The 71,917-nt window shown below is 44.6% G+C and overlaps 4 protein-coding genes and 1 pseudogene across 4 annotated transcripts; 3 read left to right on the top strand and 2 right to left on the bottom strand.

Annotated features, from left to right (window-relative positions):
* Nucleotides 1-29,704: 29,704 nt before the first annotated feature.
* On the bottom strand, nucleotides 29,705-31,011 carry LOC136536469 (uncharacterized). The gene is made up of 2 exons (XM_066528752.1): nucleotides 30,635-31,011; nucleotides 29,705-29,999 (listed from the first exon to the last, which is right to left on the bottom strand). Exons 1-2 carry the CDS (start codon nucleotides 31,009-31,011, stop codon nucleotides 29,705-29,707), a joined length of 672 nt encoding a protein of 223 aa, XP_066384849.1.
* Nucleotides 31,012-46,409: 15,398 nt separating this feature from the next.
* On the bottom strand, nucleotides 46,410-51,872 carry LOC136538672 (guanine nucleotide-binding protein-like NSN1). The gene is made up of 8 exons (XM_066530633.1): nucleotides 51,482-51,872; nucleotides 49,559-49,697; nucleotides 49,301-49,474; nucleotides 48,999-49,213; nucleotides 48,278-48,542; nucleotides 47,908-48,087; nucleotides 47,625-47,836; nucleotides 46,410-47,108 (listed from the first exon to the last, which is right to left on the bottom strand). The coding sequence occupies exons 1-8, from the start codon at nucleotides 51,746-51,748 to the stop codon at nucleotides 46,755-46,757; spliced, it is 1,806 nt and encodes a 601-aa protein (XP_066386730.1). The 5' UTR covers nucleotides 51,749-51,872; the 3' UTR covers nucleotides 46,410-46,754.
* A 1,652-nt stretch (nucleotides 51,873-53,524) lies between these two features.
* On the top strand, nucleotides 53,525-55,269 carry LOC136536468 (glutathione S-transferase T3-like; annotated as a pseudogene).
* Nucleotides 55,270-55,718: 449 nt separating this feature from the next.
* LOC136538671 (uncharacterized) lies at nucleotides 55,719-56,978 on the top strand. Its single transcript, XM_066530632.1, has one exon. The coding sequence runs from the start codon at nucleotides 55,719-55,721 to the stop codon at nucleotides 56,976-56,978; it is 1,260 nt and encodes a 419-aa protein (XP_066386729.1).
* A 904-nt stretch (nucleotides 56,979-57,882) lies between these two features.
* LOC136523186 (chlorophyll a-b binding protein, chloroplastic) lies at nucleotides 57,883-59,078 on the top strand. Its single transcript, XM_066516956.1, has 2 exons — nucleotides 57,883-58,091; nucleotides 58,183-59,078. The coding sequence occupies exons 1-2, from the start codon at nucleotides 57,961-57,963 to the stop codon at nucleotides 58,832-58,834; spliced, it is 783 nt and encodes a 260-aa protein (XP_066373053.1). The 5' UTR covers nucleotides 57,883-57,960; the 3' UTR covers nucleotides 58,835-59,078.
* The last annotated feature ends 12,839 nt before the right edge of the window (nucleotides 59,079-71,917 follow it).

Genomic DNA, 71,917 nt, shown 5'->3' with positions numbered 1-71,917 from the left:
TCACTACGAGGCTGCAGGTTCTAGCTAATAGGATGCAACTCGTAAGGTTTGGCCTAGGCGCACGGCAGCCGTGCCCATAGCAATGGAACCCGGACTTACCGTCAACTTAATATTCATTACCTAGGTTACTTTCTTATGCCTACCCAAAAAGTTACACCCTACTAGTAGAGGTCCTGATACTATGTCAAGCCAGAGCCATATGGCTTGAAGTTGTACTGTATGTCCCAGGTGGCCGCTCCACGAATAGGTCCTTAGGGAGGGCGGACACGAGCATCCCCGAAAATTGGGCCAAGCTCCAATACCCGTTCCCCTTTTCAAAACCTTAACCACGATGCTATAAGCATCTTTACTTCTCTATTATTATAGTAGCCATTAATCATCATCAATCATTAATCATCATTAAAGTAATCATTAATCACCATTACTATCATTAACATGTAGAAGTGGTGAGTGGAGCAGCTAAGCATAACTACACTACCCAATCATAGAAATCCTAGGTAAATACAAGGAAGGTAATCATATGGCTAGTCATGTCCTTAGGGTTTGCAATATTAGACATATACAATGAAAGTAAAGTGAATTTAATGAATAGGAGGAATATGGTCAAATGGTGCCTGCACTTGCCTTTTTTTCTAGAGTTTAGCTGCTCAGAAGTCTTCGGCTTCTATCTTCTGGTCTCCAGCTTCTGCTTCAACTGTCGGTCCTCAGCTCTTGGTCTTCAACGCTAACGGACTATCCTTCCTCTACTCGTAGCAACCAAGCAGAACAAACAGACAACAAACACAACTAAGAACAATAGATCACTCATAAGAAACGCTTGAAGTGAGCGTACTAAATGACCCGGCTCGTTGTTACGATCACGAGAGTGCAAGAACAACCGAGAACAGAGCTATCGTTACCGAGGACACGTCTATCAAGGTTTGCAACATAACAGAGAAAATAGACTACACACTCGATGCATTTTATTTATCAAATTAAGGTGATGGACATTTTAGAGAGATATCCTAAAGTTCAATTAAGTGAAATTATAGTTTAACTAGAAAAGACGGAATTAAACCTTAGTCATATTTTATTTATAAACTTTTCATAGTATTTAAGTTATTTAAATATTTATAATTTAGAAAACATAGAACATGTGTGAGCAACTAATCGAACCATCATATGTTTCATGCTTTAACTAAGTATGTTATAATTATAATTAATAAACACACATTGAAGTTGATATTAATTAACATCTATTTATAAAAGACCGAATAAAATCCTAAATTACTTTTAATTAGAAACTTGGTTGCATAAATATTAACCAAATTAATATTTAACTTATAAAATTTAGAGGTGTGAGACATGCTATACGTTGCTACTAATACGTAGTATGCGTTGGCTCGACCACAACACGACAAAAAACAGAATTAAACCCTAGGTTGCTTTTAATTTAAAAGTTATTAAATAAATATAAATCAAATTGCATTTAGATTAATAAATTCATAATTAAGTGACATGATGAACATTACCGCTACTGCGTAGAGCACGACGTTACAAAACTAAGGCAACAAGAACTACTCGAATCGGAGACTAAACGATTGAATGACAGGGATTATATGATCAATGGCAGAAACATAAATAACTTGTCTTCTACCTTGGCTCATCTCCATCCTCTGGATTGTGGCTTCCATGGCCACTGCTGCTGCTGCTGCTGTGCGCAGGGAAGGGAGGGGCTTGGCACAGCATGGTGGCCTGGGCCCGCACATGGGGCCAGCTGGCCCGCACGACCACGCAAGGGTGGCGGCGGTCTACCTTGCTCGAGCAGCGCCTGCTGCTCGCAAAAACTGCATATGGCACGTGACCGGGGCACGGGACGGGCGCCGGGTGTGGGTCCATGTGATGGCGCGAGACAGGGAGATGGCCATGGCGGTCTAGGCCAAGAAGAGGTCGGCCACAGCTACTGCAAAACAAGGAAGAAGGAGCTTCCATGGCGAGTTCGCCGGAGATGAGAAAGAAAGGTGGGGAAATGGTCAAAGAGCGATGGATTCGCAAAACGAAGGGCGTGCCGATGTAGAGGAGATCTAGACGAACCTCACAGTGGAAACAGAATTCACTAGGGATGAAAACCATGGCCGAGAAAGCTCACCGAACCTTCACCGGAAGTTTGCCGGAGCTCTAGGGTTTTGAAACTTTGGCGATAGATGTAGGACGCTGGAGTGGTGGATCGAGAAAGCGGTCGTACTTCTGGAACCTGTGCGTTAGGGTTCGAGGTAGGAAAAAAATCGAGTGATTTTTTTAATTTCGGAAATTCTAGAAATTCATTTTCTGTTCAAAAATAATTCTAGAAAAATCTAAAATCATTTTACATCCCTGAAAAATATTTCTAAACTCCTAAAAATTTAGAGAAAACTTCTAGAGATAGATTGAGAGGTGATGAATCCAAACAAAGTATTTGAAGCCCATGAAAAGGGATTTTAGAGCATCTAAAACTTGGATTTTGCTCCAGGAAAAATAGGAAAATGTTCTGAAAAAGTCCAGAAAATTCCCGGGAAAGATCAAATGGCGTCTAAATGTGTTTTTGAAGACTTATCACACACAAAAGCGCCAAAACTAGTAACGAGCAAGCACCACATCAACGAAAGCCCGTCAAATTAATTAAGAAATACTAAAAAAACACCATTTTCTTTAATAAAAATATATGCAAATTTAAACTATTGTTGACCAATTTCATCCTAATATAAAAATCATTCTTTTTATTTAGTATTTTTTATTCACAACCCGAAATAGAAATTTTGGGGGTGTGATAGATTTGTGGCAGTATCTCAGCAAAGACAGGTCGCCGTGTCCTGTGGTAGTTGAACACATTTTTTTACTATTGTAATGATTCGACCAAAGTGCCCCTGACCCAAAGGAATATGCTTAGGACTTAGGGTAGGCGTGGGGCACGATGGTCTTTTGTAATGTACGAAGGGGCCTATAAATAGTGCCCCTGAGCAACAATGTGAGGAGGATGAATTGAATAGTAATTCCATAATGTTCCTAGCTAGTTGGTTTCCCACTTCGCGCCACCTTTGCTGTTCTGCCATTTCCCACTAGTTTCTATAGTTCGGTGGCCCACCCCCGTGTTTGAAGACTTCGGTCTAGAACAACAACTTAAGTTAGGAAAAAACAAAATGTGGAAACAAGATAAAGTAGATATTGTTTATATGATGAACTAGAAGAAAAAACACAAACTATAGATCAACAAACAATGATCATGTTGCCCTACCGCATTGAGAGCTCAAAGTTTGTTCAATTCCTACCATAAGATCCAATGGGTTTTAGGCCTTGTTTGGATCACTCGAAACTAAAGTTTAGACAGATTAAAGTTTAGATGTATTAAAATTTTAGATGGTCTCTTTTAGTCATTGTTTGATGAGAAAGTTATGATACTGTACCGCACTTGGTAGCGAGTGCAAAGTTCACGCGGAGTGGACCCTAACACGAAGAGTAGGCTGCCACGGAGTGGACCCCCACACGAAGAGTAGGTTGCCAGAATGCTTGCGGTGCTATAACCGGAGGTCATCATTGCTGGTATCACAACAATGTCTCAAAGACACATGAGGCCACCGCTCTCGACCACCTTAAGCAAGGTCTTGCAACACATAGTTGAGGTGCTGCTGTAATAGAACCGTCTAATTTATAAGAGCACAAGTATAATAACAATCACCGAAGCGATTAAACTATCATACTTGAGCCCATATAAACCCGGTAGTCTGATAAAATCACGAAGGATCTCAAACCAACCAACATACAAACTAAGATCGGACATGATTCAACATAACAAGTCACATGTTACATCACAGTTCATAAATGGTTCACAAGTATCTCACATACATCGGAGTTCACATAGTTATTACAAACCAAGTTCAAATAGAGGAATCAAAGTAGTTTGACGTCAACATCACACTTAGTTCAAATACATGCCAGTATCATGGTCATTTCCAGCAAAAGCATAATAGAGAGGATGACTTAGGAGTACCATGCCCCATGGTTTAGTCCTCATCCACGACAGAATGAAGGCAGTTCTTACAGTATCCATGATACATCATATCATCTGCAACAAGAGGGAATAAACCCTGAGTACGAGAATGTACTTAGCTAGACTTACTCGTCGTAAACCAGAAATAATATGACACAAAGGAGTATGCAAGGCTTTATCGGTGGAGTTAGCTTGACAACATTTTGCATAAAAGCTTAAGTAACATAACTTGGAGATTTAATATCTTTAGCATCAAATTGAATACCTATTCAATTTAGCATATCTAGATTAGTACTAGAGCAATCACGTGATTAAGCTAACAAGCATTAGTAACCATATCTGGTGTATTAATTTGAGCATCATCATAACCATCAAGTTTCATCAATTAATGCTACGTTGCCGCTGCTCAGTCAAGTTCTCACTATCCGGGAGAGACAGTGACTCGAATCGATTCTAATCAGCTAGGGAGTTATTCCTAACACAAACCCATACTTTCCCCATCAAGGTCGTGTTGGGTCACCTTTGGTATAATTCAGGTATAGTCGTGGGTCTGATCAGCGCCGCACCCTCAGGAATACTACCAGTCTGCCAGGAAGTTCAGGCCTGGCCTGCCCTTGGACTCACGCCACTGGCTCCCCGCACATCCTTACTTCCTCCAGTGTGCACACTTTCACTTACCGAGTCCCGACCTAAGTTGAGCTACTCGGCTTCGCGGTCGGAATGACTTATCCAAGCAACTAAGTGCTAGGCATGCGTTCAACATGACATGAGGACATACAACGAATCAGTCCTTAACCAACACAGATGGGGATAAATAGGCACCAATACCTCCATGCCTTGTAGCTTCTCTACCACAATCCCTCCCGACATCCTTTTATTCATCAACACATGGTTATTTCCACGATAGCAATTATAGCCAACCGTGATCAGATATCTACCTATATCTTGCAGGTGACAGGAAATCACCCGACTTCTATCGGACTAAGCATGGCTAAGTATATATTCGATCCTAGACCTACAAAGGATTCAAGATATATTTGTCTAGACAAGGAAAATATATGCAGCAGGTGTTTCCAATCAACTCCTATAACCTAATGCATCAAACATAAAGGACGTAAGTGATATTTGTAAAAACAAAGGAGGCTTATAATGCTCTGGGGCTTGCCTTTCAAAAACAAGGAAGGTTGGTGGTTAGGACACTCAGGAAGATCTTCCACGTTGACTCCTCCTTCTATCTGAACCTCCTGCTCCTAGGCTACCTGCTACTCCTCCTAACGCTTGAGTTCGAACTCGAGTAGCGTCACTCGTTCCGGGGAACCTATTGGATGCATATGCATAAATGAGTATCATGAATACATAAGAGATGAGATGACCTGATGAAGTGTATATGCATGAGCATGGTTATCCGCGAGATGTAAGATAAGTTTAACATTCGTTGACCAAGTAGATGTATAACTTTCTTCTAGTCGATCTTTACTGAGTAGGTGCATATCTCTTCTATACTACAATAAACATACACTCACCAAGTTCTAGTACCCTAAGGTAAAGTTGTTCATCATTAGTAAGAGGCTTAGAACCTACAGCAAACAACTAATCTCAATTATCCTAAGCATCTACACAAGCATCACATAAGACAAACAATTACAATTTGACTTAGTTATTTCCTAGACTGTAAACAACAGCTACTTATTTTGGCCATATCTGGAGTTCTACTCAACCAAATACTATGATCTTGGACTTTGTAGAAAGCTTATAAAACTTCCTACAACTTTCTTATAGTCATCTCAAGAAGATTCAATGTCTATCAATGTCAAACAAAGCAATTTCCCAGATCTGTCCAGAAATTCCAGGGAATAAGCATTGCTGGAGACCAACTTGTAACAGCTATAACTCTCAAACCATTTAGCCTATTGCCATGAAAATTTGACACAAACAATATAAGTAAGTTATCTATAACTTTGTTATTGACAAGATTCATAGCAAACATCATTTTACCCATGCAATTTACTTAACAACAGAAACTGTCCAAAACAATCTCTATAATTGAATTATAGAGCAATTAATATTTCACTGCATACCAGCAATTAAATCTGAGCATAACCAATGGTAACAACAGTTCATAGACATCATATACACTTCATAAAACATAATGGTCAAGCCCAAATAAATTATTTAAATGCCTTTATTAATCCATTTGGACACTAAGGTGAAATAAGGAACATATATCAAAAGCACAATAAATTCTAAGAAAATTATAGTAGCCTACATATGACCCCAAAAGTCTACTACGTAAATTTCATGCCATTTAGATAAGTATAACCATCTCTACAAAAATGACAAGTTGCATAGGCTTATTTTAGCAAAAATAGTTTAGCCTAGTGAAAAGTTTCAAACAATAGATTTCATATTTTCTTACTTTCATCCTAGCATAATAACACTATGTAAAAATTTGCATGATCATTAGTCATGCATTTTTACCCCATTTATTTTTACTAGAAACTAGCAATTAATCAAGGTTAAATCGAAAGACCATATTCCAAGTATACCTACTGTAGGTTTAGCATTTTTTCTAGCTAGATCATGTCAACACAAGACCAGTAAAATTGGAATGATAATTTTTGCACTTCCCTAGCTCAAGATATGCATTTTACAAGATGGAAACAACTTTAAAAGCACTTATCTAGCTCATATTTTTATCAAATAGAAAACTTCATGATGAATCCAACAAAATTTGGTTCACTCAATTTGGATACTCCTAGCTCTAAATATGAATTTTTGAAGTTTGCTACAAAATCTAGAATAATAAATAAAGAAAATCGAATTTCAAATCAAGCTCAGCTGCTAGGTGCACCCGGTCCAGTGCACCCAGCGCGACTAACAGTGGGGGCCCATAGGCCAACAGTCCCACCCGTTAGCGACACAGGAGCAGAGGACGGCGCTGACCGATGAAAGCTCACCGACGATGAGGTCTCCGGCGAAACCCCGGGCACCATCGTGTTCCTCTCGTCAACCCGCACCCAAGGGTACCCCAGGTCGGGTTGGTGGCTCACTAGAGCAAGCTCATCGGCGAGCATGGAGGACGGCGGTGGTCGCGCGGTGGCGCGCCGGCCGTCTCTAGCCACGGCAGGCTCCGGCGAGGATGGTCCTACCTCTACGATGACCTAGCATAGTTCTAGAGCAAGATCTGGCCACGGTGGAGCAATGAGGGAGCCTGACCGTGTGCATGGTAGCACGACGGTGCCCAGTGCAAATAGTGGGGCTCTCTGTTCTGGCTAACTGGTGGCGAAAGGTGGGTCTCCATCTTTGCGGTAGGAGCTAGCGTTCGTGGCTATACACAAACATCTTCGAGCAGGGGATGGCGAGACCTAGGGGCTGCTGGCCACGGTGAGCTCGAGCTCACAGCCATGGCAGATGCGCATGGCACGGTCGCGTTTTCCTACACCGATGCTACAGTAGCGGTTAACCGACCCTCGGCTCGAGCTAGACCTAACCCTAGGCTTCCCAAAATGAGAGAAAGGAGAAGGCGACAGGGCTCCGGTGAGCACGGCCACGGTGAGCGCAAGCTCAGCGGTGCTCCAGCGAGGGTCATGGTGATGGAAATGGCCATAGGCCTTTACCTTGGGCTCGAACTAAGGCGCTAATGGGTCGAGGATGTAGAGTGGGTCGTGGCGACATAGTGTGCACGAGCTATTGAGCAATGGCACGGTGGCGGTGGCGCGCAAGCTCGATGAAGGCACGACGGTGATGGTGTTGCTCGGCTACGGAAGAGAATGAGCGCGAGACGAGGCAGAAAAGGAGTGAGCGCGAGCGGGAGTAAAGGAGCAGGGGCGCGACCCTCTTGTTCGCGTGCTGGCCCGACCAGCCTGGCCATCGCCGGTGTACAGCCACCACATGGCGGCCACGGCCTAGCGTGATTGGACACTGACTCCACGCCGTTCGCGTCCATGAGAGTCAGGCGCGCACGTTTGATAGAGCAACTTTGTGACCATATAACTCCTAATCCATGGTGAATCAGTAAAAATGGTATTAGTGAAAATTGTAGAGCTATGTGAGATCTACAACTTTCTCTTTAGGGAGTAACATCTAATTCTTCATCGTTAGCAAGTTACAAAGCTCCAAAGTGGTGCACTTGAAACTAAAATCAGCATTTTGGACTATTAAAATTTCTAAGTCTAGAAACAATATTTTGTTGATTCTTGTGAGCCCTATTTGACCATGTTAGACACTGAATTAGTTCATGACCCTTAAATAAAGTTTGTTCCACATAAGATAAGCTACAACTTTTATTAAGGGCGCACTACCATGAAAACACTCTATGCTATAGTTCAACTTTGGTCAAAGTAGGATCATGAAAATTGGAGTTTCTAGAATAACTATGACTTGGGGGATGTTTTGGTCCATGTCATGAATACCAAACTTGTTCCATGTACCAACCTAAGTGTGTCCAAGGTGTTTTAGTGATCAACATCAACCACTTGCATTAAAAGCATGACCATAAAGCATACACACTTTGCAACATAGAATAACAAAGGTATGTTTCATATGTTTATGCTCATATATGAATGAATGATGCTTATGCTCATGCAATGCAAGTGCAAAACTGCAAGCCTAACACCTAAGGTGTTACAGTCACCACCCTTTACACACCACAGGACAAAGTCCGTGGAGCACGGCATCGTGTCACAACCTCCTAGCGCCTTGATGACACCCGATGTGTTGGAAACCCTCTCGACAACGACTATGGTGGGAATGGCGGTGGCAAAGCCCGTCGTGGTGAATGTGGTGATGGTGAGCGTGTAGGCCAGCAGTGAGGTGGCGAGGAGCCATGGGTGCAAGGACGGTGCAACTCAGCTAGCGCACAAAGCGGCGATGGTTTGATGGTGCCAAGATGGAGTGGTGCCAACGTTGCTAACAAATTTCTAAACTCACAAGGCCATTGAGGACTCGCGAATGAGGAAAACTCAGCAAGTTGCTAGGCTAACACTGGTAAAAATGATAGATGGTTGCAGGGATTCTTTTTTACTTCTTTTTATATAAAAAAGTGTACACCGTGAGCCTGTGACACATGAAAGTACGCTTAGTGAAAGGATCTAAACAATGCCTAGCAGGGGGTGAATAGGCGTATCTAAAAAATTCTACATAAAACTCAAAGTCACTTGTCAGCAACTGTCGAAAGTCCCAACAGTTTGGGTCAGAAGTCCCGACACTATCAGAAGTCCCGACGCAAACTGTCAGAAGTCCCGACGCCTACGGGAAATGTACTACAAGTGCTAAAATGAACTTTGTGACTTTGATAACTTGCAACTCCACTTCCTAGTGGTAAGGTAACACGTTGGGGTTGCTCCTTTGACATCAAAAGGTCACCACTCCATAGATCGAGTCCAAACCCTAAGAAAATCTTTGGGGAGGAAGAGACACACAAGAACAAAAGTGATAGCACAAGTCTCAACAACAACGAGCACGCAGGACACAAGGATTTATCCTAAGGTTCGACAACCCCACAAAGGAGCTCCTATGTCCACCTTGTTGAGGTGACCACAAAGGTTAGAGTCTCTTTCACCTCCTTGCCTCTCTCAAGGCAACCACAAAGGTCACTCGAGGTTTCCACTAAGAAATCGAGGGTAATATAAACTTCCCAAGGCTCTTCCATAAGATAGAAGCTATTGGGCGACGCCTAGCCGGCTAGGGGCAAAGCCTTAAGAGTAATAGACGCAAATCCAACTGGCTTGATGAAGAAATTGAGTGCTCAAGCTTGCCAAAGTGATGCTCTCACTTAATCCCCTCTCCTTTCACTCAAAACTCTAAGGGAATCAAAGATTGGAGCAAAGGGGAGAGGAAAGGGGAGTCTTGAATGCTTGAGAGTTGTTTTGGCCGTGAGTGGGTTGCAATGAATGAGTGAGTAACGGTTAGAAGAGAGGAAAGAGCTATTTATACTCAAGGTAGAAATCCAACCATTCAGATCTACGTCGAAAGTTCGGATGCAGATCTTGGGACTTCCGACCTATAAAGAAAACATTGTTCATGCAATGTCAAAGTCATTACAAACACTTCAACGTGGGAACTCCTGGTGAATGTCGGGACTTCCAACAGTTGTGGGACTTTCGACATGCATGGTCTGCAGGGCATCTAGGTGTCCAGGTGTTGGGACTCCTAACCTGAGTCGAGACTTCCGACGGTCGGGACTCCCGACGTACGTCGGGACTATCAACGGGCGTAGTCATCTAGCTAGCTAAGTCTAGGTGTCAGGACTCCTGACTTGGGTTGGGACTTCTGACAGCTATAGTCACAGCACAGGCTAAGTGACTGGGCGTTAGGACTTCAGGCGTGAGTCATGACTTTCGATACCAAAAGTGACCAAAAACTATTCTACGTGCTCGTGAAGTGCTAGAGTGTCTCTCTTTGATTTTAATTTTATACTTGGGCACTCTATCTTCCTTAGACCAATTAAGTTTGTATCCCTCTTTATAGTACGACATACCTAAACTCAAAAGCATGAAATGTAAACTTGAAGATCTGCTTTGAGTTTGATGCCTTTTTCAACTTCAAGAATTGAGGGATACCATTTCATCTTTATCAACTCTTTAAATCTTTCATGGGACTAATTGCTGCAATATATCTCATTAAGATCACATTAGTTCCTAATTTGGATGTCATCAATACACCAAAACCTACATAGGGGGCAAATGCACTTTCAATCTCCCCCTTTTTGGTAATTGATGACAAACAACTTAGGCTTTTATAAGAATGAAAGAATTTAAAGTTTTTGAAAACCAAAATTTATGAAGAGCTCCCCCTTGATGTATGCATGAATTTGAATTTCAATGAGAATCATCTATACATGATTTGCATACATCAAAATAAAAGCTCCCCCTAAATTTTGCAATCTGTGGGGTGCAACAAGTGTATGTGAACAAATATATATCCGTGAAAAAGAGATACAATATGACAAGTTATATTCACACAACAAGTGAAAGAGAATATGATGGCCAAGATCTTAAAGTAGGAACTTGAAGCAATACATGGCCATCCAAAATAAAACATTCATCATCACAAGTAAAGACAAGCACACGCTAATAGATAGATAAACATAGCTTGTCCTACAATCATCCATCACAAACACATATATAGTTGTCCATCACATACTTGCCACCACACGACATAGTCCAAACAAGATAAAAAGTTTTAAAGTCTCAAAACTAAGTGACCAACTAACTTATTACATGATAGATCAAAGCCTAACATTTCCCCTTTGTCAACAAGTGCTAAAAGGGGTAGGTCGCGTGAAAGAAATGACTACTCATCCTTGTAGTCGTCCTCCTCATCATGGTCACCATCATCACCACCATCATTGTCATCGTCATCATCATCATCCTCGATGTAGTCCTCATCCTCTGTAGTGGCCTTGCTCTTGCCATAAGGGCGAGAAGCAGCATTGTCCTCATATGCCGCGCATGCCTCATCATAAAGGGCCAAAGGATCATGGGGAGGCACAAACGGCAAAGGAGGAGAAGACTCAATACCAGCCCGCTGCTCCAAACAATAGAGCCTCTCTTGCATGTCATGCTCACGTTGAGCACTAGCACAACACTATCCAAACATGTAGGTCATGAGAAACTTGAACTTGTTGGGCTTCTTAGTAGAGAAGGAAGAAGAGTGTGGCTCGGCACTAGAAGAGCGAGAAGCAGTAGGAGGTGAAGCGCCATGGCGAGAGCGAGAACCTGAAGCACCTTTGCCTTTGGCTTTGGCTACATCAGCCTTCTTCCTCAGGTCCTTGGTAGCTGTGATGGATGTCTTGTTGGAAATCTTGAGGAGCTTGTGCTTAGAATCTGTGGGGAACTGAATGCTTGACACTTGCTCAATCACATGCATGATGTAGGGGGCATAGGGAAGGTGCCTCATAGGATCCTCAACGGCATCATGTATCTTGTTCCAAATGTATCGGCTAATGGAGAACTGCTCAAAATCATCACCAAAGCGCTGAAGCACCTTCTGAGAGTCATCGCAAAGGACGGTGGTGTCACCACACTTCGGATACAAGATCTATCATAGGATGTTGTTGAGAACATAGTAGTAGGGCTTCAGATACACAGTCTGTCCATCAGCTAGATATCCATCAAGGTAATATGTCGGCACTCCTCCAAAGCCACATCCTCATACTCAGTAAGTTCAGGTGCAGTGCGGTCAATGTGACTTAAACTAAGAAGGCGAAAAAAGTAATGAAATCCACCTTATAGTGCTTGCCTTTTGTGGTCCAATGGATAATGTCAATGGCACCGGTAGGGTCTTTCTCATGGTGTTAGGAAGCATAAAACTGACATATGATCTCATTGTTCTAATGTTTCTAAAACTCCATCAGGTAGGATAGCCCCATTGAGCGAATATCATGAACCATCTATTGTAGCTCAGGCTCCTTGAATAGACCAAGGGAATAAGCATCAATAACCTTCATCTAAATGACTGGTGGCTCCCTCTTGTTTAGAAACCTGTTGTAGAGAATGGACTCATAGTAATCAAAGTGAAAAGAATGCTAGAAATGGTACTCAAGATGGAGATCCTTCTCTTCTTTAGCATACAAATTTCTGCCTCTCATGGACCTGATGTCCCAAACCCAGTGATGGTAGTCAACTAGTAGAGGAGGTGTCTCGCTACCATAGGGATTACGAGCCATCACGGGCTCCCACATGACTAGCAGATCTCCTATGAAAGGAACGAGCTCACTAACAAAGCCAAAGCCATGACACGGGGTGCGAATAGGCGAAACAGCAATGGTGCGGCCAGCACGCTCAAGAGCTTCTTCTTCATCATCAACAATGGGGTCATTCCCAACATGAGCTTGATGAGAAGAAGCTGTAGCAGACGATCCTTGACCATCATGGCGACGGGCGGTACGGGGACACGCCGCCTTGGTGCGGCCAGTTGTCTTGGGTATAGCGGCACAGTCTTGGTTGTGCTTGGACCGCTTCTCCTTGCATCTCAAGGGGCTACCGCCATCCATGGCTGTGAGAGACATGAAGTGGAACGAAGAAACAAGACAACGAGAGGTGAACAAATATCGAGAAGTGAATAAACAAGATTGGAGTGGTGACCATGGGGTCGGGAGTCCCGCCGTAGTCGGGAGTTTAGACAGCCGGGAGTTCCAACCAAAGCCAAGAGTTCTGACATTGGGACTTCCAACGATCGTTGGGACCTCCAACGCACATGGTGACTAGCCCATTCATAGGCCTTCAAATCTTGACACGCATTCTGTCGATAGAATATCATCGACAGTCCTCCTAGGGGTATCCCACAAAGGTAGATTGATCATCAGTGATGCGTGTAATCAAGAACAAGAAGGCAATAGAGACATAAGAGTTAGACAGGTTTAGGCCGTCAGCACGACATAATACCCTACTCCTGTGGTCTGTTGGTTTGTATTGGCTATCGTATGATATTGTATGTGTTTAGATGCCTTAGGCAAAGCCTAGGATCCATATGGGGATATCGACTAGGGGACCCTTGCCCCTCCTTATATGCTCTAGATGGGTAGGGTTACAAAGAAAGTATCCTATTTGGTATTATACAATATCTTATTGTAGCCTTACGGTGCACGCCGACCAGTGCCATGCGCCACACGCCTTGATCTTATGGGTTATGCCACCTCTGATGGTGCAGCCCATGTCTTGTCTTATGGATACCAAGGGGTATATCCCCCATAGCTAGTCCCTGAGCGCCTTGTATCCTTTAAGCAACGCTGTCTTGAACAAGTCCGAGCACTTTGACGTGAAGCCGATCAGTTTGACCGGTGATCCGAGCAGTGGAAGTCAAAGCCGACCAGTTTTACTAGTGACCTAGGCAGTGAAAGTCAATGCCGACCAGTTTAACTGGTAATCGGAGCAGTGGAAGTCAAAGCCAACTAGTTTAACTAGTTAGGAGACCTCGAACTTAGCCAAGTAAGGCTTGCTAGAAGGATGTAAGGGGCTCAAGATAAAATTTGAAAATTCTTCCACTTAGGAGAAGTGTAGCCACTTAGACTCCATCAATAAGGAGGGTAAATCAAGAAATAAGCACTATATTCACTGCCAGGTGAAGTGTAGCCACTTAGTCCCTGAGCCTGCTGGAAGATGAAGAATGAATCTTGTAGCAGGGTCAAAGAAAAGAAGTCTAAAAGCTTGTCGACGCCATCTGACATGCACGTATCAAGACCCTAGATGTGCTGCCCAAGATCAGCACCCTGATCCAAATAGCATGGAGCAACTTAATAGCACACCGATGAGACACAACAAGACCTGGCCTCCAAGGGAGTCCCCAGCCTTAGCTGGCAACTCTTGCATGAAGAATTCGAATGTCGAGGAGTCCCCAGCTTAGCTGGTAAGCCCCCAGCGTAGCTAACGATGAAGCATGAGTGGTGAACAGTCCGACCAACTGGTCAGCGATGAAGTGAGCATTGAGTAGAAATGACCAGCGAACAGTCCGATCAACTAGTTGGCGACGAAGTCCATAAACCTAGCGGTCCGACCAGTCGATCGGTGGAGAAGTCTGAGTACCAGGTGGTCTGACCACCTGGGCGATGATCCACCAAGGGAGTCTCCAGCTTAACTGGTGACTCTTGCATGAAGAATCCAGACATCAAGGAGTCCCTGGCTTAGGTGGTGATGCCTGCACGAAGAATCTGAACACTGAGGAGTCCCCAGCGTAGCTGGCGAGCCTCCAGCGTAGCTAATGATGAAGCACATGCGATGAGCAGTCCAACCAACTGGTTGGCGGCAAAGTGAACGTCGAGCAGTCTGACCAGTTGGTTGGCGGTGTGAAAGGTCCTAATGGCTAGAGGGGGGTGAATAGCCTAATAAAAATTTCTACAACAACACTTAACCAAATGGTTAGACAATTATGAGGCGAAGCGAGTGTTGCGCTAGCCTACTCAATAATGCAAGCCACCTACCACAATTCTAGTTTAGATAGTGTCAATTCACACAAGAGCAATGACACTACCCTATGTTAGTGTGCTCTCAAAGGCTAACTAAAGAGCCACACCAACCAAGCATGCAAGCTCTCACAACTAGCTACACTAAAGAGCTTGTCAACTAGTTTGCGGTAAAGTAAAGAGAGTGATCAAGAGGGTTATACCACCGTGTAGATGAATGAACCAATCAATCATGAAGATGAATAACAATGATGACCAATCACCTCAGAATCAAATGATGAACACAATGATTTTTACCGAGGTTCACTTGCTTACCGGCAAGCTAGTCCTCGTTGTGGTGATTCACTCACTTGGAGGTTCACGCGCTGATTGGCATCACTCGCCAAACCCTCAATAGGGTGCCGCACAACCAACACAAGATGAGGATCACACAAGCCACAAGCAATTTACTAGAGTACCTTTTGGCGCTCCGCCGGGGAAAGGTCAAGAACCCCTCACAATCACCACGATCGGAGTCAGTTGATAATGCAACACTATTTTGCTTCTTTGATGACCATGAAACAAGTGATCTTCCCAACAATTGACATGTGCCCGATGTGCTCTTCCTTTCAACCTTACATCCCGCATAATCCGAGTCAGAGTAACCAACTAGCTCAAACTTTGCTCCTTTGGAATACCACAAACCAACATTTGGTGTATGCTTCAAGTACCTCAATATCCTCTTTGTAGCCTTCAAATGACTTTCTCTTGGTGAGGCTTGAAATCTTGCACACATGCATACACTAAACATGACATCCGGCCTTGATGCGGTCACATAGAGTAGGCTTCCAATCATAGACCGATACAACTTTTGATCCACCATGTTTCCACTTGCATCACTATCCAAGTTGCCATTGGTTCCCATTGGTGTGCTAATGACTTTGCTATCAATCATTTCAAACTTCTTGATCATGTCCTTGATGTACTTGCCTTGACTCACAAATGTACCATTTTTCAATTGCTTGATTTGAAGACCAAGGAAGTAACTCAACTCTCCAATCATGGACATCTCAAACTCATTAGCCATCATCTTTCTAAACTCATCACAAAATTCTTGATTGGTTGATCCAAATATGATGTCATCTACATAGATTTGTAATACAAATAGATCTTTTCCAATCTTCTTGATGAAAAGAGTGGTGTCAACCTTGCCCATTGTGAACCCTTTAGAGAGTAGGAAGTCCCTCAATCTCTCATACCATGCTCTAGGTGCTTGCTTCAAGCCATACAATGCTTTCTTCAACTTGTACACATGGTTGGGCTTCTTATCTTCTTCAAAACCGGGAGGTTGCTCAACATATACTTCTTCATTGATATAACCATTGAGAAATGCACTCTTAACATCCATTTGATAGAGCTTGATGTTGTGGGCACAAGCATAGGCTAACAAGATTCTAATTGCTTCCAATCTTGCAACCGGGGCATAAGTTTCTCCAAAGTCAAGACCTTCAACTTGTGTATAGCCTTGTGCTACCAATCTTGCTTTGTTCCTTACAACTATCCCATCTTGATCTTGCTTGTTTCTAAAGACCCATTTGGTTCCAATCACATTGTGTCCCTTTGGTCTTTCTACCAATTCCCATACTTGATTCCTTGTGAAGTTGTTCAATTCTTCATGCATAGCATTCACCCAATCAACATCCTTCAAAGCTTCATCTATCTTCTTTGGTTCAATGGATGACACAAAAGAGAAGTGTTCACAAAATGATGCTAATCTTGATCTTGTTTGTACACCTATTGAAATATCTCCAATGATTGTATCCAAAGGATGATCTCTTGCAATACTTGTTGCTTGAAGGATTGGAACTTGATTGCTTGCACTTGCTTGATCATTTGGTTGAGATGATGTACTAGCCATTTGATCTTGATCAATATCATGAGAGTCACTTGCTCTAGCTTGATTTGTATCATCTTGCACATTAGAGTTGGAGAGCACTTGCACTTGATCATCTTCATCATCAATCACTTGCCTAGGCCTCAATTCACCAATATCCATGTTCTTCATGGCATTTGAAAGTTGAATGCCTCTAACATCTTCCAAGTTCTCATTCTCTACTTGTGAACCCTTGGTTTCATCAAATTCAACATCATGAACTTCCTCAAGAGTACCACTATCTAAATTCCAAACTCTATATGCTTTGCTTGTGGTGGAATAACCAAGTAGGAATCCTTCATCACATTTCTTATCAAACTTGCCCAATCTTGTGCCTTTCTTCAAGATATAGCATTTGCAACCAAAGACCCGAAAATATGCAATGTTGGGCTTTCTACCATTCAAGAGCTCATATGGTGTCTTCTCTTTCAATCGGTGACAATAGAGGCGGTTGCTACAATAGCAAGCCGTGTTGATAGCTTCGGCCTAAAAAGATTGACTCACATTGTACTCACTAAGCATAGACCTTGCCATATCAATGAGTGTTCTATTCTTTCTCTCAACAAGGCCATTTGATTGAGGTATGTACTTGGCCGAGAATTGATGTCTAATTCCAAATTCATCACATAACTCATCAATTCTAGTGTTCTTAAACTCACTACCATTGTCACTTCTAACTCTCTTGATGGTTGTTTCAAATTCATTGTGAATGCCTTTGACAAATGATTTGAATGTTGCAAATACATCACTTTTGTCTACTAGAAAGAATACCCATGTGTATCTAGTGTAGTCATCCACTATCACAAATCCATATTTATTTCCACCGATACTAGTGTATTGTGTTGGCCCAAACAAATCCATGTGCAATAACTCAAATGCTTTACTAGTGCTCATCATGCTTTTCTTAGGATGGGTGTTTCCAACTTGTTTGCCGGCTTGACAAGAGCTACAAAGCTTATCCTTTTCAAACACAACATCTTTCAATCCTTTAACTAAGTCATGCTTAATCAATCTATTCAATTGTTTCATTCCAACATGACCAAGCCTTCTATACCATAACCAACCCATGCTAGACTTAGTGAACAAGCATGTAGATAATCTAGCTTCACTAGCATTGAAATCAACCAAGTATAGATTCTCATATCTAAAGCCTTTGAAGATCAAGTTAGAGCCATCTACACTTATGATTTCTACGTCATCTACCCCAAATATGCATTTGAATCCAAGATCACACAATTGAGCCACGGATAGCAAATTGAAGTTCAAGCTCTCTACTAGCAATACATTGGATATGCTCATGTCATTGGATATTGCAATCTTACCAAGCCCTTTGACCTTGCCTTTGCCATTGTCACCAAATGTGATACTATCATAGCCATCATTGCCATTGGTGTTGATTGAGTTGAACATTCTTGCATCACCGGTCATGTGTTGAGTGCACCCACTATCAAGAACCCAATGCCTTCCTCCGGCTTTGTAATTGACCTACAAAAGAAGATCAATTCTTTTTAGGTACCCAAACTTGCTTGGGTCCTTGAAGGTTAGTTACTAGGCTCTTTGGCACCCAAATGGCTTTCTTCTTTGAGCCCATCCATGGTTTACCAATGAACTTAGCATGAACACCATTTGCACCCTTAACAAGCATATAGGAAGAATTAAGCTTAATGGAGGATACATTAGCATTTTTGCTTTTGTTGGTGCATTCATGCTCTCTATGACCAACTTGCTTGCAACTAGTGCAAAATCGACCATTGTTCTTCACAAAACTTGTCTTGTGAGGAGCAAAGGCCGCTTTGCCTTTCTTGGGGGTATAGCCCAATCCCTCTTTGTAGAGAGAAGCTCTTTGACTACCCAAGGCCATAAGCAAGCGGTCCTCACCACCATAAGCCTTAGCCAAGGTGTGAGTGAGCTTAGTTACTTCCTTCTTGAGGTTCTCATTCTCAACCACTAGTGAGGTATCACAAGTGTGACCATCACTACTAGATGAGGTAGAAGTGAAAGTGCTACAAGAAGGGTTAGTTGGAGGAACAATGATAGGCATAGATAGTGATGTATCAATTAAATCACAAGTTAAACCTACATTGCAAGTTTCAACATGCTTCTTTTTAGTTTGCTCATCAAGCAAAGAAGAATGAGCTTTTTCAAGCTTTTTGTGAGCCTTGCAAAGCTTCTCATGGGCATCCTCTTGCCTCTCATGAGATGCATTGAGCTCATCAAAGGCTTGCTTAAGGGCTTTTACTTCCTTACGCAAGCTTTTGCATTCCTTTCTTGAGATGTTAAAGTGTTCTCTAGCATCTTCTAGCATGTCAATTAATTCATCTTTAGTAGGTTCATCATCATCATTATCACTATCACTATCATGTTCACTCTCACTTTCATCATCATAAGTTTGTACCTTGGTGGCCTTAGCCATGAAGCATGATGGAGAGTCGAAGAGAGAAGACTTCTCATTGATTGCTATGCTTGCAAGTGCCTTCTTCTTGGTGGTCTTGTTGTCATCACTATCATCATCATCACTTGTGGAAGCATCACTATCCCAAGTGACTACATATGAACCACCCTTCTTCTTTTTGAAGGACATCTTGTCCTTCTTATCTTTCTTTTCTTTCCACTCCTTCTTCTTGTTCTTGTTGTCATCATCTTTCTCACTATTGTACGGACATTTGCTAATAAGATGATCTTTGCTTCCACAATTGAAGCATCTCCTTGCCTCTTCCTTGCTCTTGGATGAATACTTCTTTCTTCTAGCTTGATAGCCCTTCTTTACCATGAACTTGCCAAACCTCTTGACAAAAAGAGCCATCCTCTCATCATCATCATCATCCCATGAATCATCATCCTCACTTGATGTTTCTTGCTTGGCTTTGCCCTTGGATGATGTGGCCTTGAAAGCCACGCTCTTCTTCTTGTCATCCTTCTTCTCATCTTTCTTTTCTTTCTTTTCTTCCTTCTCATCATCATCTCTATAGGCATCATCGGTCATGATATCTCCCAAGACTTGGTTTGGTGTCATTGTGTTCAAACCACTTCTTACTAGCAAGGTGACCAATATTTTGAATCTTGCGGGCAAACATCTCAAGAACTTATTTGAGAAGTCCTTGTCCTCTATGTTCTCACCGAGTGCCTTGAGATCATTGACAATCACTTCCATCCGGTGGAACATGTCCGGCACACTCTCATCCTCCTTCATCTTGAAGCTTGCAAACTTTTCTTTGAGGATGTAAGCCTTTGCACCCTTCATGGCTTGAGTACCTTCAAATGATTCTTCCAACTTCTTCCAAGCCTCATGTGCCATCTCAATATTTTTTATTTGCTCAAATGTTCTTGCATCAATTGCATCATGAATGGCACTTAGAGCAATATCATTGTTTTGGAGAAGTACTTCTTCGGCGGCAGTGGGATTTTCCGGATCACTAATCTCAATTTTGGTTTCTACCACCTTCCACACCTTTCTATTGATTGACTTGATATGTGTGGCCATCTTTGACTTCCAATAAGAATAATTTGAGCCATCAAATTGGGGTGGCTTCTTGGTGTTGTTGATTTGAGCCATTTTTAACACCGAAGGTTGTTAAGCCTCAAATAACGGTGACCTCGGCTCTGATACCACTTGAAAGGTCCTAATGGCTAGAGGGGGGTGAATAGCCTAATAAAAATTTCTACAACAACACTTAACCAAATGGTTAGACAATTATGAGGCGAAGCGAGTGTTGCGCTAGCCTACTCAATAATGCAAGCCACCTACCACAATTCTAGTTTAGATAGTGTCAATTCACACAAGAGCAATGACACTACCCTATGTTAGTGTGTTCTCAAAGGCTAACTAAAGAGCCACACCAACCAAGCATGCAAGCTCTCACAACTAGCTACACTAAAGAGCTTGTCAACTAGTTTGCGGTAAAGTAAAGAGAGTGATCAAGAGGGTTATACCACCATGTAGATGAATGAACTAATCAATCACGAAGATGAATAACAATGATGACCAATCACCTCGGAATCAAATGATGAACACAATGATTTTTACCGAGGTTCACTTGCTTGCCGGCAAGCTAGTCCTCGTTGTGGCGATTCACTCACTTGGAGGTTCACGCGCTGATTGGCATCACTCGCCAAACCCTCAATAGGGTGCCGCACAACCAACACAAGATGAGGATCACACAAGCCACAAGCAATTTACTAGAGTACCTTTTGGTGCTCCGCCGGGGAAAGGTCAAGAACCCCTCACAATCACCACAATCGGAGTCGGAGACAATCACCTCCTCCACTCAACGATCCTTGCTGCTCCAAGCCGTCTAGGTGGCGGCAACCACCAAGAGTAACAAGAGAAATCCACAGCGAAACACAATCACCAAGTGCCTCTAGATGCAATCACTCAAGCAATGCACTTGGATTCACTCCCAATCTCACTATGATGATGAATCAATGATCTAGATGAGTGGGAGGGCTTTGGCTAAGCTCACAAGTATGCTATGTCAATAGAAATGGCCAAGAGTATAAGCTTGAGCCAGCCATGGGGCTATAAATAGAGCCCCAATCAAATAGAGCCGTTATACCCCTTCACTGGGCAAAACGCGTTCTAACCGGACGCTCCGGTCAGACTGACCGGACGCTGGCTCTCAGCGTCCGGTTGCTCGATGTCAGCCACGTGTCCAGACTCAACGTTCATCAGCCTCGACCGGACGCTGCTCCTTTGAACTGACCGGACGCTGAAGCCCCTGCATCCGGTCGTTTACAGTAAGCTCCCAAGCATGACCGGACGCGTCCGATAAAACTGACCGGACGCTGAAGCCCCAACGTCCGGTCATTTCCAGTAAGCTCCCCGAGGCATGTTTTTTCGACTGGACGCATCCGGTCCACCTTGACCGGACGCAGCCAGCGTCCGGTGCTCAACCCTAGCCACTGTGCCGTCTGACAGCTCGACCGGACGCAGCCTTTCAGCGTCCGGTCAGTAGACCGACGCCAGCATCATTTCGATCAACTCCATTTCAACTCTTACTTCTTCACCCTTGCTCAAGTGTGCCAATCACCAAGAATTTTGCATCCGGCGCAATAGAAAATAGACATTTCATTTTCCCGAAAGCGCCGAATCCCATCTCAACCCTACAAACACCTTGTGCACATGTGGTAGCATATTTTCACAAATATTATCAAGGGTGTTAGCACTCCACTAGATCCTAAATGCATATGTAATGAGTTAGAGCATCTAGTGGCACTTTGATAACCGCATTCCGATACGAGTTTCACCCCTCTTAATAGTACGGCTATCAAACCTAAATGTGATCACACTCTCTAAGTGTCTTGATCACCAAAACAAAATAGCTCCTACAAGTTATACCTTTGCCTTGAGCATTTTGTTTTTCTCTTTCTTCTCTTCAAGTGTAAGCCCTTGATCATCTCCATGCTATCACCATTGTCATGTTATGATCTTCATTTGCTTCTCTACTTGAAGTGTGCTACCTATCTCATGATCACTTGATGAACTAGGTTAGCACTTAGGGTTTCATCAATTCACCAAAACCAAACTAGAGCTTTCACGGTGAAGTCCGTCCAATAGGTGGTCCGACCACCCAGACAATGATCATCTTGTCTAGTCCCTGAGCATAAGCTCATTGATCGAATCGTGCCCCTATGAAACAAATGTGTAGAATATGTAGTATATGATGTAAAAATAAAATATTTGAACTCCGGAGAAGAATCAACAATAGTGATGAAATAGCGTATGCAGCTCGACGATCAGTTGGTGTGAATACTTAGTGTATATTCTAAAGATGTGTTTATATTTAATATAAACCATCCGACCAGTTAGTGTGTAGCTGAGTCTCTAGCCCTAGCTAGCCTGTTAACCATAACGCGGAGTGCGGAGCCCGTGTGCGTGTAGGAAGAGTAGGGTGTTGCTAAGGAGGCGCTGCCGACCACCCCAAACGTAGAGGGCAGGCGCTCGTGCATATGTAGGAAGAAGCCATAGACAAGGCCGTCTCTGGGAACATCCGAGTATCAACATGGCTGTTCAGGGATTTGCCTTAGACTTAGTTGTATGTCATCTTTAAGATGGTATACATGAAAGAAAAATTGTTTGGAGAGCAAACATGGAGAAAATAGCTCGGAGAAATATCATGGTGATATATGAAGATTGGAGAATATTGAGAAAAATATTAAAGCATGACTTAGCTTTAGACAGAATGTTTGGTCGGCGGCGTATGGTGTTATCTGGTCGGCGTTGACGAAATTGCCTGGCCCTTGAGCTTTCTGGTCTGTCATCATGACGGCGGTCACGGTTGTCATCATTGTGACGCGGTAGGCGATCGAAGCAAGTAGTCCAGGCGATGTCATCCTTATGCTACTAGTTGGCCTTAGACAGATCAGTTTTGGGGAGATCATTGCCGTAGTTGCATTCGATCTGGTTGAAGAGGCGATGGTGCTTTGATTTGCATGGATTTGAAGATGTACGTGAGCGCCTCCTTCCTTATTTGCTTGTTGGTTAAGAGGATTAGGACGTAGCCTTGCTTGTTGACTCGGATACCAATTCGAACCATCTTGTGATCTAAGGAAGTCAAGATTCATTTTGGGCCGGGAAACAATACCGCATGAAGTCGCAACCGTGTGCCGCCAGCAACAACTTCAATGCCCGAGGACGTGCTCAGCGTCGCATGCTGGAGTTTGCCTGCCCACAATTCTGACTTGTCGAGAGATGCATCTGGATCAAAATCTCTGGTTGTGTGCATGGTTCTGTAGATTGAACCAACGCCCGGTCATCTTGATTGGTCATTGAAGTCAACGATGATGGTGCATAGGATCCCGGTGCTGAACTGTCAAGTTGCTACGGGACACATAATCATGCGGCCAAAGCGATGGAAGTGTCATGACGAATTGCATAGCAACGTTGAGCCGCCGCGAATAGCCTCAAGATGATGACTCCATCGTAGGTGAAGGATGTCGCCTCCTAAAGCCAAATTGCCATGGATGGCGATGATCTTCAGGTATGCCATCTTGTTCATCATGGAAACAGCATGCAGACCCCTACCTAGCGCGCCAACTGTAGACAGAATATCATCGGTAGTCCTCTGAGGGGTATCCCATGAAGGTAGATTGATTGGTAGTGGTGCGCGTAATCAAGAACAAGAAGGCAACATGGACATAAGAGTTAGATAGGTTCAGGCTGTCAGCACGACGTAATACCCTACTCTTGTGGTCTGTTGGTTTGTATTGGCTATCGTATGATATTGCGTGTGTTTAGATGCCTTAGGCAAAGCCTAGGATCCATATGGGGATATTGACTAGGGGACCCCTGCCCCTCCTTATATGCTCTGGAGGGGTAGAGTTACAAAGAAAGTATCCTATTTGGTATTATACAATATCTTATTGTAGCCTTGTGGTGCACGCCGACCAGTGCCATGTGCCGCATGCCTTGATCTTGTGGGTAGGGCCACCTCTGATGGTGCGGCCCATGTCTTGTCTTATGAATACCAAGGGGTATATCCCCCACACATTCACACAAGGAGGAGAGAGGAAAAAATAATAGAGACAAATCGCAAGGTACATTGACATTAGGGTTAGGGGAAGAAGATGGAGGAAAATGAAATCCCTAGGCCATGAACAAATCTTCGAGCACGAGCACCTCCATGAATGAAATCCCCACCAATGAGCTGAGGAAGAAGAGCAGAGCACGGGCGGTGGGGAGGAGCCAAAGAGGCTAGGAGTGCCGATAGAACCCCTGGTGGCACAGCCGGAAGGGATGGGGTTAGAGCTCCCGGCGGCCAAGGGGTAGGCCAGAGCTCCTGGCACGGCGCGACGCGGCGACGTGAGGAGGAGTGAGGGTGGCATGAGGAGGCGATGTGAAGGGGAGGCTATAGGGCGATGGGAGTGCGGGGAGGGAGGGAGGGAGAAATGACTGCGGTAAAATGGGCCGTCTGGGTGAAAACGAGATTTTAACCCTAGGTCAAAGACGCGACGCGGTCAAAATGGATGGTCGACTCAGATCTGTGTCAGGACTCCTGGCGTTGGGCGAGGACTTCCGGCGATCGGGAGTCCAGTGCGAGCCGTGACTTCCGTCCATCGGGAGTTCCGACCTATGTCGGGACTTCCAACGTAGGGAAACTAGAAAACTCCCAAACTTTAACTCACTACACCATGTGGGGCAAAAATATGATGGACACTAACATTTTCATAAGTGACTATATTTCATTCAACCATCACAAAGCAATAGTCACTCATGAAAATTATAAAATAGATTTTGAAAGTGTCACACAATATTTTCTCAATTCTTTTCTACTAACTAGATCAAACAAAGTATGTGCAAGACATCAAGCCACATTACGAGAATCAATGATATTTATATCACTCCTCAAAGCACAAAATCTTGACTCATCTAGGGGCTTTGTGAAGATATCGGCTAGTTGCTTTTCTATGCTCACATGGTGAATTGTGATATCTCCTTTGCCTTCATGGTCTCTCAAAAAGTGATGCCAGATGTCTATGTGCTTTGTTCGAGAGTGGTTTACGAGGTTGTTTGCCAACTTAATGACACTCTCATTGTCACACAAAAGGGGAATCTTGGTTAGCTCATAACCAAAGTCTTTGAGAGTTTGCTTCATCCAAAGTAGTTGGGCACTGCATGCACCGGCCGCCACATACTCGGCTTCAGCAGTGGACAAAGCAATAGAGTTTTGCTTCTTAGAACTCCAAGACACCAAAGACCGACCAATAAATTGGCAAGTCTCGGTAATGCTCTTTCGGTTTACTTTACAACCAGCATAATCTGAATCAGAATAGCCAAGTAACTCAAAAGTGGAGCCCTTGGGATACCATAAGCCAAGATTAGGAGTGTGCACTAAATACTGAAAAAATCTCTTAATAACCATCAAATTACATTCTTTCAGATTAGCTTGAAATCTTACACACATGCACACACTAAGCATAATATCGGGCCTAGATGCACAAAGGTAAAGGAGGGATCCAATTATGGAGCGATATACCTTTTGATCGATGTCCTTTCCTCCTTGATCAAGGTCAAGATGCCCATTAGTTGGCATAGGTGTCTTGATGAGCTTGGCCTTGTCTATGTCAAACTTCTTCAACATGTCATTGGTGTACTTGGTTTGACTTATAAATGTGTCATCCTTGAGTTGCTTGATTTGAAATCCAAGAAAGAACTTCAACTCTTCCATCATGGACATCTCAAACCTATTTGTCATAATCCTACTGAATTCCTCACAAAAAACTACATTAGTACTACCAAATATTATGCCATCGACATATATTTGGCAAATAAAGATATTATTATTGACTTTGCGAGTAAATAAAGTAGCATCGGCCTTTCCTATCTCAAACCCTTGTTTAAGTAGGAAATCCTTCAAGCAATCATAGCAAGCTCTAGGGGGTTGTTTGAGCCCATAGACCGCCTTGTCTAGCTTGTAGACGTGGTTGGGATACTTGGGGCCTTCAAAGCCCGGTGGTTGCTCTACATACACCAACTCGAAAAGGGGGCCATTGAGAAATGCACTCTTCACATCCATTTGATATAGCTTGAAATCATGATGAGCGGCATAGGTAAGTAGAATACGAAATGATTCTAGCCTAGCCACCGGTGCATAAGTCTCCCCAAAATCCAAGCCTTAAATTTGAGTGAATCCTTGGGCCACCAACCTTGCCTTGTTCCTTGTCACCATGCCATGCTCATCTTGCTTATTGCGGAAGACCCACTTGGTTCCAATCATATTTTGCTTGGGCCTTTCCACTAAGGACCAGACTTCATTCTGAGTGAAGTTGTTCAACTCCTCTTGCATGGCTATCGTCCAATCTGGATCATCAAGTGCCTCTTCCACCCTACGAGGTTCCAAAGAAGAAACAAATGAGGAATGTTCACAAAAAACTTGCTAAGCGAGAACGTGTCGTTACCCCTCATCGGATGCTCCCTAATATGTTATCAACAGGATGATCCCGTTGAATGGATTGATGCACTCTAGAATGTGGCACTTGAGTTGATCTTTGGATGGGGCCATCATCTTCATCATCATGGTCATGATCGATTGGAGGGTTGTCTTCACTTCTTTCTTCATTGTTGAGTTGAAGTTGAGCTTGCTTATTGTTGACATCATCTTCATGAGAATGACCTTGTGTTTCATTTGATCTCCCATGTTGATCATTTCTTGTTACGAAAGCTTCACCATGTTCATTGGATGAAACATGATGAGTGGTTGGATCAAGATCAACATGCACAATATTGTCATCATCTTCATCTTTGATGGGCTTTACTTCACCATTTGCAAGCTTCTTGATGGCTTTATGTGGAGCTTCTTCATTACCTACAATCTCAACATTGACTTGCTCCTTTTGGGAGCCGTTGGTTTCATCAAAATCACGTCTACCATGATTTCAATCAAACCAGTGGTTTTATTGAAAACACAATATCCATATTCATTAGTACCATAACCAATCATGAAACCTTCATCAACCTTTGATGCAAACTTTGAGATTTTGGATTTCTTATTAAGTATGAAACACTTTGATCTAAAAACTCTAAAGTAGTGCACCTTAGGCTTTTTACCGGTTAGAAGTACACAGACGGTCTTATCCCTTTTCTTGTGAAGATATAAGCAGTTGATAGCATGACATGTTGTGCTAACCGCTCCTGCCTAATAGTTGGTTGGAGTCTTGTATTCATCCAACATTGCTTTTACGGCTTCAATGAGCGTTCGATTCTTACTCTCCACAACACCATTTTGTTGTGGAGTGTATGGAAACAAAAACTCAAGCTTGATTCCTTCTTCATCAAGGAACTCTTCAATGTTGGTCTTCTTGAACTCCATCCCATTATCACTTCTAACTCTTTTGATCTTGACATCAAACTCATTTTAGGCCCTTTTTGCAAACTTCTTGAAGATGCCATGTACTTCACTCTTGCCACGCATAAAGAATACCCAAGTGAAACAAGAATAATCATCAACAATTATGAAACTATATTTGTTACCACCAAGGCTTATACAAGCAACGGGTCCAAATATGTCCATGTGAAGCAATTCTAATGGCCTTTCGATTGTCACGACATTCTTGATGGGATGTTTAGCTCCAACTTGCTTTCCCGCTTGGCATGCGCTACAAATCCTATCTTTCTCAAAAGAAATATTTGTTAGTCCAAGGATGTGTTCACTTTTTTAAAGTTTGACCAAGTTTCTCATCCCAACATGGGCAAGTCGGCGATGCCATAACTAACCCATGCTAGATTTTGCCATTAAACAAGTCTCGGGATTTAGTCTATTTGATGTGAAATCAACTAGATAGAGTTTCTCTTTTAAATGACCCATAAATGCAATAGAGGAATCCGCCCTTCTATAGACTTTCACACCCTTATTTATAAAGAGACAATTATAGCCCATCCCACAAAGTTGTGAAACAGACAACAAATTATATCTCAACGAATTCATAAGTAAAACATTGGAAATTGAATTATCATTTGAGATAGCAATTTTACCCAAACCGAGAACTTCTCCTTTTCCATTGTCACCAAACACAATGTTTCCACTTTGATCGTGACTAGGTTGAAATGATGTGAACATGTCCTTCTCTCCGGTCATATGATTGGTGCATCCACTATCCACCACCCAACTTGTTCCACTAGAGAAATATTCCTACAAAAACAATTCAAAGTTTTATTTTAGGTACCCAAAAGGATTTGGATCCTAGGGGGTTAGTCACATAAAACTTGGACACCCAAACACTTCTTATAATCTCCTTCCTCTTTTGGGCACCAAATACTTCACCACGATCTTGCCATCCTTGCCCCAACAACACATGTAATCACTAGCATAGCACCTGGAAGTGGTGCTTGTGGCTTGGGGGCCTCAGATTGCTTCGTCTTGATTGTCTTGTTACTTGTAGCTTGAATCTTGGGAATGTAGACCTTGTTGTTGGCCTTGCATATAAGCTCATCAAGAGCAACGCCCTTGTTGAACTTCACACAAGGCACACCATTGATCATGTTCCTTCCATTGGCCTTTCCATCATACCTATTGTAGCCAATGCCTTCCTTGATTGATGGGTGCCTTGATGACTTGTATATAGTCTTGTTGGATTACCCTTGACACTTGCACCCATTCTTCAAGATCATCTTCAACCTATGAATCTCCTTGTCCTTCTTCTCTAGCTCAACAAGGTTAGTTGCATATGCATTTACATTAATTTTATAGCATCTTTTACAATCATTACTAGTGGAGACATTAGAGTCTTTGGTTGCCTTAGGAGAAGTTGAAGTGCTAGCCCAAAGAGTACTATAATTTAGCTCAAGATTTTGGTATTTTTCTTCCAAGCTTGTGAGGCTTTCTTGAGCTATACTCTTCTCATTCTTGAGGCTAGCTACTAGATCATTAACCGAGGAATGTTCCTGAGTCAATTTCCCAATTGAGTCATTGGCTAAAGACAATTCAACGGTTAACTTTTCAACCTTCATCTTTTCCTCGATGATAGATGCTTCAAGTGCAAGGTTCTTGTCTCTCTCTTGAGTGATTATGTCTCCTTGCATCTCCAAGCATCTATCCCTCTTCTCTAATTTCTTCATTAACATTTTTATTTTAGTGTAGGCCTTTTTACCAAATTTCTTTATCATGGTTGCTTCAAGTTCTTCTATGTTCTCATCATAACTATCATACTCATCACTAGAGGGATCGGATGAGACATGTACCTTCTCCCCCTTAGCCATGAGGCAAGTTGGAGTGTAGTAGTCGTTATCGATGAGGTTGGAGAAGAGCCTTGGTGATGAAGATAAGTTGGGGAAGAGTTTTGGTGGTGAAGTCCAGTCGGGGAAGATCATGGTTGGTGACGAAGAGTGGTGGATGGCGATGTTTGTGGCTCCCTTCTTCTTCTTCTCATCATCACTTGAGTCACTATCATTTGACTCTCACTCTTCACCAAGATGAGCTTCACCTCTCTTCTTGCCTTTGTTCTTCTTGTCTTCATCCTTATTGTGCTTGTGTTTCTTCTTCTCATTTGGACAATCGGCTATAAAGTGACTGGTTTGAACACAACCATAGCAAAAACTCTTCTTGTTCCTTCTCTTCCCATCACCATAAGTCTTCTGGTTGCTCTTCTTCTTTATGAACTTTCTAAAGTTTCTAATGATGAGTGCAACTTCTTTATCGGACTCTTCTTCTTCACTTGAGGAATCATCCTTCACTTTCTTCTTCTTCTCTTGACTAGAAGATTTACCTTCATGAGCTTAAGTTGCCTTTAGGGCTACATTCTTGCTATATCCCATTGCATTAGGATTTTGATTATGAGCATTGATTGCGTCTTCATCTAGACACTCATGATGCTTGAGCTTTGAAAGAACTTCTTGGGGTGTCATCTCATCATAACTGGGCCTTTTCATGATCACGGACGTGAGCATATTATTCTTGGCTCTATAGGTTCTCAACATCTTTCTAGCAACCTTGTTGTCATCCCATTCGGTGCTTCCAAGAGCTCTTATGCGGTTGACCAATGCCATAAGCCTATCAAACATGGATTGTGTTGTTTCATTTTGCAAGAACACAAATCTTTCCAATTCACCATAAAGTAACTAAATGTTGCATTTTCTAACACTCTTATCTCCTTCAAATGACACTTTTAAAGTATCCCAAATTTGCTTTGCACTTTCCATTCAATTCACCTTTCTAAACTCATCCGGACCTAGACTTGACATAAGCAATGCTACGGCTTGTGCATTCGATGGAGATTGTGCACTTCTTTTGGAGTTATCTCTCTATCTTCATCGGTAGGAATCATCACACTAACATCCACAACTTCCCAAAGTCTTGCGGCAATGAGATGCATCTTCATCTTGTAAGACCAATCGGTATATCTTGTTCCATCAAAGTGAGGTGGCTTGCCAATATTGATGGAAGGAGTAGGTAGAGGTGAACCTTTGATGAGTTGTCCATAGTTGAAGTTCATGTTTGAATATATTCCCTTTCCATGAGCATGCTCATCGGCTCCAACATCACTAGCGGCATCTTTGTTTGCTTTATTCTTGCCACTTGTTTTATCATTCTTGTCGCTTATTGCATCATCAACCTCCTTGCTTAATTCTTCCTTCATCTTGCTCATCTCATCTTGCACCTTCTTCATTTCATCTTGGAAAAACTTGACTTGAGCAGCCATCAACTCTTTAGCTATCTTTTTGGCCATCTCAGTGACATTGGCTTGCGTCTTGTCGAACTTCGACATTGTTTCTTCTCACGCGGTAAAGCGCTAAAAGAAGACCTTGCTTTGATACAAATTGAAAGGATCTAAACAATGCCAGAGGGGGGTGAATAGGTGTATCTAAAAAATTTTACATAAAACTCAAAGTCACTTATCAGCAACTGTCGGAAGTCCTGATAGTTTGTGTCGGAACTCCTGATGTCGTCAGAAGTTCCGATGTAAACTATCAGAAGTCCCGACGCCTACGGGAAATGTACTACAAGTGCTAAAATGAACTTTGTGACTTCGATAACTTACAACTCCACTTCCTAGTAGTAAGGTAACGCGTTGGGGTTGCTCCTTTGACACCAAAAGGTCACCACTCCATAGATCGAGTCCAAACCCTAAGAAAATCTTTGGGGGAGGAAGAGACACACAAGAACAAAAGTGATAGCACAAGTCTTAGCAACAATAAGCATGTGGGACACAAAGATTTGTCCTAAGGTTCAGTAACCCCACAAAAGAGCTCCTACGTCCTCGTTGTTGAGGTGACCACAAAGGTCAGAATCTCTTTCACGTCTTTGCCTCTCTCAAGGCAACCACAAAGGTCACTCGAGGTTTTTACTAAGAAATCGAGGGTAATACAAACTTTCTAGGCTCTCCATAAGATGGAAGCTCTTGGGCGATGCCTAGCCGGCTAGGGGCAAAGCCCCAAGAGTAATAGACGCAAATTCAACTGGCTTGACAAAAAATCGAGTGCTCAAGCTTGCCAAAGTGATGCTCTCACTCAATCCACTCTCCTTTTACTTAAAACTCTAGGAGAATCGAAGATTGGAGCGAAGGGGAGAGGAGAGGGGAGTCTTAAATGCTTGAGAGCTATTTTGGCCATGAGTGGGTTGCAATGAACGAGTGAGTAACGGTTAGAAGAGAGGAGAGAGTTATGTATACTCAAGGTAGAAATCCAACCATTCAGATCTACGTCGAAAGTTCCGATGTAGATCTCGGGACTTCTGACCTATAAAGAAAACACTGCTCATGCAATGTCAAAGTCATTATGAACACGTCAATGTCGGAACTCCCGGCGTACGTCAGGACTTTTGACGATCAGGACTTCCGACATACGTTGGGACTTCCAACACGCATGGTCTACGGGGCATCCAGGTGGCCAGGTGTTGGGACTCCTGACCTAAGTCGGGACTTCCGATGGTCGTGACTCCTGACGTACGTCGGGACTTCCGATGGGGGTAGTCAGCCAGCTAGCTAAGTCTAGGTGTCGGGACTTCCGACGGCCGCAGTCACAGCGCAAGCTAAGTGACTGGGCGTCAGGACTTACGGCGTGAGTCGTGACTTCCGACGGTCGGGAGTTCCGGTTTACGTTGGGACTTTGGACACCAAAAGTCACCAAAAACTATTCTACGTGCTCGTAAAGTGTTAGAGTGTCTCTCTTTGATTTTAATTTTATACTTGAGCACTCTATCTTGAATCCCTCTTTATAGTACGGCATATCTAAACTCAAAAGCATAAAATGTAAACATGAAGATCCGCTTTGAGTTCGACGCCTTTTTCAACTTCAAGAATTGAGGGACACCATTTTATCTTTATCAACTCTTTAAATCTTTCATGGGACTAATTGCTGCGACATATCTCGTTAAGATCACATTAGTCCCTAATTTGGATGTCATCAATACGTCAAACCCCACATAGGGGGCAAATGCACTTTCACTTGAGATTCTTTGTGAAACGCACAGTTGAATACGTACTTTGACAAGAACTTCAAGGTAAACCGAAAAGTTAAGCAAAAAGAGAAAAAAAGATATTCAAATTATGCCAGACGTGCGACAGATAATGTCAGTGTTTTTTGAAAATTTGTTTCAACCTTATCTAGAATTCTTTATTTGGGGATCAAGATTTCGATATCTAAATGTGTTTTTACAACATCCATCGCAAAATTAACTATATGTTATCTTCTTTTAATGATGTGTCATATTTGTTGCATTAAGGCCTCGAATTTAGGATACCATATTAGATTTCATGTTGAACCATTTGGAGCTCCTTTTGAAATATTTGAATGATTGTTTACATTTATATGAATCTCATCAATATGCATTTCACAATTTCTATAAGTCTAGAATAATTACTACGCTGGAGAAATGGTAAATGGTAAAAGTCTGAGAGTTTAAGAGTAGTTATAAAATTTTACGAAATTTGTCATACCCCAAAAGTTGAGTTACTCAGTCCATAAACGTGTTCTAGGGACGAAGGACCACATACTAATCGATCCTTCATTAGTGTGCCATTTAATTTCAAAAAAAAACTTAATACATTTTGGAATACTAGACTGTTCGATCCTTCATTAGTGTGCCACTTATAATTTCAAAAAAACTTAATACGTTTTTGGAATACTAAACTTATTATTAAGTGATGCACCCCTGAGACATGGGCTCCTGGCGATGGCATGGCGTTGGACTAGGTCTGAGGTTGGTTTGGTGCTGATTGTAGGGGTTGATCCAGTCTACATTGGTTTTTAGGCCATTGGGCACAGATTTGACCGCCTCACAACCAGGTTGAGAGCCTGATTGGTTGGCTTCCAATTTTTGCCTAACTAAAATCGTGGCAAGCTAAAATTTTTAGTCACCACTTGGTTCATTGCCAAAGAATTGGCACACCAATGCTTATGTCCAAATTTTTTGCAAGTTTCTAGAAACTTCTTAAATTGCACGAGAGAAAAAAGTGCTCTCCACCAATGTTATGGCACTCAACCAATTGGTACCCTATATTTTTGCCCTAGCTTTGGCCAGCCTTAATTTTGGCTAGCCTAAGTTTTGGCTTACCATAATTTTGGTTGGGTAAATATTGAACGTGGACCAATCAGGCCCTGAAATTTTGGGCATTTTAAGGAGATCACCTCTATTATACGGAGACAATAACCTTAAGGAAACTGCCTATGTTAATCCATTAATATATGTGGAACGACATAACTACCTCTGTAAATGGTTATTTTCAAAAGTGGCCTTCCTAAAAGTGTCTTGTCTCTAGAAATCGATTAACAGAGATAGCACTCTCAAGAGGTCCGCTTCTAAAAATAATTACTCCCTTTGTTCCAAATTATAAGTCGCTTTGACTTTTTTGATTCATCCATTTTGCTATATATCTAGACATATTATTATATTTAGATGTATAGTAAAATAGATATACCAAAAAAATCAAAGCGACTTATATTTTAAAACGGAGAGAGTATATTTTAAGTTCTCAGATTTTGAGATTTAAACTTTCAAACAATCTCGAATAGAGACACACCTAATACTAAAGTCGTAGTGCTTGACAAGATTTGACACTTTTAGTTACAACTTTTTTCATTTGAAATCATTTAGTGCCAAAAATATCCAAAACAAGATTACTAAGTCTCATTACAAAAGGATAGCATCTTATACCTAATTATAAGTGAGTATGTAGTGCAGCGGTATGTGTAAGAAACATGGGCCCTAGTAAGAGCATAGTAATTTTGGTGGTTGAGTAACTGCATAAGTCAATATAAATACTAATGGTTGCTAGTATACAAGGTGACAATTTAGGGATGAAGGTTGGAGGGTACAATTTGTTAAAATTGTTACCTATGAGACTCATTTCAATATTTTCGTTGGATAACAAGTATGACAACAAATATATTCTCATTATCATCCTATCCCCATTGGCTGGTTGTGAGCGGTGAAAGACAAAAAAAAACTATTTCCTCTTTATTAATAGGTGGTAAATATACCCGCATGTTGCAATTAATGGGAGAAAAGAATTTCTTGCACTCTCCGATGTCAGTAAACATGGACCTAAACAGTCCTTTTATGATTAAGTAGTCCTTCGCTTTTGGTTTGAGATAGTGGTCTTCCTTCGATTGTTGGGATCAAAATATTGAACATCTAAGCCATAGAAACATTGTACGTAAACCTTAAAAATCCTAGGAAAATCCCGTTCAGTAAGTGCCAGTAGTATCTCTTTCTACATACAATTTTTATGGCTTCTCTTTTTGACGTTTGGCAATTGGCAGTGACTAATGAACTGGGAAATCCTTGCTATAGTTGTTAGTAGCACGATGAATAATTGATTCAAGGTCTTGTACAGCTGAACCCATGTCATGGATGTCAGTGAAATTAGCATGGTCTTTCCATGATTCAGAAAGGAAGACTCGTAATTCAGATACTGAACATAAGCTGCAAATTGTGTCATATGTTTCAGAAAGGTGGACACTCAATGACTCATGATTCAGATACTGAACTCAAGCTGGAATTTGTGTCATCCTGCAACAGGTCCTCCCCCAAACAACATGCAAACCTCTTTTCACAGGATGAGCGCACAAAAGACCCTGTAAAACAATAATAAGCACCTAAAATTAATAGCTTAGTTTTTTCGTATAGCCTCTCTTATATATAATTAATTTTTTAGCATAATTTGGCAGGTGTTCTGCCGTTTCATTTCAGATAGAAGCAAAGGTTCAAAAGTTACAAAACACTTACTCTATACAAAGAGAAGAAAAAAAACACAGCCGAGATGACAGAACAGAGCAGACATGGAGGGAAAAGGAAAAGAAAAGTAGCAGCAGCAGATTTCAATCTACGTTTCTAATTCTTAGTCTTAGGTCGTTTCGAATCACTTCTAAGAGTTCCTCCGTGTTGCGTGCTTTGTTGTCGAAGACTCGTTTGCATCACTTCTTCCAAATATTCCAAACGGTGTAAGTTATAATTGTGGTCCGGTTTCTGTCGCTCCAGTGGTGAAGCTATATAGAAGCTTCTGGATGCAGATGCACCCATAAAAAAAATAAAGTACCCTTGAGTTGATTGATTTTCTACCATGGTTACGGCTTAAGTCTATGCATCTATAAGGCATGCGCATCATCCTCTAATTTGCTCTAGCTTCGCTACTATGTCGCTCCCCTCGCCGGCCCTTAGGCTGAGCTTCTTCCACCAGTCCCTGATGTTGTTCAGATCCGGCGGCCCTTGTCCTTCAAGTGGTCAAGCTACTCCTATCCAGCAAGGACTTCAGGTGCTCCAGGGTCTGGGGGAAATGTGTCGGGTTGTTTCGTTGGTTGTCTATGAACTCTGCCAAATATTCTGCAGACACAACAGAGCAGGCCAAGCTGGTGGCAAAGGATTGGAAGGAAATGATCGGCAGACCAGAGTGTTGTGGGGAACTTTACTCGCATTGATTGTGAAGGCCATGCATACGGTATTATGGTGAATTGTCAATAATATTTCATAAACTAGGTTGATTTAAAGTGCTGGTACAATTTTTTTATGTCATTTATAGCACCATAACAGCTTGATTACAGAAAACCACATTCCTGCAAGCAGGTTATTCGTCCATAGTGGATATAATGCAGTGTGACTAGTTTTGGAAAGGCTTAATATCTGATCATGTCATCCAGAGTTTTCTTATGGTTCAAGCATGTTAGTTTTTTTTTATCTTCTACTGCGTAGCCACACGGTAGAATATTGTAGATGTACACCTAAAAACTATATAGCCGAATAAAAATAAAAATAAAAATAAAAAAACTCGACCTGCGGGGGGATGACGGCCCGGGTTTTTCCCTTAAGAAGAAGATCTTCTCACACAGATCGAGAAAACCCCCGAACCCCCGCCCCCATCCTGACGCAGTGGTACCGTAACCCTGTGAGAACCAGGCCGGGGCCTAACTGCGCTTTGGCACCTGGGGGCGGGCGAGGGGATTTTTTTAATCTCAGCCTGAAATTCGCTCCCACGGGGAGTCAAACTCAGAACCTGAGGAGTGCCGCCGGGCCACCTAACCGCTTGGACTAGGCGCCCTTTGGCATAGCCGAATAAAAGAAATCATATTTGTAGGAAACAAGGGAACTATTCTGGTCCATCTTTTGATTTTGTACTAATCCATGGTATGTGAATTTTCCAAATTTGACTTTCTTGAAATTTTGGTAGCAGATAGTGTAAGTAGCAAAGCTACAAAAGATGCAGACTAAGGACCATTTGACACAACTCATACATGTTTGTTTCACCTGGCGCTATGTATCCTTCTTTGCCTAATCGATTAACATGTATTCCTGAGTAATACCAGCTTGATCATGCAAGTGTTTGATCTCTGGCTGCAACGCTCCAATACTATGTAACTATTCATAACTAAGATTTAGCAGTTATTAAACTATTTACTACTGTAAAAGTTTCTAGTCTCCACACACTTTTTGTTTCTGCTTTCTAGACACAGCACCGTTGGCTCACCATTGACAGCAGCATCTCAGACACCACCAGGTGGTAGGTCTCAAACCATTCTGATCCTTTGGCCCTGACTTTCACATCAAACACCAAAGAAATTAGTTTTTGAATTCCTAAATTTTCATTAATTAATATAAGTAGTGCTTATTGTTGGGCATGTGCGTGGATGTGCAAGGCTGCTAGGGGAGTTTTTTGTTGATTCCCAATGGATATTTTGTCTTCCACTATGTTCAATAGTCAATGTAAGTATCAAAGATCAGTGTAGAATATATTCAATATGCATCGAATGATGGTATTGAAAAATATAGTTGTCAGTTGTCACTAATGTGGGACATCCGAGACTTTTTTTTTTTTTGCGACGTGGACATCCGAGACTTGAGAACCGAAAGTTACTCAAGAAAGCACCACCAGTTATGTTCACCATGTTGTTCTTTGGTGTTGTGCCTTCATGAGACTGTTCCGTGAAGGTGTGCTTACATGCTTTCCTTTGCTGCTAGCCTGTCATTTGTCAATACAATCTGTGAAAGAGTCTGAATCCTGTGACCAAAATGACAATTCTGTTCATTATTGCATCTCATGTGATAACTGATATCAACCCAAGTGGTAAGTTTATATGGATATACTTGTAAATTTGGATAGAAACTCTAGTTTGCTTAGTATATCAAGTATGTACATCAGTTGATTGTCTAGTCTGTAGCTGTAATGCATTTTTGTATGTTTATTGCTTAGCCATTATTTGAACTTTTAAATACATTGGCCTCTATCTTTACATTTTCAGTTTGATTTCGACAGAACTGTAGGCACTCACCTCCATGCCTGTACCTCATTCGCAATGCAAGGGTTCGCCTTCTTATTAATGTTTCTTGTTGCCTTCATCTTTTCTGCAGATTTAATTGACTATATGATTGGAAATGGGCAGCATCTCGAAGTTTTTCAATGTCCGGTGATCTCCAATAACTCTGGCAGGTTATAGTTTCAGGTTGGGGTACGAGGTTTTGGTTTTGGGGATCTTGGTGGCCTCCATCTGTAGAGGTATGGCTGGGGGTGCGGTTTGGTCACCGGCACGGTGGGGGGAATTGCGAGACGGCGGTGGACAGTTGTTGGGCAGGCATGGAGGCGGGGGATTGTGCTCGCAGTGGTTAGTGCTTTTCTGTGGTGGAGGGCAGTCGAGACAATGATGGCTCTATTTCCCTCCGTCTACGATGAAGGCCACGGTGTCCAGGATGCACATCCTGGTGGACATAGAAACCGGGTTGTTTCAGTGATCACCTTAATCATAACTTTCTAAGTTACATAGCATTGTGGTTTTACCTTGCTACAGATTTTGGAACAAGTTCTATTGTAGATATAAATGCATATTGATCCAATAAATCTGCTTTCTTGTCAACTATATTTGTTTCTGTCTTTTGTTTCCTTTTCACATTTACAATGAAGGAAGAAAGCACATACACATACTGCACTGGCGCACTTGCATAGGCACATGAGTGTGCCACCTATCTGATTCACACCACTAGAAAGCCATATACCTCTGGTAAATGGGGAATGTACTCACGCATGTGTACATAGATATGGTGTCTAGATTTCAATCCAGGGTGGAGTCATAAAACTCCATCCCACCAAGAGGTGGGTACTCAAATTTGTTGTTTGTTAGCTGAATGGTTTTGCATCTTGCCTATGTGCAGAACTTGGCTATACCAAAGGAAATACGGATTGCACGTCAACTAGCTGAGCAGAAACTCGCTGATTCTAGGCAACACAGTGCTATCTTGGCAGAAATTAGATATTTGATTGGTGCATATAAAAGAAACAAAGGTCAGGAAATCCCTCAACGCCCTCAACATGGGATTCACAGCATCAGCCAACGAAACGTAAAAAGAGGAACAAGAAGTGCAAGAAAGAGGAGCAGCAGGCACAGAATGAAAACAAGTTAATCCAAGGAAAGCAACATCAGCTGCATCAACAAGAAAATAAGGCGCAAGTGACAGAGCAGCAGCAGCAGCATATGCAACCGCCAAGGCCAGCTACTCTTAAGCTTCCGACACCTGCTGTTCCTCTGGTTATGAATGTTGCTCAGATCCAAAACTTTGGGCGTCCACCTTACGCTGCTATGCCTGGAGTTCACAATTACCCTGCCCAGCCAGGTTGGCCTGTAGGCCAAGGAATGCCATTTGTACCGCAATTCAGATCACCTCAGTATATGGGTCTGCCATTTAATCCCTTCGCCCTTCATCCTCCGTCCTATCCCAGATAGTGTAGAAGTTCTGGCGTTCTGCATCGATCGCTGAGTGAAACTATGGTGAAGCATAGAAGTTGTATGAAACAGCCGTGTATTGGTTCGTTCTGTAAGTGGTTTTGTGTTCATTTGTTTTATGTGATGACAGTTCTTTCGCGACATGGTTTTATGGACAGTTGCCATTCACTTGCATCGATTTGTTGATTTACTTTATAGGGCAGCTTTTATAGTCTGGTCACGTACACATGTTCAGCGAAGTGCTGCAATGCTTGCAATCTGAAACACATGCACTGTAACAGGAATTAGCGTACTTTTCAGTTACATAAACATTCACAAGTACCTGCACGATGAACATAAATCACCGAAAGGGCAAAAGCATAACGAGATACCTGCACGAGATGAACGTGCATGAATCCTTTAATTTCACAACGAATGCAGGAAGACTGCTTTTCTATAGACATTTATTCTATGCCAGAAAGATCAGTCATGCTTCTTCAGGTATTGTGACAAGCAACATTTTACGGTCAATTCAAGAATCACATATGAATGACTACTAGACAAACTTGAAGAGTCATATCTGACGTACAAAGCCGATGGCTGTGATTCAGGTTTCAGTAACACAAGCCACCGAGGTAGCTAAACCGTGCATAGCATATACACAAGTCACTGTAGGGACTCAAGCTTTTTTATGGAAAGCTAAGCAAAACCAGTCAGCACCGAACAACTCTCTCTTCTGTTTTCGACCATCAGTTTACTACTATACAACAGTAACTTCACCGAGTACTACTCTGACATCAATGGCGGAACACTGGCACGTGATGCTGAGAATGATCATCAGATGGACGGGACAAAAAATATCGAGGTATGGTAGTGGTACAGGCTGCGAACGGAGATCTTCGAATTCCTGAAAATGGTTGCTCATGCTGGTTGTTAATTCCTGGCCTGACATATGGAAATGGTAGCCTTGGGCGTTTATTCTGTTGCTGCAGTTTCTGCCTGCGCTGTTTCCTCTTGCGATTCTTTTTGTTTTGTCCTCTCCTTTTCCAGTTTTGCCACATTTCCTGCTCCTGCGGGTCTTGTTGATTCTGAATGTGCCGATGCTGCGTCTCTTGTGGCTTCTGCTGCTGGTGCTGTTTCTCTCCTGGTTTTGGCTGCAGCCCATGATGTGGCTGTCGCTGCTTCTTCTGCTGTTCCACCAGTCGCATTTGTGGCCACTGCTGATACTACTACAACAACAACAAAGCCTTTAAGTCTCAAACAAGTTAGGGTAGGCTAGGGTTAAAACCCAGCATAAGCAATTAAGGTTCAGGCACGTGAATAGCTATCTTCCAAGCACTCCTATCTAAGGCTAAGTCTTTAGATATATTCCATCCTTTCAAGTCTCCTTTTATTGCCTCTACCCAAGTCAACTTCGGTCTTCCTCTGCCTCTCTTCTATCCTGGCTTAGGATTCCACTACGCATCGGTGCCTCTGGAGGTCTCCGTTGGACATGTCCAAACCATCTTAACCGGTGTTGGACAAGTTTTTCTTCAATTGGTGCTATCCCTAATCTATCACATATATCATCGTTCCGAACTCGATCCCTTCTTGTATGACCGCAAATCCAACGCAACATACGCATTTCCGCGACACTTATCTGTTGAACATGTCGTCTTTTCGTAGGCCAACATTCTGCACCATACAACATAGCAGGTCTAATCGCCGTCCTATAAAACTTGCCTTTTAGCTTCTGTGGTACCCTTTTGTCACATAGGACACCAGATGCTTGCCGCCACTTCATCCACCTGCTTTGATTCTATGGCTAACATCTTTATCAATATCCCCGTCTCTCTGTAGCATTGATCCTAAATATCGAAAGGTATCCTTCCTAGGCACTACCTGACCTTCCAAACTAATATCTTCCTCCTCCCGAGTAGTAATGCCGAAGTCGCATCTCATATACCCAGTTTTAGTTCTACTGAGTCTAAAACCTTTAGACTCCAAAGTCTCCCGCCATAACTCCTGCTGATACTCCTCTCGAAAATTCTGCTGCTGGTGCGAACTTGAAATGGAGGCTGAAACACCTGCTAGACTTTGCTGCTTGTTTGCATACTTGTGTAACAACTGGGTAATTTCTGCCTTTATGCTATTACGCTGAACAGAATCAATATCACACCCATCAACTGCGCTCCATGAAAATATTAGAGCATCAACCTTCTTTGCCATCGCTTGATTCTGCTCAACGGATGATTCACATGCTTTAAAACAGTTGAAAGCATTATATGTCTATATCAGTGTTGAAAGTATGATATCAATATGTCATTATGTGGACACAACAATTTATCCAGGAAGATGTTCCATTTTTTTTTACATAAAGCACGCAATACAACTTTCAAAGCAAGAGGGATAGGATTGGAATATTACTACTACGTACTATAGTTTCACTACATTATAAGAAGAAAGGGCGATATCTGACCCAAACAGGACCCAAACCTAGATCAGTGACGGTGCACATCCAAACCTAATTTAGTTCCTCAACTGTACTGCTTTAAGATTTGTGAAAAACTTGCTTCAGAAAAGCAAGAGAGCACGCTGTATTTTATTTTCCAAATCCAGGACTTCTCAAAGCTAAAAAAAACTACAGGTGTGATAAATGGACAATTTCATTTAAGTTGGATTAGCATAACAAGGCATCCTTTCCAAGAAACAGAACATACCAGAGACTCCAATGTATAGCTTTCCTTGCTTAGTATGTCTTCAGCAGTCTTCTTGGCATTCTCAACATAATCATTCATGATGGTAAGTGGAGGATATTTGTCAGTCAAACTGAAAGTATGTGCCAATCTTATAGCATCGAGTGGCTGCCCATTTTCAATGAAATGGTTGATGAATCTGCAGAAGAATGAGCCAAACATTAGCAACACAGTTGGTAAAGCAATGGGATAGTGATATCCTTCCAGTTCCACGAGCTACGAGTGTATTAGAAAATCTGATAGTGAGGTCTGCAGTGTAAAACTACGAATAGTTCAAAAGATGCTCCACAACATGCAATAACTGCAAACACAACAATGGAAGAAAAATCAGCAACTCATCATATTTTTTGCTCCTAAACTAATGTAGAAGGTAGATTCAATTTGCAACCTCCAAAGTAGTAGACTGACATAAATCATCTAGGTGATGCTATGACTGAACAATATGACACATATCTAGTAATAAATAAGACCAGATACTTAAGTGATTAAAATGTCAATTTGACCGCTGCACCAATAAATGTGAATGCCTCACTAAAAAGGAAGAAAAGTACATAGATCGAAATATTCTGCAATTTGCTTCTCAGTGCCACTGCAATCCAGTTCTAACTTCTAGCAAGTAGAGATTGGCACCACACTAAAGTTTAAGCTGTTATATATTGATCCCGGTAATTACCTAGTCTGGCTTCTGTTATCTCCTCTCTTGTTTGTATTCAAGATCTCTGGATATGTATAAAGGGGTCCAATACCTACAGGTGGTCTCCAAAATCCTCAATTCTCATGGACAGAGAGCCATAGATGCATAGTAAGATAGAGGACAGAAAAGGATGGATGCTAAGGTTCGTGCTTTACTTTTAAGTGTGGTTAGCTGGGAGACAGTGATTGAGAGCATTGGTTGGCATCCACCTGAAGTGAAGCCTATGCGATTCAGAGCATTCTGATTTCTGAATCACATATAAACTACCAGTGTACAAACTACTACAACGTACAGGTGAACGAACGTTCATCTACGCACACTACGCCTTAGATATGAGACAAGTAAATTCATCATTAAGAGTCGAAGTCGAGGAAGATGTACCATTCATCTTTCCGATGAGGCCAAGACGCTTGCAGAGCTCAACGCAGTTGTCCTTCACCTGGGGCGCGATATTGTCGAAGAGACGGATGATCTCATCAGCATCGAACTCCAGGGCAATGCTGTAGGAAGCAATGAAGGTGAGAAGGCCCCATCCGGCCATCCCGACGATGTCCCTGCCACCCGCACCCGCAGGCCCCGCGACCACCATCTCCTTCCAGTGCCCCGCCAGGCGCTTTGCCTGCGCCAGCGCGTCCGGCGACGGCGCGGCGAGGCGGGGCGCGCATTCGATCAGCGCGACGCAGTTTGCCCACCACTCGCTCGTGTCGCGCCCCGATGGCGCTGAGGCCAAGTCCAAGAAGCCGCCGACGGCGCGGACGAGGAGAGCGTGGGGGGCCGGGGCGCCGAGCAGCGCCGGGAGGAACGCGCGGAGGGAGCTCCTGCCGCTGAGGCGCAGCACGTCCACCAGCGCAGAGGGGTCCATGTTCGCGCACGCCGCGGCGACGGCTCGCGTCAGAGCCGACGTCTCTCCACCGCCTGCGGCGTGCGGATGCTGCAGCCACTCCCCTTCCTCCGCCTCGTCCTCGCGGCATTCTCTGTCTGCGTTCGCGTTCACGGCCTCCTCCTCCTCCTCCTCCTCCATCATCTCGATGTCGTCATCGTGTTGGTGGGGAGACGCCACAATTGCCCCCATGGCATCCTCCTCCTTCTCGTCGTCTAGTTGCTCTGGAGCCGCCTCGATTGGCACGGTCTCCACCCCGAGAATGCTCCCCGCTTCGTCAGCTTCTCGGTCGGGACGCGCACTGGATGCCTCCCGGACCTTCCCATCCTCCTCCACGCGTTCCTGGTGCGACGACGCGTTCCCGCCTTCCTCCCTTTCCTCCGCATTGCTGATACCTTGTCCCTCCTCCGACGCGCCGCGCCCGACGCGGCGTTCCCGGTCCTGCCCCTCCTTGTCCAGGTGGTGGACGTGGTGAGCAGCGGTGGTTGGACCCCTAGCGTCAGCGGCTGCGGCTGCGGACACGGCTACGGCTACGGCTGCTGCACCGGCGATGGCGTCGGCGTGGCTGGAGTGGAGGTGGCGGAAGCTGGCGGCGACAGAGGCGAGGTGCGCGTCGAGGTCCTCCCAGCGGAAGGGTAGGGGGACCGGGGAGCAGGCGACGAGGCGGTCGAATGCCTCCCGGAGGCGGCGCTTCTTGTCCGCGAGCGCGGCGACGGCCGCCTCGAGCTCGGTTGGGTGGGAACTGGAAGCGGCGGGAGTGAGTTGGGCGTTGGTCGCGGCGCTGCAGAGCCGGACTGCATCTCAGTTCGCGAGACCACCTCCACTTGCACGACGGCTACAAATACAAATACAAATGTTCCAGTTCGGAATTGGGCGTTTTCGTGCCGCCGACACGGCTGAAAGTGTAACAGAGTTGCACTGCATCATTCGGTTTTCAATTTAAAGGGAACATATCCCTGGCTCCAACTAATACCTATGATTAAGGGCATGTTTAGAACTAATCTACTCCATCGTGGAGTAGCTTTACAAAAACTTGTTTCTAAAGCATCTCTTTAGATGCTCTTACGACTCCTTTTTTTCCCCTGAGTAGAGTTTATAAAGATGCATCTGTTTAGGTGAAAAACATGAAACGGAGCTGAAAACGTGGAGCACGGCAATCCTGAACTGCTTATCAGTCATGGTATAGTGATTTTATCTCACAACAAAACAGCATCAGCCGACTTATTAGCTACAGAAAACCATCAGCCGGACAGGGCGAACAATTTGCGCACCAAACTTGTCGGTGCAGAAAGTAACCAACTAGTAAATATTTATAGTTTTGCTGTACGTTGTGATTGGAGGTGGCCTAGCACTCAATGACATAGGATTTATACTGGTTCAGGCAACATGCCCTACATCCAGTCGGGGTCGGTCGGCGACTTTATTCCTGAGCCCAGGTGCTCGAAGTATGTAGTGGGGTTACAAACGAGAAGGAGAAAGGAGGGGTATACAAGAGGTTCGGAAGGCTCCGACCGGAAGGGTTGCGGTCGGAACTCGGTGGTGCTGCGGTTGTAAGGGGTTGGTGTCGATCTAGTGAGTCTGAGCTTGAAGAAGTCGACCTCCTCTGGTTGGAGGGAGCGCATCCCCTTTTATAGATGAAGGGGATGGCTTTTACAGGTGAGAGGGAGAGTGAGTACGGACGTTTCTAAGCCTTGTTGCCCATGCTGATGGGGATGGGATAATGGTGGGCGCCCGCAATACTGTTGATGTCACTGCAGAATGTCAGGTACATGTGGGAGGTTGAGCTGCTTTCTTCCGGATTGGAGGACGTCGGTACCTGCAAAAATGTTGTCTCGCCGACTGGAGGCGTGGCTTTACCATGTTCACCTGTATGGCAAATTCCGACGCCCACAATACTGTTGATACCCAGAGACATGGGGGGTCTTACCGTACGGGTGTTTTGACCGGTGCCTACAATACTGTAGAGGTGAATGTCGGCGCCTACAATACTGTTCCGCAGGGTATGGTCCCTGGTGCCGTGGTTTGACTTGCGAGCCCCGTCTTGCCTTCCTTAGTACGTCTTCTGATTCTCTCCGAGCAGGCGTCCCCGGTCGGATGTCCCCAGTCGGTACTGGCGCGCCAGTCGGAGAATAGCGATGGGCAGGGTTTCTTATGACCCCCGGTCGGAGACACGGGGTCAGAGTCGGAGGCGGTTCTCGGGTCAGGCTTTCCGGGTGGAGGCCGTGCCAAGGCGGTCGGGGCCTGATGCTAGCGCTCTGATCGGAGGGGCTGCTCGAAGTTGGCCTGAGCCTGAGCTAGTGCTCCGGTCAGAAAGATGGGCCGAGGACGGCCGGAGCCTGAAACGAGTGCTCCGGTCTGTTGAATTTAGATTTTCGAGCCGATCCAGGAGAAAAGAAGGCCATCCTCCTGGGCCGAGCCCTGGCGTGGAAGCCGGTCCTCGAGGGACCCCGGGTTTATGAACCTGACAAAACTATGCCTGTTCACTCTCAATAAATTATGTCTCTGCTCTCTTGCATCGGGTTGTTCTATGCCACTTTCTTCACTTACCTAACGTTGATACCACACCTAAATTTCTGAAGTAGATAAATTTTGATATGTTCATGTTTGGTAACCTTTCTCGATAACGTGTCATGATAAATAAATGTAACTGAGGATAGCGCATCATGGTCAATCCCTGTATTTTTCTCTCATAACAAAACAATAATCATTGTATTTTTCTCTCATAACAAAACAGTTTCAGCCGACTTATCAGCTAGAATCTATAGTATTTTTCTCATATAATAAAACAGCTTCAGCCGGCTTTAATACCAGCCGAACAGACCCAATGAATACAACTTAAGAGCAGGTAAAAGTAGGTACTGCTGGGACAGGTATAACGCAAGCCTTCTCATGGTATCATCTTTCATTAAACAAGCAAACTAAGCACAAAACTTTTGTGGGTTAATTTTGCAACCCCACTGGGACATTTCATTTCTGGCACTCGACATGATAATATCACCGATAACATCTACTGTGCCATCAACTAGGAGCCAAAATGTTTCTCGAATCATCGACACCAGTCATCAGTTCATTATCCTTGGCTACATCCCCGCCATCTTCATCATCCGTGTCATCAGCAGGCGACGCGTCCTCCATCTGATAATCCACCTTGAAATCATAGTCCGCATCCATGTCGTTCAGCACGCTGAACTTGTTTGCCTTGCGCCGTTTCTTCTCTGCTTTCCTCTTGCGAGGGTCAAGTATGCCCTCGGCGGTGTACAACTTGTCGTTCTGTGTGCTAGCACTGGCTGCCTTGCTTCCTTCGCGATCATTCAAGTCAGACATTTGCTCCTCCCAGCTTTCCTGGACAGGCTCACTTGGTTTCTTGCCATCCTGGTTAGTGCAAAACAAGAGTCAAATAACAAGGCCAAGCACAATGTTCCTAGTGCACTCATGTTTTGCTTGCAGCAAAGCATATTGGTATGGAATTCTTACGTATGAATTATGTCGTTCAAATAGAACCTAAGGTTGAGTTCTACAAGAGTGTTCACCAGACCAGAGACAGAGAGCAAGCACTACCCTTTTATCATGATGCCATTATGCTGTTTACAAAGGATTATACATAGATTATCTTTAAAAATTCTGTTGGTCAATAAATTCGAATGAAACCTCCTAACATAAGCGTATAGAGCTGAGACCGAATCAGTGACCATGCAAAACCAATCTAAAAAAAACATTTACTTTCAATAAATGCAATGCATCTGGCCATCACAAGGAACAAAACAGATAACTAACAGGTACCAAGATGGCACATAATCTACAGCAGTTACCATATTAAATCCACTTAATTCACGGAAAATATTAAGTCCACTTAATTCACGGAAAACCTGCTAGCTTTAAGATTATTACCTCTAGCATCTCTTCATCAATCCCTGGTGGAGCATTAGGAGGAATCTCAATATGATGAAACTCCTCAATGGACTTCAAACCACCAATATATGAAGACTCAGCTTTGTAAATTTCATCAATATTAAATTCTTTCCCATCTTCTGTTATAATCACTGCATCTGAGTCCTCCCCAGCATCTCTTTTAGGTGGCAGTGTAAAATATGGTATTTTACCTAAAAACGAGAGGATCAGGTCACTATTCACAAGAATTCACAAAGTTAATGACAAAAATTATCAGACATACCTTCATTCCAGTCATGAAGCACAATTCTCGCAGCAGCTTCAACATCCACTACACCACCCTTTTTCAATTTCCCCCGTATAGTTGCTACTTTCTGAAGGAAATCATCAACTGAACTGAAGCTTGGAACCTTGTACAGAGACAGCAACTTCTCATGTGGGCAAATACTTAGGATCTCCTTAACTAGAAACATCAAAAACAGAGAGAAGCATAGAACATGTCAAGTATTGCACTTCTGGTCACATTATATACTAGCTTATTGTCAAATGGTATAGTATCTAAAGAATAAAACAATAAGAAGGCTATAACTAGAATAAATAAAAAACTTCAGCGGACTAACAGAAATGACACAGAAACATGCAAACTAGTTTACCAGGAGTGACTGGATCTTCCATTTTCTCAACTCTTTTGCAGTTTCGAAGGGCTACAGACACACCGCTGTTGGAAGATTTGAGCATAACAACACCGGGACAATCCAACAACTTCACCTTCTTGTCTAATTGAACTTCTTGCATTGATCTAGTAACCCCTGGAGTGGAACCGACATTAACCACTCGGGACCTCTTCAGGCTGTTGATCAGACTGCTCTTGCCAACATTAGGAAGTCCAACAATACCCACCGTAATTGCCAGTTTGAGCTGCAAGTCGCAATAACAAAACTCAACAAAGGAAGGAAAAAAAATACCTCCAAGAGAAATAAAAAATGGAATACTGAAGCATAAGGTAATAACTGAAGACAGAAAATAGGGCTACATGTAAAACTGTCATGATAAGATAAGGCACACAAGTAAAACAACTATTTGCATGAAGTCATTATGTTATGATACAAAGTGTAGGAAGCTGCTCTCCCTTCAAAATCAAAAGGATTCTATTAATAATGTTCAATAAAAGGTAATATGAGCATAAGCAAGGAAAAGGAAGTGAAGGTTCAATTATTATATATAGTCAAATAATGAAGCACACAGGATGCTGTAGAACAAGGATAAAACATTCTCATTTAGAATGTCCCAAAAATAATCAACTTGAGAGACTGATGAGAGATTACCAAAGCTATATATGCATAAACATTATATGAAAACGATAGAACCATTTACCTCATGGCTTCTGGAATAATTCTTGAGCAATCTGATTAGATTCTCAGCACCAAGACAATCACTGCTTTGTGGGATGTTGCTTGTTTTATCTAGTTTTGAAGATTTCCATCCCAGCTTGGTCCTCTGCTCTTGGGTATTGCACTTAAATGCAACTGTTGGCATTTCTTCTCTTAGATATGTAAGCCACTTCTCTACCGCCTCCTTGGGAACAAGATCTAGAATTCAACAATCAGAAGTTGAGATGTAGGATGGCATAACCACCATTGAGTAAACTTTAAACATAACAAAAGACTGCATAATACCTATCTTGTTGAGAAGTAGTACAATCCGTTTACTTGGATCAGCCTTCCTAACCATCTTTTCCATGTCAATGCAACGGGTGCCCAGCGGATCCCTTGCATCAAGAACCTCAAGAATCACATCAGAAGCTTCGATTACTTTAACAAGCTCCTTGTAGAAAGACCTCTCAGAATGATCTGGGACACATTTAACATCTTTGGTCAATATTGTAACTGCATGCAGTAGAGAAATTAAACCACAAGTGAGAATGAGAAACTTACCATTGCTCTTTGCCACTGCTAAAGGGGCATTATCCTTTGCTGCATCCTTTGCTGCAAACTCACTGCCCTGCGCGGAAGCTGCAGATGCCAAATTAGCAATGTCCTCATCCTCAAGCAATCCTAGCTTCCTCTTCCGAGCCTGAAAAAGGTGTTGTCTCATTGTTTAACCATCACAACGAAAATGATATAGATGTATCTATAAAACTAGACAAAGAACATAAATAGATCTTAAGGAACACATACTTCATCTGCCGAACCTAACAAAGGGTGACAATATTTAATCACTGATTGGTCAAGTCTATGTGAAAGTTCATGATCCTGACAGAGTGAGCCTAAAATGTGAAGTGTAAAGACCCAAATAAAGGACGAGCATTCAGTTTGTCTGAGATCAATGACCATAATTTCACATGAGAACACAATTATACATACAACAATATTAGTTGTAACAAGCCTTAGGTTGTAATAAGGGACAATGAAGGATGGGACAAAAACTATCATGGCAGATACTAACGACAGCAGGCCATCAACCAAATGGTAACTACTAACTAGGCTTGCAAATGGTTTGGGCCACGCCACCAACCCGCTGGGCTGGCACGCACAGCTAACATGCTGAAGCCTGAAAGCTAACCCACTTAGATGGAGCAGGCTGATACAGGTGACCCGCATAGTCTAGCGGCGCCACACATCCTGCATCTCCCAATCCGCCACCGCCCTCCCGCTCCAAGTCAGCGTCCAAGCAGAATTGGCAACTCTAGTGTCAGTCTCCTAGCTCCACTGCTGCCGGCTCTTCTGCCTTCAGCCTCATTCTCTCTGTTGTGACTTGTGAGCCTCCCTGAGCCAAAGTTGCCGAAGAGCTCCTTCTCCGCTTCCTTTCCCGATCCACCAGCAAGCTCAATCATGTCCACTCAAGTGGCGATTAGCCCTCAATTATTAGCAATAAGTAACAGTTTGAGCAAATAAACAGAATCTTGAAGCTAATGGTACTCACTAAGAATGCAGATCTTGTCAACTTAATTGACTAGACTGAGTGCTCGTGTGTCTACTTATCTGTTTAATTATGTGTTTGTTTATATTTAACAACTACACCATTAGAGTAGAGGAAGCAAGATTAGGCACATGTCTTACTCCATTGGCAGCCACTGAAGCAAAGAGCCTTTTTTCATCTCATCATCCCCATTGGCACATCCAAATCAAATCCATTTAACTATTAGCATTGTAGCATGGCTTACTCCATTCGAGAGAACCCAGCATGGACTCTGCTCTACATGGCTGACCGGGCTCAATCCAAATACAGGTATGTTCTGCTTCAATTAGCTTACAATTAGTATCCCCTCTTCTGCTTAAGTTTCAGTTAGAGCATGGCTTTCATGACAACTAAACTAGTTCTTCCTTCACTGCATGGCTTTCATTCAGGAATTCACACTGACCATGACTAGATTGTGTCAAGGCAGATGATCAACATTGACCAATTTATTAGAGTGAGGGTGTTAGTTCGTTCAATAATAACCTAGAGCATAACTTTTTTTTCAATATGCACCAAACCTGTAATTTGTCATGAATGTGGAATGTGTTTATACTACTGAAACACAACTAGTTTATTTTCCACTGAAATATAGTGAATACTTTGTCATTCCAGAATTTCTGAATTTATTTTAACATTTATGCTCTAACTTTGAACTCTGAACATCACACTGCACGCCGCCCCATTTGCATTCTTAATGGTAACTATGAACACTACCAATATAGAGAAGCATCTAAGAAAGATATTTTCACAACGTAAATGAAGGGACAGGAAGGTGGATTAGGCTTGCAATTAAACAGAATGAAGGTGGGATTCAGCTGTAAGACTGAAATACTATTTGCTCCGAACACAGACTTGCAGGGCATAGCACCAACGATAGCAGCAGGGCAGACATGACGTACCCTCTCCTTGCGCGCCTCCTTCTTGAGCTCGAGCTCCTGGAGCGCCTGCGCGCGCCGGGCCTCGAGCGCCTTGAGCTCCTGCTCCTTGAAGGGCCACTCGTTGGGGATCCCGGGGTCCTTCTCGACCTTCTTCCGCTGGCTTGCCCTGCCCTCCTTCTTGGCCTCCTTGCGCTTCTTGCGGTGGTGCTCCTTCACCTTGCGCAGCACCTTGTGCTTCTGCTTCAGCGTGACGCGCTTGCTCTTGCTCTTCTTGCTTCTCTTCACCATCTCGCCGACGCTTGTCGAGGCGGAGGAAGGAAGGAGCCGGCGGCCCTGAGGTGGAGAGGAGAGTCGGTCGGGGCTCGGGAGGGGCGACTTCGGCCGCAGTGGCTTGGCGGCGTCAAGGAGAGAGAGAGGGAGTTAGGGTTTTAGAAGGGCGTCGATACTGGATGGGCCTGAAAAGGGCTCCGCTGCTAAAATAAGCCCATGGAGCGAAGCGGGCCTATGGATGATCGAGATTAGGTGCGCACTACTCCGCCTGCCTAATACTGGTTAAAGCGTGTAACTATACGGCCCATGTGAACCTTTCTTATGGACCGAATGTACTGCAACTTATTGGACCTTCTGAGCCATAACGTTGCAGTCCATGCCCATGCCAATCTTTTTTTTTTGTTAAACCTTGCCAATGCCAATCGCCAGGCCTAAATATTTGAAGTCCGAGCGCGAAATTCATAAAAAAAATCCTATTTACCCCCCTCAATTATCATGGTCATCCGATTTTTCTCCCTGAATGAACTACAAACTAGTTTTTTTTAACATCCCTCAACTTTCAAAATCGTGCATTTATGCACATTGGGTGGTTTTGATGGTGGTTTTGCTGATGCATCGCCACGTTATAGGTAGGTAAATTGGATTAAGCTGAAAGTTCATGGAGGTAAATCGGTTTAAAAAACAAATTTTCAAAAAAAATCCAAACATTTTACATGAAAAAATAATTCAATTAAAAATCTTAAAATCCAATTTAATCTTAGAAAACCCTAAAAAGTCGAGATTTTGATAACCATATATGGATATCACTATTGGAGTTCCTCATTAGGGTTAGGGACTTCGGGTAAAGGGAGGCGTTGAAGCTCCACCTCAGCTTACAGCGGCTCCAGTGTTTGAGAACCGAACCATGGTCTGAGCTGGATGTTCGTACAAAGCACATTGTAGGCATCCAACCGAATGAGGTGAGAGGAAAGACGACACTTGTTTCATTCTCGAACCGTGGGCAGTAGAAAATCAAAGATTGAAATACAAAATGGGTCCTTAAACTTTTTCCACATTCTTATCTAAGTCCACTCTCGAAGTGATCAACTAGCTTCTTCAATTTCTAAGTGATTCATTTGGAATGTGAATTCAAGTCCATGGTTTGACCTAAGTTAGGACTGGAGCTGCCCTAAGTAGAGATGGAGACTGGTCATGGACTATGGTATAGGCAGGAGATACAAAGCAACCTCCCGTTCCATGGACGCATACGGAAGATCAGATCCCAGTCCGACCAGCTTCATTTTTCACCGCTGCAAGTGGGAGGTGAATGAAGTGTCCCTTTTATCTTTTTCTGCTTTCATGCAATTCTCGAAAAGATAATTACGTGTGTGCCAAAGGACGACAGATATTTCAGAACTTCATCGTCACTGCATTTTCATAGGAGGCCAGAAATAGGAGTAAGGCCAGTCTCAATGGGGATGTCATGGGAGTGTCATGCACATTAATTATGGTGACACATCAGCATGGGGACACTTTTTGCATGAAATGGTGAGGAGAGAGAACAAGTTCGTTTCATGGCCACGACACTCGCCAGCTCTGTTTCCAAGCTCTCGGTAACCCCACGACACCCGCATTGAGAGGGAAGAGTTTCATCCCACCGATCCCGTGCTCCAGGCGCAAAGATCCAATCCTTCCTGCCCTATTCCCCACCGCGCACGTGATTCCTCCCGCCTCGAGCGCGATTTCTTCTTCTTCCTTCCCCGTGCGCGCCTTCTTCTCCTTCCCCATCCCGCCCTGGCCGCTAGATTCAGCGCCATGGATGTTGGCCGTAGCTCCGAGCGGCGAGACAAAGGAGGGAAAGGGCACGGAGGCAGCCGCCTTAGAATGAAGACGGCGTTCTCTCCTACGCCGTTAGCCCCTCCGGCTTCTTCTCCGCCAGCCCCTGCTTTGTCGTCTTCATCCCCACCGCAAGTAGCAGGAGTGCCGTCGGCCGCTGCGCCACCACCGTCCACCCCTGCGCCACCACTGGGTCCGCTAGCACCGTCCGCCCTAGAGCCGCCATTGGGTCGAGCACCGACATCTGCCCCTGTTGTGCCTTCTTCCTTCCCTGGTGTGCCTTTTTCCAAGCCGTGGCCACCGCAAGGAGCAGGATGGAGAGCCATGCCCCCAAATTTTCCATCTCAACATGGAAACCAGCAAGCCCCAGATCCACGGTAATCAGTTGATTTCGATGTGTAGAGATGTATAGATTTATGCCTGCAATTAGTATTTTTTGTTTTGATGAATATGCCTGCAATTAGTTGATTTTAGTGTGTAGAGATGTATAGATTGATGCATGTAATTAGTATTTTTGTTTTGATGAATATGCCTGCAATTAGTTGATTTCAGTGTGTATAGATGTATAGATTGATGCCTGCAATTAGTATTTCTGGTTTTTTAATTGTGTGAAAACTTCAGGGTCTATCCACCTGGTGGTTTTGTAAATTTTCTTCAACAACCACACTATCCGCCGCACCCACACATGCCAGGAGAAAATTTTCATTTTGTTGGTCAGACTATGAACGTGAACCCAATATCTCCACCACCACCACCAAGTGCCTATGGAACAGTAACACCCCAAGCTGTGAAACAAGGCACTTCAACAAACGAGACGGTGAATATTGACATTGAGGAAGGAGATAATAGTGAGGCAAATAGGGCAGTAAAGAAAAGATATTGGACTCATGACGAAGAAACAAGGCTGGTAACTGATCAGTTTTTTATTTTCCTTTTTGTAGGCCAGTGTTTGGTACAATACTTGATTTGTTCATATTTTTTTATTTCATATTTTGTAGGCTAATGTTTGGTTGAATGTTTCAAAAGACCCAGTTAGGGGTAATGACAAGAAATTTGATACATTTTGGAAGGAAATCACTAAGGAGTTTAACAGGAAAGGGAATGGGAAGCGTAGAAGGGAAATAAACCAATTGAAGGTTCACTGGTCATGCCTGAAGTCATCGATCACTGATTTCAATGACGCTTGGACTAAGGTAACTCAAATGCATACAAGCGGATACTCCGACGACATGCTAGAGGAAGAGGCATAGAAGGTATATGAAAGCAGGTTTGGAAAGCGTTTTTCGTTGGTGCATTGGTGGAAGATATTAAAAGAGGAGCCCAAATGGTGTGCACAGTTTGAGGAAAAAGAGAAAGACAAGACTGAGATAGTTGATGTTCCAGAAGAACAGTCATGTCCCATTAGTAGAGAAGCAGCAAAGGCTGAGCGTAATGGAAAGCGCAAGAAGGATAATGTTATGGAAGGAATTGTCATCCTTGGGAACAATATTGAGAAAATTATCAAGGTGCAGCAAGATCGGAAGGTGGAGTGCGAAAAGGTTACGGAAGCACAAATTCAGATATCAAACGCAAATTTGAAGGCAGCAAAGGAGCAAAAGGAAGCAAGGATGCTTGAGGTCTACAATTCCTTGCTCAATCAAGATACAAGTCACATGTCTAAAGATCAAAAGGCTAACCGAGAGAAGGCATTACGTAAGCTTGAGGAAAAGTTATTTGCTGACTAAGGTTAGTTCTCAGTCTTAATGCTGCACTATATATTTGTGTGAATGTAGCACTATATATGTGTGAATGCAGCACTTTATTTTAAGACTTAATGCTGCACTATATAGCCAGTGAATGTAGCACTATATATGTGTGAATGCAACACTTTATTTTATGACTTAATGCTGCACTATATATTTTATAACTTAATGCTGCACTATATATGTGTGAATGCAGCCCTTTATATGTGTACTCCCGCAGCCCTATATATGTGTGAATGCTGCACTTGATTGGCAGTTTCACATCTAGTGCACGCATGGCAGTGTTCACATGTACATTAGGTGTGAAAACTGCTGCATATGAACCTACATATACACACCTCAGCCTTCTCTCTTTTGCTCACACGAAGGCCTTCTCTCTTTCACATTCTTTTGCCATCGAGTTGTACTCATTATAGTGCACAGCTTTGAGGATGTCTGAGGAAAATGACAACCCTGATGGAAGTCAACATCCTCTGTACTCGTTGGATGAGTTCCTTGCCGAGGGTCAGATCATAGATGATGTTCTCAATGAAGCCACGGTGGTCGTACACTACACCATCGAATGTCTACAACAAGAGGCTTCTGACCATCGATTCCGTCCGAGGAAGCACATCAAGAGGCCACGAGAGGAAGCACATCAAAAACTAGTTAATGATTATTTCTCAGAAAATCCTCTTTATCCTTCAAATATTTTTCGCCGAAGATTTCGTATGTCTAGGCCACTTTTTCTACGCATCGTTGAGGCCTTAGGCCAATGGTCCGATTATTTTACTCAAAGGGTTGATGCTATTAATCGGCAAGGGCTCAGTCCACTACAGAAGTGTACTGCAGCTATTCGCCAATTGGTTACTAGCAGTTCTGTAGATGAACTAGATGAATACTTGAAGATAGGAGAGACTACCGCAATGGAGGCGATGAAGAATTTTGTCAAAGGGGTTAGAGATGTATTTGGTGAGAGAGATATGAGGCGCCCTACTATGGAAGATACTGAACGTCTACTCAAACTTGGTGAAAGACGAAGTTTTCCTGGTATGTTCGGCAGCATTGACTGCATGCATTGGCAATGGGAAAGATGCCCAAATGCATGGAAGGGTCAGTTCACTCGTGGTGATCAGAAAGTGCCGACGCTGATTCTTGAGGCTGTGGCATCACGTGATCTTTGGATTTGGCATGCATTCTTTGGAGTAGCGGGTTCTAACAATGATATTAATGTTTTGAACCAATCTACTGTATTTATCAATGAGCTAAAAGGACAAGCTCCTAGAGTCCAGTACATGGTAAATGGGAATCAATACAACACTGGCTATTTTCTTGCTGATGGAATATACCCTGAATGGGCAGTATTCGTTAAGTCAATACGACTCCCTATCACTGAGAAGGAGAAGTTGTATGCACAGGAACAAGAAGGGGCAAGAAAGGATATCGAGAGAGCCTTTGGTGTATTGCAGCATCGATTTTGCATCTTAAAACGACCAGCTCGTCTATATGACCGAGGTGTACTCTGTGATGTTGTGCTAGCTTGCATCGTACTTCACAATATGATAGTTGAAGATGAGAAGGAAAATGACATTATTGAAGAAAATCTAGATCTAAATGTGCCTCCTAGTTCATCAACCGTTCAAGAATCGGAATTCTCTCCTGATCAGAATGTTCCGTTAGAGAGAGTTTTAGAAAAAGATACTTCTATTTGAGATCAATCGGCTCATCGCCGACTTAAGAATGATTTGGTGGAACATATTTGGAATAAGTTTGGTGGTCGTGCACATATATCTGGTACTTGTGACTATCTTTTGCAATATTGGTTATCTACTGTAGTTAGTTATCTACCTTAAGAATTAACTACACTGATCTGTATTAACTGAACTGTTTTTGTTTCTGCAGGATGAAAGCAAGGCTGAAGGTTATCTGAAAGCAAGGCTGAAGGCTGAAGACTATCTGATACTGCACTACTGAAGGCTATATGATCCTGCACTACTGAAGATTATTTGTCTTGTGAGAAGAACCAGTGAGAGGCTGTGTGCAAGGCTCTAGGCTATCTGAACTATTTTTTTATCTATCTTAGTTTACTATCTTAGTTCCCGTGAATGCTGAACTGCTCTATGCGAATGCTGAAGGCTACGTGAACTCTGAACAATCGTATGCAGTTCCATTTTATCGTACTTCTATGTGTGGATGGCTACATAATCAATCGATGCATATGATCCCATCATTGTACAGCAATTAAATGCTTTACTTAGTTTTGGAATTGGTGAAATGAAACGCTGCATTATAAAGGCTAGTTTCATTCATTGTTTCATCCCGCTCAAACTGATGTGGCGTTTTAAAAATCGTGTAGTTGAGACTGGCCTAACAAGACATGCAACGACGACCGTGATGCCCGAGCTGTCTGGTCCAGACTCCAGATAGCATTGGATTTGGGCGGGGCGATCTTTGCCTCCACCCGGCAGCCGGCCATTGGTCGCCCCGACGCGCGATATCCAGAGGTGCAGCGGCAGCCAATGGCCTGGGCGCGGACGTGGCGCGCCGCGCGTCCACCAGTCGCGCCGCGCACCGTTGAGCCGTCGGCCCGTCGTATAAAGATCTCTCCCACACCGGTCATTCCCACCACCACCACTCAGCTAGCCGAACATTCTCACTGACCACTGTGCCGCGCCGTGCTCACACAGAACGACGATGGCCGCGTCGGCGCTGCACCAGACCACCAGCTTCCTCGGGCAGGCCCTGGTCTCCCGCCCCGCCGGCGTCGATGCCGGCGGCCGCATCACCATGCGCCGCACCGTCAAGAGCGCTCCCCAGAGCATCTGGTACGTGCTCTCTGCTCTGCATTCTTCCCTTGTGTCAAATCAGCTCGCTGAGAAGTAACTGACATGCATGCATGCATGACCTGCTATGCAGGTACGGCCCTGACCGCCCCAAGTACCTTGGCCCGTTCTCGGAGCAGACGCCGTCGTACCTAACCGGCGAGTTCCCCGGCGACTACGGGTGGGACACGGCGGGGCTGTCCGCGGACCCGGAGACGTTCGCGCGCAACCGGGAGCTGGAGGTGATCCACTCGCGGTGGGCGATGCTGGGCGCGCTGGGGTGCGTGTTCCCGGAGATCCTGGCCAAGAACGGCGTCAAGTTCGGCGAGGCGGTGTGGTTCAAGGCGGGGGCGCAGATCTTCTCGGAGGGCGGGCTGGACTACCTGGGCAACCCGAACCTGGTGCACGCGCAGAGCATCCTGGCCATCTGGGCGGTCCAGGTGGTGCTCATGGGGTTCGTCGAGGGCTACCGCGTCGGCGGCGGCCCGCTCGGCGAGGGCCTCGACAAGGTGTACCCGGGCGGCGCCTTTGACCCGCTGGGGCTCGCCGACGACCCGGACACCGCGGCGGAGCTCAAGGTGAAGGAGCTCAAGAACGGCCGCCTCGCCATGTTCTCCATGTTTGGGTTCTTCGTGCAGGCCATCGTCACCGGCAAGGGCCCCATCGAGAACCTCTTCGACCATGTCGCCGACCCCGTCGCCAACAACGCCTGGGCGTACGCCACCAACTTCGTCCCCGGCAACTAAACTGACCGATCGAGCCGCCATGCATGTCGTCAGATCCATCCGTCTGTCCGTCCGTCCAGCGAGCAGTGTGGTCTTCCTTGTGCTCTACTTGTTGAGGTCGTAGGCCGGCGTGTAGTAGTTGCACACGCCGGCGTACGAGATCGATGTAAACTAAGCACAGACGCATGTATCATCGGTGGATGAATCTATCGATGGCCTGTACCATATTCATTTTTCAATCAATCAATCATCGTCATTGCTGGCATTCGATTTCCGTCATTACCTGAGGTTTGTCTGGTGAAAAAAAAAACTGTTTGATTTCCGTTTTACATTGCTGGCAATGGCATTCGTGTGTCTTAGTGGCAGAGGAGACTCCTCACGCGGTCTCGCCCATTGCGCGTGTTCGTTGGCGTGCCAGAGTAGGTTCGCAGGTGGTTGCCAAAGCAGAGGCACTTTGGTTAGTGTACCTTGACAGAGGCGCGAGTGTGCTTGCATGACAAAGGTGGCATGAAACGAACCAGACTTTCCAAATAGAATTCCCGATCCTTTGCTCCCATGTGATAGTCTATGATATCTTAACTATTACTCTCCTCGTCCCGAGGAGTTTCTCCTCAAAGCATGGTTTCCTTTTGAACAAACTTTGTCAAATCTAGACATAATCATTGCAAAGAATGCATTATATTTGAGTATAAATTTTAGAAGTCATAATGCACAATATTTCAGGACGGAGAGAGTATATAGCAACCACTTCTGAGCTGATTACATTGTTTCCATACAAGCATGTATTCATAGTACATAATTATGTATATTGTATACTTGTTCTGAGTCTAAATCAAAAGGGAAACATCGAGGATCTAAATGTAACAACAAAACCTGATGAAACTCAAAAGGTTGGGTGTGAGTAGCCTCAGTTGTGATATTGTGATAGATTGAATTCATGAAACTCCTATGTATGGTTACAAACTATACGTGGAGTATGTCTCACAAGCTGGTTGACACCCTCATAGAGGAAGTCTTCATCTTTATCTTCGCTTCGTGTGCTTGATGTTGATGACATCATCATAAGTTATCATTATTTCTCTTAGTGTCTCTTTATCCTAGAGACGGGCTAGTCCACGAACAATGACAAAATAAGATTGGAGAACTCCAAAGGCTCGTTCCACATCCTTCCTAACTGCTTATGCCTTTTCAAAATATTTCTTCTTCTTATTGACTTGGGGAGATGATATTTTCTTCACAAACATCGCTCATTGAGGATATATGCCATCTACAAGGTAATACCCATTGTATAATTATTATCATTTTAACTTTGTAGACATTTTCTTCTGCTAGCTTTGCAAATAGACAGGAACAATGAAGAACATTGGTATCATTGTGTGACTCTGTTAAACCAAAGAAAACATGGCAAGTCCAAAGATCTTAAGCAACAACAGCTTCAATGATTATTGCCGGCTTATGCACATGCCTAGTATATTGACTTGCCATGCGGAACGACGGTTCCTCCATTTTCAATGCATGCAATCCAAAGTACCAAACATGTGGGAAAGCCTCTCCACTCCCCGATTGCAAGTAATCTATCAATGTCGTTCTCATTTGGAGATCTACGTTACTCCTCTCCAAACACTTCGACAAACACTCTATAAAACCTTCTATGGCAAACCTTCTAAGACTCACTATGACAATACTTTCACCAATACAAATGTATTGATCATAAAATCAGCTGGTACTTCATGACTAATCGTCATGAATGGTACTCCATGACTAACCATCATGAATGTTACAACAATCTTTTGCAAATATGATAACCCAAGCTGCTCACATATATCTCTTTTTTGCACAAAGTATGAGAAGAAATAGAGGACGAGCCATGCTAAATCTAAGGGACAAATAAAAAACAAGAAAAATGTGGATGTATATTGGATTTTCAGAAAACCTCCGATAGCCACTTTCTCTGTCCCAGTGAATGCAATGACGCCTAGGTACAGATCCAACCATTGTGAAGCATGCAGAGGTTGATATGAGTGTGTTGCCTACTTGGTGTAATACAGTAAGGATTAGCTCCATATAATTGTCGTCGCCATCAGACAAGGAGGAGGAATACAATTGAGTTAGATGAGTTATTTTCGGTGGAGAAGGAACAACACAATGAAAAGATAATGCATGAACCAAGTGAAGAGCACACATATATAGAGATGAAACATATAGCATCTTTGAGATAGACTTTGCAATATGCCCGTGGGAAGGATGGTTGTTTGATTTATTGCCGTGGGAAGGGTCACCATTCAAATACAACTGTTGCAAATTATTTGATAGAAAAATATTTACCAATTAAAAATTAAAGCTATTTAAAAAATACAAATCTAAAGTAATGTTGTTTACAAATAGAATACTACTATACTAGTAAACTTGGTAATATATTATGTATAAAATACAGCTAAATGGAACATAGGAGGCTGAGTTAGGTTGGAAATGAGAGTTGGGCTGGAGTGTGATGAAAAGTGCTGAAATCTGGATGAGGGCCTACGGCCCAAATTGGATGCTTCGACCTTCAGTTGTAGAGTTGCCAAGGGCCCAAGGCTGAGAGGCATTTACCTATATACCCTTATAAAAGATTGTAATTACCTGTAAGCCACTAAAAAGTTTGTGCGGTCACATGTGCCACTGACCAAAACTTTTGTGTCGCCCACTGAAAGGTCCTAATGGCTAGAGGGGGGTGAATAGCCTATTAAAAATTTATACAACAACACTTAGCAAACCGGTTAGACAAATATGAGGCGAAGCGAGTGTTGCGCTAGCCTGCTAAAAATGCAAGCCACCTACCACAATTCTAGTTTCTATAGTCTCTATCCACACAATGGCTATGTCACCATACTAAGTTAGTGTGCTCTCAAAGACCAACTAAAGAGCCACACTAACCAAACTAACAAGCTCCCACGACTAGCTACACTAAAGAGTTCGACAACTAGTTTGCGGTAATGTAAAGAGAGAGAGCAAGATGGTTATACCGCCGAGTCAAGGAATGAACCAATAAATCACAAGAATGAATACCAATGAAGACCAATCACCTTGGAATCAAATAATGACACAATGATTTTTTTACCGAGGTTCACTTGCTTGCCGGCAAGCTAGTCCTTGTTGTGGCGATTCACTCACCTGGAGGTTCACGCGCTAATTGGCATCACACGCCAAATCCTCAATAGGGTGTCGCACAACCAACATAAGATGAGGATCACACAAGCCATGAGCAATCTACTAGAGTACCTTTTGGCTCTCCACCGGGGAAAGGTCAAGAACCCCTCACAATCACCACGATCGGAGCCGAAGACAATTACCAACCTCTGCTCGATGATCCTCGCTGCTCTAAGTCGTCTAGGTGGCGGCAACCACCAAGAGTAACAAGCGAATCCCACAGCGAAACACGAACACCAAGTGCCTCTAGATGCAATCACTCAAGCAATGCACTTGGATTCTCTCCCAATCTCACAAAGATGATGAATTAATAATGGAGTTGAGTGGGAGGGCTTTGGCTAAGCTCACAAGGTTGCTATGTCAATGCAAATGGCCAAGCGAGTGAGCTTGAGTCGGCCATGGGGCTTCAATAGAGAGCCCCCACGAATAGAGCCATTGGCTCTCTATTCCCTAAAAAGTTGGGGCGATCAGACGCGCCGGTCAGGTTGACCGGACGTTGGACCCCTGCGTTCGGTCACCTGATGATCGCCATGTGTCATCAGCTTCAAATACAGAGCGCCTGATCTTAACGGCTAGTTTGCTTCGCGCCATGTGTTAAGTTGTGATCAGACACGCTGCTCAAAGTGACCGGACGCTCCATCACTAGAGTTCGGTCGTTTTCAGTAAGGTTCTAGAGACGATTTTTCGCGACCGGACGCGTCCAGTCCACCATGATCGGACTCATTGCAGTGTCCGGTCTTCTCTGTCCCTTCGTGCCTTTTCCAAAGCCTTCATCGTCAGCATACGTCAGCAGTAACCGGACTCACCTTCGCCGCGTCCAGTCGACAACGCCTCCAGAGTCTGGTCATCAAGACCAAGACCGCGCCACTGATCCATTACTAACCAGATGCATAGGATCAGCATCCGGTCCTACGCCCGATCAGCTCCAGTGAGCTCTATGACTTCACCAACTTCTTTACCCTTACTCAAATGTGCCAACCACTAAGTGTATCACCTGTGCACGTGTGTTAGCATATTTTCACAAATATTTTCAAGGGTGTTAGCTTTCCACTAGATCCTAAATGCATATGCAATGAGTTAGAGCATCTAGTGGCACTTTGATAACCGTATTCCGATACGAGTTTCACCTCTCTTAATAGTACGACTATCGATCCTAAATATGATCACACTCACTAAGTGTCTCGATCACCAAAACCAAAAAGCTCCTATCAAGTTTCACCTTTGCCTTGAGCTTTTTGTTTTTCTATTTCTTCTTTTCCAAGTCCAAGCATTTTATCATTACCATGGCATTACCATCATCATGTCATGATCTTCATTTGCTTCACCACTTGAAATATGCCACCTATCTCATAATCACTTTGATAAACTAGGTTAGCACTTAGGGTTTTATCAATTCATCAAAACCAAACTAGAGCTTTCAATCTCCCCCTTTTTGGTAATTGATGACAACCCTTTCACAAAGATATGAATTGAAATTCAATTGAGTCCATGTTGCTTGCCCAAGCATATTTATCATGTGTAAAAGGATATGGACAAGTTTTATGAATCCCATATGGTAGCAATTGCTCCCCATACATATGTGCTAAGAGTTTGGATTGTATCTTGCACATATGTTTAGATAGGAAATGTAGGAGTCAATGTCTACCAAATGATGCTAAGGTATAAGAGATGGACCTTTAAAGCATGATACCAATCGGAGTGCACCAATATACCATCCTTAGCACCATTAGTAACTAGACATACACAAAAACTAGAATACCCCGTGAGATCAACATTAGAAGTAAGGGTCTAGTTTTCATAATATGAGCATGAGTCTAGTTGCTTAACATATGCATGCTAGTTTTTCATTTCATTATTCAAATCTACAACTAGCATACACCACACAAGCATGGATATTGAAATTTAAAACTTGTGCCATGCAAGCAAATATATGAAATGCACATTCAATTGCACCATACAAGTTCATGAGCTTGCTCACCCTACTTGTTGGGTTCATAAACCCAGGGTCCCTCATGGACCGGCTTCCCAAGCAAAGGCTCGGCCTAGTAGATAGCATTGCGAACGATGCACGACTCCTGGGCTGGCCCAAACACCAAAACGATAGGCCAGAAGGGCGATCCAATCCTCGACCAAAAGGCCTCGCTAAAAAGGAACAACGCTCGCTTCAGACTCTGGCCCGCCTCTCCAACCGGAAGACCTGGCCAAGGAGGAACATCACTTGCTTCCGACTCTGGCCTGTCTCTCCGATCAGAAGGCCTGGCCAAACACCGCTTCCGACTCTGACCCACATCTCCAATCAGGGATGCACAGAACCCCTTCTTACAGCTCTTCTCCAACTAGCGTAGTCGGAGCCGACTGGGACTAACCGACCGGGGACGCCCGCTCGGTGAGGACCAGGAAACGGACGAAGCAAGGCAAGGCACTCAAGTCAACCGCGATACCGAGGACCGTACCCTACACACCTGTAGGACAGTAACTGACAGGACATGTCAGAAGGGTACCCTGCAACCTTCTAGACATGCTAGAACCCAAGCAGTGTTGTGGGCGCCGACATTTGCCCTATAGTGTTGTGGGCTCCATCAACTCCCGTACGAGACAAACGCGGTAAGGCTCCCCCCACATGCCTTTGGATATCAACAGTGTTGTGGGCGCCATCATCTACCATACATGGTGAATACGGTAAAACCTCCCACATGCTTCTGACAACAACAGTGTTATGGGCGCCTACCATCATCTTGTACCCGATGGCATGGGCAACAAGACTTAGTAGCATGCATACTCTCTCTCTCTCTCGCTTGTAAGGTCGTCCCCTTCATCTATAAAAGGGGATGCGCTCTCTCCCAACAGATAGATCCCAGAGTTCACTCACACACAACAGTAGAACCACTAGGTTCAAACCTCGAGCACACGCTCAAACACTTAGCGCACGTAGGAGCTCCCATCACTCTTGGTCCTTCAGACTGGAGTCCGACCAGGCCTCTTGCACCCCCCATCTTTCTCCCTTCTATTTGTAACCCCACAGCAAACTTCGAGCACCTGGCTCAGGAATAAAGTCACCGACCGACTCAAACTGAACGTAGGACACATTGCCTAAACTAGTATAAACCCTATGTCATTGAGTGCTAGGCCACATCCGATCACAACATACAACAAAACTACAAATATTTACATGTTGGTCACTTTCTACACCGACAGTTGGCACCGTCCGTGGGGAAGACGCTGTACGTTCACACTTTTGGTCATCGGATGGTCCATCTTTCTGCCATCTCCACCATGGCGGGCTCAAGTGATACGACTCGCTTTGGCTCACTAGAGTTCCCCACACTCCCACCTATTGGGATGTGGGTTCCACCCATCTTCGAGCCGTCCTAGGCCTTCCTCTTCGGAAGCCTGGACTTCATCGCCGACTGGCTTGGCGTACTACACCTCCGTGAGGAGGCACTTGTTCCGGCGTCCGTCGGAGGGGCACCCTCCATCAGCTCTGGGACACCCGATGACTTCAACGACAAGGCGCCAACGCTTCATTCTGAGCAAACACTTTGCTCAAACCCTACTATGAGTAATGTACATGCTGTTATTTACTCGTTGTTTACTATCTTCCGCCAATTATCCGGAGGAACCCCATTGTCTGCACCGCAACCACTGTATGACCAGTTCCCCTATGGCCTCGTGTCTCCCACAGACACGTACGCTCGAGGGCTTCGAAGGGCGCTGGCACCGCCCCCTCTTATGTCCGAATTCATGGGAATGGCGAGCTATGCTCCCACCACTTTCCACGAGCTCCTAGATGATGAGGTTGAGAGCGATGGCTCCAGCATCAGCAACGTGGCACCTAGCCACCGTCCATCTCGAAAGTGCACCATGGCGGACGCTCCGGGATAGCCGCCGGTGGTAGCGGAATCCTTGCAGACTCAAACCCCTCCAGACCCTCATGCGGGGGCCCTCGCGCTCGCACAAGAGCATGGGGAGGAGCTACGACAACGGCGGCAGAACTAGCTGCCATCTGCGCCGGCACGCTCATCACAGCACTCGGTGGCTCGGGCTCGAGTGACGCACTCGATGAGCTCGCTAATGGGTATGATCGAGTGAAGTTCGGGTCCGTTGTTCTTGACAGGGTCGTCATAGCCCTCATGTGGCACTCCACTGCTCCTTAACCTGCAACCCGGTAGATGCCTAGGTCATTCTAGAGATCAACCTAGGTGGCCTGCTGGCCTCTCCTCGATCGAGATTCTGTGGGTTTGGCGAGGTTTAGGATCGAACGAGAAGGTTGAGATGGCCCTATCTGCTTTGGGGCAGACCAGGCGAGGGCCGCTCGGGGCTCATCTGTGTTTTCTCCCCTGGCTCTGTTTGACACGAGGCGGCCTCGAGCCCTTCGTGGGCCGGCCTTTGAACCCCGGTTGGTTGTTGCTCATGTTGAATGAGGCAACTACCGCATCGTGACGCAACACGGAGCGTTGTGATTTATTTGACTGCGTATGCAATGCTTTAGCCCTCGAGCCCCCGGGTGATTTAGGTAGAATCGTCTGGGGGGCGTGGGTGTATGGAATGAATGAATGCATGTATGGATGTATGAATGATTATAAAGAAAGAGTGGGGGTTGGTAATGTTACCTTGATGACTCGAGTGACGGGGTTTGAAGAGCTCTAATCGGAAATGTTCAACCAGGATCCGTGCTTGTCGTTCATGATGGAGTCAGCATGGCCCACATGGGGCGTCCCTCTGCTCCTTACCTATCTCTTGATGTTTGCCTAAGCCGTCCGATCGACTCAGGAAGCCCGTTGGTCTCTCCTAGAGGAGATCCCGTAGTTGGGCCTTTCCAAGTTCTGCTTAGGAAGGTGGAGGGCCGCCTACGTGTGGTGGCGCTTTGTTTCTCATGCCCAGTCATGCGATAGTGGTGGGACATACCTAGGCCACGTCCCGTCTGACCAGGTGTCGTTCCATCGGGCAGTGTGCGTCCCATCGGTCAGGGCGTGTCCCGTCGTTTCCCGTCTGCATTGAATGGGGGAAGGGGGAGGGTTTCTTGCCCCAATCCTTTCGCCTTTCCTCAACTACTCCGCCTTTTTTTAAATAGGGGAAGGGAGAAGGAAAAGAGAACTCATAAACCCATTCATGATTCTAGAGCACGATGTCGAGTTGGAGGTCCCCCAATGTAGATGAGATGGTGTGGTCGCCTTCGCCGAGAAGGGGCTGGTTCTGCCAAAGGAGGTGGCGCACTGGAGGGTACCATACGTCATCGGCTTCATCACCGTCTACAAGGCTTTCATTGGGATGGAGCCGTAAGTGGAGTCCTCCTAGCGAGTCTTCTCTAGGCGAGCTTTGTTGGAGAGGAAGACGCCTGGGACTACGCTAGTGGGAGGTTTCCTCCATGCAGCTGCTCAGGTTAGCCAGTTCATAAAGTTTGATGAGATATCTTCCAGCCATGGTGGCCATACCTCGGTGGGTAGCGGCCCTGCCTAGGAGCTACCTCGACTGCATGAGAAGGTCAAGAGCTCCATGCTCTTCTGCTAAGCATCTATGGGTGCGACGCCCTTGAGGTACCCATTGCGCTCACCGAAGTCAAGGGAGCAGAACCGGGCGGGGCCCTTGTGGCAGTGGTTATGTCCGGCGGCATGTACCATGGCCTCTCCTTTGGCATCAGCTGATGCCACTGAGCAGCCACAGTAGTATTTGGAGTAGAAGTAGTTAGTAAATGTAATCGTTAAGTTCACAGGGGAGCCCCTGTGTGAACAGTTTTTGTATCAATGAATACATCAGTTCTGTTTTTGTGATAGAATCACTATCCATTCCTTGTTTTTTATCCTAGCATAGCTTTATTTTTATCCTTTCTTTTTCACACCTGCCCATTTGTTCCGTAGGCTGCAGCTTTTAAGAACCTGGGCATGGCCCGCGGGGCTTGGCTCCTCGTAACCGTAGGCTGTGGCGAGGTGCATTCGGTTGGGAGTAAGAACAAAGTCATGTAGGGTAATCAAAGGAATGGAATGCGCTTTTGTTTGGGGACAAAGTTTTTACCATGTGATAGTAAAAGAGAGGTAGTATTTAGTATTGTACCCTCATGGAGCCTCCGAGCGACCCGAGCTGAAAGTGTTCGGACTAGGGTGCTTTACAGGAGCAAGTGTTGAATAAAAGCGGTAAGACCGAATTTAGGGGGGGGGAAACGACATAGCTGTTCAATGTTCCAAGTGTTGGGGAGAACATTGCCGTTGTCATCCTTTAGTCAGTAGGCACCCGGTTGGATCACCTCGGTCACCATATAGGGTCCTTCCTATGGTGAAGAGAGTTTGTGTTTCTCCTTTGTTGATTGGGTCCTCTGGAGTACGAGATCACCGACTTCAAGGATCCTCCCCCTGATCTTCCTTTCGTGGTACCTGCGGAGAGTTTGCTGGTAGTGAGCAGAGTGGATGATGGTTGCCTCGTGGGCCTCCTCGAGCAGGTCGACTGCGTCTTGCTGAGCCTCTGTGGCTCGGTCGTGGTCGAAAGCCTTCACTCTTGGGGCGCCGTGGTCGAGGTCAGAGGGTAGCACTGCTTCGGTTTCGTAGGCCAGGAAGAAGGATGTGAACCCTGTGGATCAGTTTGGGGTTGTTCTCAGGCTCCAGAGGATCACTGGGACCTCTGCAACCCATCGCTCGGCATACTTATTGAGTCGGTCGAAGATGCGTGGCTTAAGTCCTTGGAGGACCATGCCATTGGCGCGCTCGACCTGACCATTGGTACGTGGGTGTTCGATCGAGGCCCAATCGATCCTAATGCCGTATCCATCACTAAAGTCTAGGAACTTCTTCCCTGTGAAGTTAGTCTCGTGGTCAGTGATGATGCAGTTAGAAATGTCGAACCGGTAGATGATGTCGAGGAAGAATTTGACCGCCTCTTCCGAGCGGATGTTGGTGATGGGCTTAGCCTCTATCCACTTAGTGAACTTGTCGACCGCTACGAGTAGGTGAGTGAAGTCGCCTGGGCCCTTTTTGAGGTATCCTACCATGTCGAGGCCCCAGACTGTGAATGGCCAGGTGATGGGGATGGTTTGAAGTTCCTGTGTCGGCAAATGAGTTTGTCGAGCATAGAATTAGCATCCCTCACACCTATGGACGACCTCCTCTACATCTCGTAGTATGGTGGGCCAGTAAAAACCTTGGCAAAAGGCTTTTCCGACCAGCGACCTTGGGGCCATGTGATGTCCGTAGATCCCGGCATGGACCTCGAGGAGGACCTGCTTCCCCTGGTTGGTAGGGATGCACTTCATGAGCACCCCTAATGGACACCATTTGTAGAGTTCGTCATCGAGCATGATGAAGGTCTTGGCACGTCGAGCGATCCATTGGGCTTCAGTCCTTTCGGGTGGGAGAAGCTCTTCGAGGAGGTAGGCGAGTAGCGGCGTTCGCCAGTCGATTTGATCGAGTGCCAACACGGTGACGTCAGTGGGTGATGTCATCACGGAGGCACTAGGGTTGGAGCCCTCGAGCGCCGGCTTGGCGTCGGGGTCGGAGCCCCCGGGTGCTAGCTTGGCATTGGGGTGTGTTTGGATCGGACCTTCCAGGACATGGGCAGATGGCTCATGGAGATCGTTGATGAAGATCCCATTCAGAGATGGATCCCACCTGGGGGCCAATTTCATGAGAAAATCAGTGGCATCATTGTCCTTTTAGGGGACGTGATGCAACTCGATCCCTTGGAATTTGTCCTCGAGCTTGCACACCTCCTGGCAGTATGCTGCCATGAGGGGGCTTTTGCAGGGGGACTCCTTCATGACCTAGTCAATGACCAACTCCGAGTCACTGCGGACATAGAGTCGCGTAGCGCTGAGCTCGATGGCGATGCGCAACCCGTTGATGAGGGCCTCATATTCCATGGCGTTGTTTGAGACCGAGAAGTGGAGGTGGATGGTGTAGCGGAGCCTACTCCTGTCTAGGGAGATCAGAACCACTCCAGCCCTCGAGCTGGGCGCCATTATGGACTCGTTGAAGTACATTGTTCAGTACTCGTGGGTGATGTACGGGGTCGGTAGCTGCACCTCCGTCCATTCGGCACCAAAATTCATGAGAGCCTGAGATTTAATAGCAGTATAGGGGATATACCTGATGTCATGGCCCATGAGTTCAAGTGCCCACTTGGAGATCCATCCTGCGGCATCGCAGTTGCGGATGATGTCCCCGAGCGGGTATGAAGTGACGACCGTGACTTCGTGGTCAGTGAAGTAGTGCAGGAGCTTTTGGGTCACCATCAGCACGGCGTATAGGAGTTTCTGCACCTAGGGGTACTGGACCTTGGGGTCGGTGAGTACCTCCCCGACGAAGTATATGGGCCGCTGGACCTTAAGGTGGTGTCCCGGCTCCTCCCTTTCGACGACCAGGGCGGTGCTCACCACATGGTTGCTTGCCACAACATAGAGGAGGAGGGGTTCTCCCCCTTTGGGAGCAACGAGGATCAGGGCCCATGTTAGGGACGCTTTGAGGCTCTCTAGAGCCTACTAAGCTTCCTTAGTCCAGATGAAGGCGTCTGTCTTTTTGAGGAGCTATTAGAGTGGCATCCCCCGTTCACCGAGCCAGGAGATGCATCAGCTCAGGGCAGCCAGACAGCCGGTGAGCCTTTGCACGCCCTTGATGTTGTGTATAGGGTCTTTGTTGAAGATGGATGTGATCTTTTCGGGGTTGGCCCCGATGCCACGCTCGGACACAATGTATCATAGCAGCTTCCCCTTCGGAACCCTAAAAACACATTTCTCAGGATTCAATCTGATGTTGAACCTTCAGAGGTTCACGAATGTTGCAGCCAAGTTTGCGATCAGGTCGCAAGCCTGAGCCGTTTTGACCACTATGTCATCAACATAGATGACGATTGTTGGTTTCGGCCACTTGGCCTGATCAGGCTGGTCGAGCGGGTCAATTTGGCCATCGAAGCATTGCTGCATGCACCTTTGGTAGGTGCCACCAGTGTTCTTTAGGCCGAAGGGCATGGTTACATAGCAGTACGAACCATACGGGATGATGAATGAGGTTGCGAGCTAATCGGACTCTTTCATCATGATCTGGTGATAGCCCGAGTAGGCATCTAGAAAGGAGAGGATCTCGCAACCTGAGGTGGAGTCGACTATCTGGTCTATGCGTGGCAAAGGAAAGTGATCCTTTGGACACGCTTTGTTGAGGCTAGTATAATCAACGCACATTCTCCATTTCCCAGTCTTCTTTTTAATAAGAACATGATTGGTAAGCTAGTCAGAGTGGAATACCTCTCTGATGAATCCAGCTGCCAGGAGTTTGGCGATCTCTTCACCTATGGCCCTATGCCTCTCGCCATCGAAGCGACGTAGGTGTTGCTTAGCGGGCTTCAAGACTGGGATGAGCACAGTGCATGCTCGGCGATGTCCCGCAGTATGCCTAGCATGTCAGAAGGCTTCCATGTGAAGACATCACGATTGGCACGCAGGAAGTCGACGAGCTCGCATTCCTATTTGCCTAGGAGCTGGGTCCCGATCCGCACCATCTTGGTTGGGTCAGTGGGGTCGATCCCCACCGCCTTGGTCTCCTTGAGTGGGCGGAAGGCCGTCGAGGAGGTTGGTTTGTTGCAGTCCAGGACTGCTGGGGTCGACGACTCCCCGAGCTACGGGAGCTCGAACAAGTTGATGACCGTGGTGGCAAGCTCAAAATTCTCGCGGTCGCACATGAAGGCGTGCGAGAAGGCACTACTCATGGTGATCTTTAGCTTGAGGTAGGTGTAGTTGGGGATTGCCATGAATTTGGTGTAGCATGGCTGCCCCAAGATGGTGTGGTAGGACCCTGGGAAGTCCACCACTTCGAAGGTAAGGACCTCCGAGCGAAGTTGGCTCAGTTGCCAAATGTGACAGGTAGGTTGATCTGCCCGAGTGGGTATGCCTACGCTCCTAGGATAACCCTGTGGAAGGGGGAGCCTGTTGGGTGGAGTTCT

Source organism: Miscanthus floridulus, chromosome 2 (assembly GCF_019320115.1).
Source record: "Miscanthus floridulus cultivar M001 chromosome 2, ASM1932011v1, whole genome shotgun sequence".
Taxonomy (NCBI): Eukaryota; Viridiplantae; Streptophyta; class Magnoliopsida; order Poales; family Poaceae; genus Miscanthus; species Miscanthus floridulus.
Note: the sequence above shows the minus strand (reverse complement) of the source record. Positions and strands in the feature narration are given on the sequence as shown.

What these genes read in the sequence shown, in the direction of transcription:
- LOC136536469 (XM_066528752.1), bottom strand. Translation starts at nt 31,011, where the DNA reads ATGTCGAAGTTCGACAAGACGCAAGCCAATGTCACTGAGATGGCCAAA. An exon ending in GGAACAAGATATACCGATTG is followed by an intron (nt 30,000 to 30,634) that starts GTCTTACAAGAT and finishes TAAATCTTCTAG; the next exon opens with TCAAGAGAAGAAGAAGAAAG.
- LOC136538672 (XM_066530633.1), bottom strand. Translation starts at nt 51,748, where the DNA reads ATGGTGAAGAGAAGCAAGAAGAGCAAGAGCAAGCGCGTCACGCTGAAG. An exon ending in GCTTCATGACTGGAATGAAG is followed by an intron (nt 47,837 to 47,907) that starts GTATGTCTGATA and finishes TCTCGTTTTTAG; the next exon opens with GTAAAATACCATATTTTACA. An exon ending in TTGATGAAGAGATGCTAGAG is followed by an intron (nt 47,109 to 47,624) that starts GTAATAATCTTA and finishes TGCACTAACCAG; the next exon opens with GATGGCAAGAAACCAAGTGA.
- LOC136538671 (XM_066530632.1), top strand. Translation starts at nt 55,719, where the DNA reads ATGTCTGAGGAAAATGACAACCCTGATGGAAGTCAACATCCTCTGTAC.
- LOC136523186 (XM_066516956.1), top strand. Translation starts at nt 57,961, where the DNA reads ATGGCCGCGTCGGCGCTGCACCAGACCACCAGCTTCCTCGGGCAGGCC. An exon ending in AGCGCTCCCCAGAGCATCTG is followed by an intron (nt 58,092 to 58,182) that starts GTACGTGCTCTC and finishes CCTGCTATGCAG; the next exon opens with GTACGGCCCTGACCGCCCCA.